General features: G+C 45.2%; 3 protein-coding genes, 1 long non-coding RNA gene and 2 pseudogenes across 23 annotated transcripts; 3 read left to right on the top strand and 3 right to left on the bottom strand.

Annotated features, from left to right (window-relative positions):
* Positions 1-1,811: 1,811 nt before the first annotated feature.
* LOC125520456 lies at positions 1,812-3,029 on the bottom strand (annotated as a pseudogene).
* Positions 3,030-3,032: 3 nt separating this feature from the next.
* LOC125519411 lies at positions 3,033-3,788 on the top strand (annotated as a pseudogene).
* A 26,410-nt stretch (positions 3,789-30,198) lies between these two features.
* On the top strand, positions 30,199-40,896 carry LOC125520702 (ribonuclease 3-like protein 2). 20 transcript variants are annotated; one of them, XM_048685670.1, is made up of 10 exons: positions 30,199-30,896; positions 31,286-31,453; positions 31,877-32,250; positions 34,908-35,069; positions 37,239-37,285; positions 37,465-37,575; positions 38,173-38,283; positions 38,710-38,811; positions 40,088-40,186; positions 40,474-40,896. In XM_048685670.1, the coding sequence occupies exons 1-7, from the start codon at positions 30,489-30,491 to the stop codon at positions 38,199-38,201; spliced, it is 1,299 nt and encodes a 432-aa protein (XP_048541627.1). In that variant the 5' UTR covers positions 30,199-30,488; the 3' UTR covers positions 38,202-38,283; positions 38,710-38,811; positions 40,088-40,186; positions 40,474-40,896. The 20 variants fall into 20 exon arrangements, with proteins under 20 accessions (XP_048541627.1, XP_048541626.1, XP_048541630.1 ...); XM_048685669.1 differs by lacking the exon at positions 40,088-40,186; XM_048685673.1 differs by lacking the exon at positions 40,088-40,186 and having other exon boundaries at positions 38,197-38,283.
* Positions 40,897-51,028: 10,132 nt separating this feature from the next.
* On the top strand, positions 51,029-54,048 carry LOC125523389 (uncharacterized methyltransferase At2g41040, chloroplastic-like). Its single transcript, XM_048688428.1, has 7 exons — positions 51,029-51,350; positions 51,911-52,017; positions 52,104-52,326; positions 52,527-52,720; positions 53,026-53,137; positions 53,496-53,612; positions 53,706-54,048. Exons 1-7 carry the CDS (start codon positions 51,198-51,200, stop codon positions 53,841-53,843), a joined length of 1,044 nt encoding a protein of 347 aa, XP_048544385.1. The 5' UTR covers positions 51,029-51,197; the 3' UTR covers positions 53,844-54,048.
* A 1,238-nt stretch (positions 54,049-55,286) lies between these two features.
* On the bottom strand, positions 55,287-57,826 carry LOC125525568. The gene is made up of 5 exons (XR_007291360.1): positions 57,484-57,826; positions 56,767-56,869; positions 56,111-56,207; positions 55,643-56,007; positions 55,287-55,557 (listed from the first exon to the last, which is right to left on the bottom strand). It is a non-coding gene; the product is annotated as an uncharacterized LOC125525568 (long non-coding RNA).
* A 10,314-nt stretch (positions 57,827-68,140) lies between these two features.
* LOC125524004 (hydroquinone glucosyltransferase-like) lies at positions 68,141-69,835 on the bottom strand. The gene has a single exon (XM_048689083.1). The coding sequence runs from the start codon at positions 69,773-69,775 to the stop codon at positions 68,333-68,335; it is 1,443 nt and encodes a 480-aa protein (XP_048545040.1). The 5' UTR covers positions 69,776-69,835; the 3' UTR covers positions 68,141-68,332.
* Between the last annotated feature and the right edge of the window lie 1,713 nt (positions 69,836-71,548).

The raw sequence follows: 71,548 nt of genomic DNA on the forward strand, positions 1-71,548 counted from the left end.
GTAAAACACGACTTAAATCGAAAGGTTTTTGCGCGTTTTGCACTGAATAGATTACAATGAGTGTTGGTAGCACATCATGATCTGAGTTACATCAGATGAAAGTAAAGAACACAGGGGATACTACCTGAAGAAGTCTTTTATGGACTAAAGCAATCAAATGTTGGTTTGGGTTAACGAAAATGAGAGGACCATTGTATTCGTGCAAAGTTATAGAATGGGAAATTCATTTCTAATCCTGTGCATGTGGATGACATCCTACTTGCTAGTGGTGATGTGAACCTACTGCAGAAGGAGAAAAGAAGTTCTTGTCCTCAAAGTTTAAAAGAATGTTCTCGGTAGAGTGTCTCTCGTTATAAGTATTGAGATTCACAAAGAAAAGAATAAAAGGGGGTATTAGGGATGTCGAATGGACATGCTAAGAAAGGCCTCTAAAGTATGCATGCGAGAAAACCTACGCATGTTCTTATAGTCAAGGGTAATGGAACTGGAAACTATGGTGTTCCAAGAGTTGATGAGAAAAGATTGAAAATGGATATGGTACCATGTGCTTCAGCTGTTGGAAGCTCAATATATTACCCTGACACAATTCACGTATCCGGGTTGTTTTGGCAATGTCCAGTCCATATATAGATCAATGGAATGGAGTCAAAGATATCGGCCTCATGCTGAAAGAAATAAGTGCTCTAAAAAGATTGTGAGTACAAAGACAAGACTTGTGAAATGTATAGCAAAATCCATAATTGTCGCTAACTTTCACACTTGGAGGTTTTTGTGTGGAAAAGCTCCAAAGAATGAAACAATTATCATCAATGTGATGCAAAGATATTTTATAGCTTGATATGAGGCTGAGGGACAGGCAAAATGGTTAAGGAGACCTGTACCCGGAGTAGATAATGGTTGACAACAGCGATAACCATTTTAAGTTTTTCGGTCCTATGACAACGAGTCAAGTGTTGATGCCGAACACATTGACACAGAGTTATGCGTTGTAAAGGAGAAAGTCCGGAATTATGTAGAAATGCTTGAAGCATAAAAGCAACAGACAAGTGTTTGCAGATCTGCTTATTAAAGGCTTACCGCCCAGTGTGTTCGGAGAATACACAGTCGACATGGGTTTTATGGTATAGTCTAAAATTTCCGGACAATAAAAGGACCCAAGGTTAAAGAATTTATTTCAAAACAGAGAGGTACGTTGTGGTTGTCTGATTCTATCGGCAATTGAGCTGTGACGATGAAACATGTTCTATGTATTGATCTGTTATGAAACGAGTAAAGTAAAAGTATACGGTCAAAAGTAAAAGTTGAGATCAAGGAGGAGAATGTTAGGATGATTTCCACCGTGTGGGCCCAACGGCCCACCGGGCCCTTAGATCCGCGCCCTGATCGGGGGCGCTCAACCCACTATGGGTGACGGGCCCCTGTCACCTGCACTATATAAAGAGGTGGGGGCCGGCGGCTCGCTTGACGAGGTTTGTCGCAGCGCCGTACACCCCACCTAATCCCCTACCGATCTAGGGTTAGTGCAGTGCTGATGGGAAGCACCGTCACCACTTCGCCCACTAATCTCTGCCATCACCGGCCACCGTCGCCATGCCCGGCACCGGTGGCTCCTCGAGCCACAAGGAAAGGTAATACCTATCGCCACTACCGGAATCCCCATGCCCACTGGATCAATAGACACTATCACTCTCTCCTCCACCTCATCATTTATCCTACATGGCACTCCTAAGATAGCATCATTTTACATGCTCTAAGGGAGCACCAGTGAACAAGCTCACTCTTTTTCCTTGGCTTCTTGGCGTGATGTCACTTCACTTGTCACCTTGCTTAATATCCCCATTGGCTGCCTCTCGTGCTTTATGCTTCTCTTTGTCTTCCTCCTTGGCTTTCTTCACCTCTGTCTCCTCTTTCTCCTTGGCTTTCTTCGCTTGAGCCTCCTCTGCCTCCTTCACCTTGGTCGCCGCCGCTTCCCCCTTGGCCTGCTTGACCACCTTGATGAGGCCTATCAAGCACACGTTGGGGTCCCTCCTTTTCTTCTTTGACATGGGCATCAGGTTCTCTGCAACGTCAGCGAGCGACATATCGGTCTCCTCGAGCAGGCGCTGAATTTCCCCCAAACAGCTCGTGCTCAATGACATCTAGGTAGTTCTTGGCGAGTACCTTGAAGCCCTCAAAGCGGCAGTAGGACATCTCGATGTGCTTGTCCATCCTACCCCACCGGATCAGTGCCGGGTCCAGCTTCTCCTTGTGGTTGGTGGTGAAGATGATGATCCGGTCACCTCCGCAAGCAGACCACAACCCATCGATGAAGTTAAGTAGGCCTGAGAGCGTCACCTTGGTGGCATCGTCCTTCTCCTGCTCTATCGGTAGCTTGGGCTTGTCATCGTTGTCGGAGTCCTTGTCGCTTGAGGCCTTCTTGTCCTTGTGGCGTTTTCCTGTGAAGTCGACGGAGCAGTCAATGTCGTAGTCGAGGAAGTTGGCCATGGCGGCGATCATGGTGAACTTACCGGTGCCGGGAGGTCCGTAAAGGAGGTACCCGCGCTTCCATGCCTTGCCGACCTTGGCATAGTATTCCTTGCTCTCCTGGAATGCCACGAGGTCGTCGATGATGGCTTCCTTCTCATCAGGGTGCATGGCGAGCGTGTCAAAGGTGGCGGGGTGCTCGAAGGGGACGTGGCTCCAGACACTTTTGCCCTGGTAGGGGTTAACTGCCACTAGCATTGTTGGTGAAGAGGCGGCGTTGGCGGTTCTTGACAGTGACAACGCGGCCCTCGTCGAGGATGAAAGGAAGGTAGGAGTCAATGACAAGGTCACGATGCCGCCGATGGAAGACGACCCGGTAGAAGCGCCTCTCGTCCCCGCCGGGGTATAAGCTGATGACGTTGGCCTTGGACTGCCTCTTGGAGGTGTACCACCAGATGGTGATCCCAGAGAAGTCGTCAGTGACCTTGCTCCTTGTGGTCGTCGACAAAGACCCGGAGGTTCTTGCTGTCCTTGCCGAGCTCGGCCTTGAGCTTGCGCGCGCGGCCATTGCATTGCTGCTCATGTACTTTGTTGACGTCCACAGCGCTCATCGGCGGTACAACAAGAAGTTCCTTGATGCCTTCTCGCTCATGGCCGTTACTGTTGCTGTTACCTGAAGGTTGTCATAATCTGCGACCAAGTATTAATGATAAGTTCAGCTGGACAGAGTGTTTGCTTCGTGATACTCCTGCTGTTGATCATGTTTCCAGTAGTTTCTTCTGTAAGAGCTCAGAAGACGGAATCGAAACAACGTGAAGAGCCGGCACATATCGTCGCACAAAGAAAATCTGAATGTGGTGCAGGCCCTGTGTAAACTCGACTTTTGGCTGCTCTTCCTTGCGATGGCCTGCGCGATGGGATCGGGGCTAGCCACGGTGAACAACGTCAACCAGATCAGGGGCTCCCATTGACCAGCACCCTGGTGCCGCTCTGGAGCATCTGGAACTTCTCGGGGAGGTTCGGCGCAGGCTACGTCTCCAATCACTTCCTCCAGTCGCGAGGAGTAGGCAGGTCTTTTTCATACCAGCGACGCTTCTGGTCATGGGTGTAGGCCACGCCATCATCTCCTCCGGTTTCCACGCGTAGCTCTACGTCGGCTCTGGTTTCCAAAGGCGCTTCTATGACAAGGAGTCGCCACAAGGTGAGTTTGCCTGCGCCGGTAAGCACTGCTTCGCACTCCCCTTCCTGATTATGGCATGTGTTTGTGTTTCGGATCTGCCGTAGCATTTGTATAGTTCATCAGAACAAAGAAGTTTTATAGGTGATTTTTATACGCCAGACTGCTGTCTTTTGTAGAGAGTAAACGTATATATATGCAAACGACACTCAGTATTATGTTAGCATTTGGTATTATAGCATAATGTACTACTAGTATATAGCAACATTATAATGGCTATTTCTTGTCTGAATTAATAGTCGAGAAGATGAGTGATACATATATTACTAGTAAGCGTGTACGTGCGTTCCACATCAAATTTATGTGGGTATAAGTTTTTTAATTCATTCTTTAGGAAGACCCCTTATTTATGAACAAAAGGAGAAGTACAACCCCATCAATTATCTTTTGAGGATGCCATGTATAGTTCAAGAAGACCATGATGAAATCATAACTATATAGAAAATGTCCCAAATCAATGGCAATCGACTGGATGAACACCTCCACTGCTCATATAAAGGCGTAGCCTATTTAGTCTATTGTATAGTAAAAATGGAATCAAATATCCGATGAACATTCCAGAATGCTTATTTTCCTGGGTGAACTTCAAAGAACATAGAAACATTGTCCACGTGAACGTGGTGTCTATGAAAAGTTGTTACAAAGATATCAAAAAAAAAATAGCAGCCTTTGAAGAACTGAATTAGTTTCCCTCTTGGATTTGGGCTGCTTGTTATCTTCATAATTTGAAGGCTCGACGGCAGCGGTAAAACCACCCATGGGAGTAATAATGACGTGAGCCGGAAGAGTCGGACAGTTTTCAGTCTCTCCTGGAGTGGAACTACAGTTTAGACATACATTATCTATTGTGTATATAGTTGCAGAACATCTAGAAGCTAAAAAAATCAATAAAGCGTTAGATTCACTGTAAGGAATGGAGAGAGGGAATTTAACATTTTCTCTATGACATGGATGTCATGCAAGCAACCCTTTCTCTACCCTAAGCCTAGTTATGACATGAGTTAAACATGTCACCATGCTTCAACATCTTAGCAGTGCAAAAAGGCTACTATTCTAGAATGGTTAGAATATAAGGAAATTGGGCATGAGCACATAAAGGGCTATAAAAATTATTGTTTCGCAAAGCTAACCAGGACTGAAAAAGAACAAACACAAAATTTAGGATGACCAAAGCCATACAAAGACCTTCCTAACTTTGATGAATATACCCTCACGAGAAGAAATCACACTAAAATTAACAACGGATATATAAATAAGTTTAAAAGGCTAAAATGAAGGAAATGCCTAATGTCATGGCGCCTTTAGTTATTCATGTGCATATCCAATAGTAAGCATGATCTAATGAGAGAAGAAAAGTTTCAAAGTTATCAGTTGATACAAAATGTGCAGCAAGAATATATATTTGATAAACTATTCAACAGTAAGTATGATGCATCTTATTAGAGGAAAAGCAACTAAAAATCCTGGTAAATTTAAGAAGAGAGATGTAGCTAAGCTGTGTAGAAAGATCTTACCAGTGCTTGCAAAGGAGTCAATTGCAGTAGCAGTTGTGTAAGAGATGATGCACTGATGATCTCCATCTGCTCATGACTTGAAACCAGCGGCAGAGTATACGGATGAAGTTATCATCAAAGCATGGTTTCAAAACTTGACTACAAGAAAAATGAAGTGATAAGAAATTAATACTAACTGAGCAACGAACTGGAATACATATATATGTATATAATCATCACAACAGTATTCTTCCTGTAGTCACTGCTATCTGACGATGCGGCGCTTCTTCCCGCCGCCGTCGCCTCCCCGGCCGAACCCACAACCATTCATATCCCCTTTTCACATTAATTATCGCTGATGTTGTTCTACAAAGATGACCACAAATTCTGAATATCCCTTCCCCCACTACAGTAATTAAGCGCAAATCAATTATTTCTTCTCATATCTTTTCAGAAATACAACAAAATCCGAGAACGGTTAATATTGAATACATAGAAATCACCAAAGAACGCAAGAGTGGCAGAAGGGGGGTGATGTAACCTCAATCCGACGGAGAAGCCGAGGCACGTGGCAAGGGTGGCGCTGCCGCCCCAGCAGAGGGTGCAGGGCGTTACCACTTGTCCTCACACGCTCATAGCGACCTATCCCATTGGCGCTTCTCCTCTTCGCCTCCATCATTGCCAGAGCAGGCAAGGGAGAAGGGGCTGGGTTCCTACCGCCGCCACCATTAGGACTTAAAAGAGGCTCAAGCATTAAAATGAAAGAGGCTCACCTGGCATAAAATTCACAAACATCTGCTTTGAAGGCTGCATATTCTACCAACTTTCTGTTAGAAGAAAAACAATAGTTTGATATGAGGGAAACTTTGTATGAAATATTTCCAGTATATGTTTACGGTAATCACGTGCCCAAAATAAATCTTACTTTCTTACATGACTGAAAAATAACATATCCAGAAACAACATGAGGGAGAGGAGTTTATCCTTCACTATGTCATATGCAGCCTTCCTAGATTTCCCATCAAACACCCTTGTCGACATGACACATAAACTATCTTCAGAAACAACATGAGAGAGAGAGAGAGAGAGAGAGAGAGAGGTGGTTAAGTTAGCAAATGGTAATAAGAAGGGTAAATCAAGAATCAATGTAGATGAACTGCAGCAGCATCAATCGTTCTGCTTTAACATTACAGTCAACAAAAACAAAAGACGAACTCAAGAATCCTATTTACCTTCCTATGAGCATGCTTCTACACAGGAAGTCAGTAGAATATGCAGCCTTCAAAGCAGATGGAAATAAACATGCAGATTTTGAACAAATCATACAAAGTACACTCTGGAACTATGTCACACTGAAATCTGCAACTGCATATGGAAATAAGGTCACTCTAATCAGGGTACTGAATTTTGACATCGACACGCCATAAATGGACAAAGTATCTTCACAGGAGTACTTTCAGTGAACATGCATCTGTCGTATAATAATGTGAACAAAAGCAATTTTAGTGATCAAATGATGAAAGACCCATAACAGGGTCCGGTGCAACATTACCTCTGAACCGTAGGCGCTGTGAGTAGATCATAGTGGAGAAGGTGTCTTCGTGCTCGGGCAATACATCGCTTCTGGTTGTATTCCGCTCTCTTCTCATCAGACATTCGTGCAAACCAATTTTGACCACTTTTTGGTGTTTGTTCTTGCAGTTTTTCACCTGCTTGATTTGCATTCACATGAGTAGGCGTATTTGTCAGATCTTTAAACGGGGAACGTTCCCCTGATCCTAATGGGGATGCAGGCGGATGATGATCCTTCATCCGTGGCATGTCAAAAAAATAGGGAACATTTTAAATCAGTACAAGCACATAATGATGCTACACCTCTGGATAAATTTAATACAAAGGGATGTGACTGAATTCTTAAATGTTGGTGAAAGTACACATGGATCTTAACTGAAGGTATGCTAAGTTCTCATCTAATATTGAGAAGCTGAATTTTTAAATGTTGCAAACAAGTAACCCTAAAATCTCAAGTCTTGCTTGGATTCAGTGCAAAAAGTAAACTCTCAAGTCTTGCCTGGATAGAGATAAACAAGAAAGGTTTTTGTGTATAAAAAGGTACACGTAAAAAGGTGACAAAAAGGACCTTAGCTGCAGCAAATGTTGATGACTGCCAATGGTCTAAACCAGTAGAAATAAACTATCTGTTGTTAGGGAGAAGGCAAATAAAGAACATATGAATAATCTTAGTGAGATTGCCTGAATTTCAGATATTAGTAGATCATTGAAAACATCCTTGAAAAGTTCACAAGGTATTTTTCTTGCCACTTGAGCAGTCCGTCGTGGTATTGCGGGAAAGTGCAGATTCCAGACAACATTTAAAAGGCAATTTCAGCAACACAATGAATTTTGTCAACTATATTAAGAGCTTATTAAAAATAACTCAAAAATCAGTCTGTAACCCTTTTAATGCTGCGTTTGGCATTGTCGTGGATCATGATAATTCACCTTTTACCGCTAGTTCCATGGCTATTATCCCACAACAATGCTACTTTGGCATTGCGGTGTATGCAGAACGTCGTGCACTAAAACGACCACTCTCGGCCATGAACTATATGGTTATACAGAAAGAGAAGAATCACACGCATCAATTTGTCTTGCGTGGAAGGATCATATACTGGGCCTCATATACCAGGTACTAAATTGACTTTCCTAATGTTACGGACACGTTGACGTTATGATTGTTTTTGTACACACGCTATCTTCTATATCATTGTGTAGTCATTTCATGAAACAAAAATGTAGACGTAGATTGTATTAGCTTTGTCTCATTGCACTAATGACATGTATCTGTATGTGCGTAGGTATCAAAAATCAACCGATCTCTGATTGCATAAGTAACAAACTTGTGGAATGCACGTGTAGCCTAATATAAGCTAGTTCGGCTAGCTCTCTATTGACCCGAATTTAGCAGAAGTTATGATCACACAAAAAACATTTTAGAGTCCGAACAAAAACAATAAGCGACCCAATGCTAATCTGATGGCTAAGGCAAGCGTATGTAGAGTCTGAATCTGAAAATCTAATCCAACTTACCATTACCAATTAAATCAAAAGAACCAAGAATGAGACATTGCACATGCAAGAATGGTTGGTTCCAGAATCTACAAATGTAGACATATATGGAAAGGAAAGCTGCTAGCACAACATGAAGCAACGCTGGTGAAAATTTCATACCCATATTCAAAGAGTGGAAATTTCTATTAAAATTCAGACCTATATTCAAAGAGTGGAAATTTCTTATAATCAAGTCAGCAATGAAATTTCTCTTGTGTGGAAGGAACATATACTGGACCTCATGAGATACCGAGAGAACAGAATCACAAGCATCAATTTGGAGGATCAGAGAGATACAGAGAGATAGAGGGTGAAAGTTGCCTGGCTTGATGGCGAGGGCCTCACCGTATAGATGGCCAACGTCGAAGTGGGGGATAAGAGAGTCGGCGGCGACGGAAGCCGAGTTGAGCGGCGCCGGCGGAGGAGCGGAGGGTCGGCGGCAGATGCCGACTCGACGGGCAGCGACGGGCGATTGGAGCGGCGGCAGAGTGGAGGATCGGTGGGTGGCAACGGCAGCCCATGCTGGCACGTCCGTTGGGCAGCACAGAAGGAGTGGGCGGCAGAGGCTTACTGGAGCGGCGGCGACGGGCGACTGGAGTGGCGGCAGAGTGGAGTATCAACAGGCGGTGGCGGCAGCCCGTGTTGCAGTCGTTCGGCAGCACAGAAGGAGCGGGCGACTCACAAGAGGAGAGGACGGCGGAGTGGCGGCGGCCAAGCTGCGGCTCCGGAGGCGGCGAAGGGCGCGGCGGGGCGGCTCCCGCGGCTGGGGAGGCGGCGACCCGCGGCGGGGACGGGCTCCCGGCGACCTGCGGCGGCTTCCCGTAGCTCCGGCGGCGCGAGGTGGCGGTGAAGGGCGCGGCTTCCCGTTGCTCGGCGCCAGGCTGCGGGAGGCGAACGGCGCGGGAGGAGGAGGAGGTCGTGCGGGAGGAGAAGGTGGAGGTCGTGCGGGCGATCAGTTTTCTTCGTGCGGGGCAGATTAGCGATCGATTGATTGTGGTGGCTTAATGCGTGGTTGGTAGTGTTAAACACAGAAGGATTAAGGGTCATTAGATTTTGATGATGGATGGATACGATTGTTTGGATCTGCCTCTCTCTTTCTTTTATAGTGGTAGTAGATTTAGACAAACACTGCATATGTTTGTGTTTGTAAGAGAGAGCTAACAAGCTCACTATACTCCTGTCACTTCACTCGTCACCTTGTTTGATGTCTCCTTTAGCTTCCTGTGGTGTTGCGCCCTTCCGATCGTTTTTCTCCTTTTCTTTCTTCTCCTTTGCTCCTCTTTCTCCTCGGCTTTCTCCGCGTCTGCCTCCTCTTCCTGATTCGCCTTCGCCTTTGCCGCTGCCGCATCTTCCTTGGCCTACTTGAGCGCCTCAACGAGGCCTGATAAACACTAATCAGGGTCCCTCTTCTTCTTCATCGACAATGGCATCAGGTTCTCTGCCACATCGATGGGCGACATGTTGGTCTCCTCGAGTAGCCATTGAATCTCCCCAACGTCCAGGTAATTCTTGGCGAGCACCTTGAAGCCCTCGAAAAGGCAATAGGACATCTCGATTTTCTTGTCCATCCTGCCCTGTCGGATCATTGCCATGTGTCTGTGTCTAAATAGCCTTGAAGACCACACCGCTCGCTACGAATCCTATGTCGCGGTCTAAATAGCCTGGTAGTGACCCACGTATTGCCGACGACGCAAGCATATACACCAGCTTGCTGGTCCAGGGTCTGCTGAGGCAAAAAGCAGTCATCACATACACTTCTGGCCGGGCCAAGCCACGGGCCTGTCACCTGAAGTTGCTGTTAACTCTAGCATGAGGGGGGCTAGAAGTGTACGGATTGGCGTCAGTCTTTTTTTTCTTTTCGTCCGAGCCTTCACATTTTTATACCAACATCTATTACAATAGTTTGAAGTATAAGCTATTTCAAACATAATAAAAATTACATCAAGGTCATTGGGCCATCGAACGATCACTATACCATCGTCAGTACGACTCGCTGAGAGCATTCCTTTTTCAGCCTCTGCTATTCCTATGTTACTTCATTTGCTGTGATTTCAATATAACTAGCACAAATGCCCGTGTGTTGCAACGGGAGAAAACTTTGACGTGGAATCAAATTTAATGAGAGTTGTAAAATATGGCTCATTTTACAAATCTGCTCGGTGCGCCACTTCTGACAAATCCGAATTTTGTATAATCATCAAACTAATCCTCTTTTTTGATTTCAACTTCTTGGTTTTATTTCTTTTTGTAATGGAAAAATCATAGTTTTTTTAATAAACATTGTGCATTTTTAAAATTTGAACTTCAAGGATTTTTTACAAAATCATGAAAATCCCTTTTTTTATTCTAGCAACCTAAAACAAAAGTTCTAGCAAACTAAAAATGGACACATAACAATTAAAACACCACTGACAGCAACTTGCAATTTTTTTCATGAATCCCTCGGTGTCTCTTTTTGCACAACCATTTTTATTGACCTTCTCTAGGATGCGATCCTGAACTTTTCAAAAAGAAAAATGTAAGTGAATTCCCTCTAGTTACTTCGTCAAAAGAACAATTTTTAATGATGCTTTTGTGTTCTTGTTTTTCCTGAGCTTTGACTTTGCATTCTATATGTCAGAACAATTGGCATAACTATAGTCTGCTGATCTATTTTCCACCAAGTATATTTTCTAAATCTAAAATCATATTGGTCAACGTGGCCGTAAATCAACTTCTTTTGGACCCAACTTATCTCTTCTCACCCATGGCCCAGCTTAAATCAATATGTTTTGAAGCTAGCGGCTGCTACACACATAGGGTGATTAAGGCCACTAATTGTCTCCATATAAACTTGAGATTTTTTGCCTAAACAAAAGATGATCTCTTAGCACAATATATCTCACCATGTTTTTAGGAATAGCTAGCTATTGAAAATAAGGCTAAGAGATGACCCATTGTAGACATATTTTTTTTTATATCTCTAAATCGCATGCAGGACTTAAGATAAGACTATCTTATCAACCATTGTACATGCCATTATATACACGCGAGAATCAGACTAACATTCTTAAGTTTTGCGTCATAACTATGAAACAGTATCCTAATACCCCACAAATATATATGTGAAATCACTAAGTAATCGGATTTCTTTTTCATGGTTTGTATGGATCTAGGAGGTGAAATACGAGGTACTCAGATGCATAGCATCAAGTATGAGGTCTAACCGGTCGGGCACGTCCGGAGGCGTTTGAGGGATCAGATTTGGTGTCGGCTGCCGTAGACGCTCTAAACCTCATGGCTGGCCAATCGGTCATGTACCTTGTTCTCTGCCTGCCATTGTGATGCACGTGAGATGGCCGTGCTAGTCCAACTAAAAAAAAGGGGAAGATGTCTACTTGCTAGGGTACTGAGTGAGCGAAGATTAGCTATATTATCTTCTTCCCATCCCACGCACGCGCCGTGGTTCTCGACGTCGGCGGCGAGCTAGCTACTCGATGGCGAGCACGTACGCATATAAGATTACTCGGATCGGGTGATGCATGCTAGCTAGTGTAGGTAGCAGCTAGCGTTTAATTTGATGCTCCATAGTATAGAAACAAAACGGCGATCGAACACATGGTGATGAGCGGTGTTTGCTCGTTGCGCTGCTCGATCGTCATGTACGGTACAATACGTGCTGGTGGAAGCCGTACGTTGGACGGGCCGGGCCGGGGACGATGTGCCGGACGGCAGAGGCTTACACGTGGACGTGGCAGGCGGCGGCCGTGAGAGCGCTGACGCCAGTAAGCTCCAGCTTGAAGCTCGGTCCGTCCGAGGAGAGCAGCCGGGATGGGTATCGCCGTTGGTGGTGAGGACCTTGAAGATGCTGCCATCGAGGGCGAGGACGTCGACGGTGACGCGGCCGATCGAGGTCCAACACCAGCATGTTCCTTTCCTTCCTGCCGGCCACCTTGTGAAGGCCATAGGCGATGATGGGCTGGCGCCGGCGGGCTCGTTGATGAGGCGGCTGGCCGGCGTCCTTGGTGGCCTGTCGCTGCGCCGGGTCGTTGAAGAAGGCCGGCATGCATGCATGGTGATCTATCACAGCGTCCCGGAGCTTGAGCGCCTTCGAGGTAAGCCTTGGCCGTCTCTCCTTAATCCTGGTGAGGACGGACGATCGCGCTCACCTCCTTCCTCCGCCTCCGGGTTGAGGTTAAGAGGCCAGAAGGACGTAGCCGGCCTTGGCCTCCACCTGGACGACAACGACGATGACGACCTTGAACGGCAGCTAGCTAGCAGCTTCATGCATGTCCCGCTAGCTGCACCTCGGCGTTGTAGACATTGCCGCAGGGGGCGGGTTGGTGGCCCTCGCCGGAGTCAGTGAAGGCGCCCCGGGCACGAGGGGGTGATGAGCTAGGTTTGCCATCGTCATTGGTGACGATGTCAACATGCGTGGCCGTTCCGGTACACGGCTACGTACACGCAGACGCAGGAGTAGGTGGTGCCCAGGGCCCCAGGCCAGGTCGATGCCGATCACCGGCCGGAGTCCTTCTCCTTGGCAGCCGCCGATCGAGGGAGCTGGCGATGGCAGCGGCCGCTTGTGTTGTGTTGGTAGATGATGCGATGGACGCAGCAAGAGTTGGCCTGGTCCGTCCAACAACTATCTTCCTTGGGTTGGCGATGTAACGACAGAATGACCGCGGAGCAATAGTACCACCTCGGATGTAGAAAATAATATATAGATGAAAAAAACTGAAAACGTAAATTTACGGGAAGAAGTGTATTGTGACGGTGAACCCGACAAAGTCAATCCGTGCTTTATATATACTAGTAAATATGCCCGTGCGTTGCAACGGGAGAAAAAAATCATACAACCTAAAAAACATCATATCAAATGGGCTGCATTGCAACATATAGGGAATAATTAAATATGTACTTAACACCTATAAAAAAATCTATATATACCTCTCAAATAGCACGATTCTACATTTCTATATTAGATATGAACAAAACATTACCCCACCTGTTGTGACTAAACATTACATAGCATGCAAGGACATATGCTATGTGATGCCATTTGATTGAAACAAAATGAGAAGTACATATACGTGTCTAGCTCATGGCACCTACAACACTCTGATAGAAGGATTTATATGATACTGTATGTTCAGCAAAAGTTTATTAAATTTGGGCATAACTATTCTCCTAAATAAACTTGTCACGAATCCAGCTTTTTTGCAAACATAGAGATAATAATTGAAAATAAGAATTAAAATTATCAAAAAGAAATCAATAACAATGGAAGATAAGAAAAGATATGGCCGTTACAATATTTCTTAAGGAAAAAATAGCATATCAGTATAAGAAGTTTATCTTTTGCTAAATGCAACAATGACTAAGAAGTGAAATCAGGCAGTATAAAGAGGGTGAGGCAATTCAGACGGTATTACCATTGCACTCAGTTAACTAATGTAGTGGGATCATCAATTCACACTCCCGCACTGGGGTTGTGCATAAAAGAAGTTTTGCGTTAGGCATGCAGTAGTTCTGGACCCAGCTTTTGCTTACTCCACTGGGAAAATTAAGCGAGTGCAGGAGATCTTTAAGAAATTCAAGGCATGTGGACCTTGCTCCATCCAGTTCCTTCACAATAGAGGATATAAATAGTGCACAAACAGAGTTTTGAAACCAAGGCCCCCTTTTTAAGCCCTCACCAGTCAAGTATACGTCACACAGTAGGCCACCAAAATCATCTAGCATGTGAAGCAATATAGATATATTTATTTATCAGTTATGACACTATCACAAGAAAAGCACCATCCAGGAAGGTGAACCCACAAATCCGTTATGCATTTTTTCAGAGCTACTGTGGTCGGATGAAATTGCTTCTTTATGAAGTCTAACTTTCAAAGAAGCAACATACATTATAATGGTCTGGACTTCAGTCTATGATATAATCCAACTGATAAATGTGCAATCTACATTGATGTTAGCCTGTGAGATCAACTCAGCCAATGAAATGACATTGAGACAGCCCACATACAGTGGTGCTTTGAAGGCTGCTACGGTAGGTAAAGTGTGGTGGCTAAATTGGTACTAATGCTGGATTCATGTAGAAGCACCTAAAAACAATATTGCAAATTCGTACCTCTACTGGAGCATGGGCGCACGACACTCCAGTGAAGTCGGCGAGATTGAAAACTTCAGATGCATCAACTTTCCAGCAGGGAGACTTGCGATTTAGTCAGGATTTTTGTCGAGGGAATCGGGTACCTTTTATGTCAAAGGAGGGCAGTTCGGGTGTAATCCACGTCAGGCACGCCATGCCTATGTGCTTGAGCAGTTCTCCTGCACTGACAAAGCAAGGGTCTGATCCGAATCTTGCTAATCTCAATCCCTTCAGGAAAAAGCCGACCACTGCATCAAAACAACCATGTAAAGATTTAGATTTTTCAACAACATTAGGTGAAAATCCACCACGAATTCTACAGGTAAAAATCTGTTAATATGCAGATCAAACACAAAGGCCTTTATATTGTTCTCCCTTAATTTCTTAATGGCTTCCTCAACGGATCCTGGAATCGGATAATCAAGTAGTGTGATCATCAAAGCTTAACATCTAAAAAATGATAAATGCATAATTAAGAAAGTTTAAGCGAGAGGCAATTCAAACTTGCATCATTTTGGTTAAACCTTCTTAGTTTGATGTAATTGATCTTTGAGCCATCCTCCGAACACAGAATCTCGCACATCATTGACCTCATTGGGTTTCAAGTATATATTTCTGTCCTGGCATCTACTTTGTATTAAACTAAGATGGATGGGCAAAAACAACTCTTCAGTCTCAAGTAAAAGAATGGAATCATTTCTTCTGAAGGAACTACAAAAGAATGGTGAGCAGGAGTTTACTTCAAAACAACATCTATGGTGTCGTCTCCACTGAGAATAGTCATTTACTTTGCTTCCTCGAGGACCCCTTGCAAGAATCAGTGCAAAGATTGTTGGGCACTAAAAAATTAAGTACGCGACATTCAAGTAGAGACCGAAAAGATATCTAGGCACTTATCAGAAGGCATGCAACCTTTAACCGTGATAAAGGAACACCCTTTCACTAACACTGCATTTGATAATGAAAATTATTGGTAATAGCCCGTGCATTGCAACTGGAGAAAATAAATAAATCATAGTCCGTTCCAGAATATAAGGTGTATTGATTTCCGTGGAAGTCAACCATTTAAATGTTTGACCAAGATTATAGAATAAAATAATAACATATGCTATACCTAATAGATAAAACATGAAACTACTTTTCATGATGGGTCAAATGATATAAATTTCATATTGTGAATAAGTATATGTTTTTCTAAAAGCTTGGTCAAACATGCACTCGTTTGACTTTTGAAAAAACAAATACACCTTATATAAAGGAATGGAGGGAGTATAACATAATGGGTAGTCAGTTAGGTATAAAAGATTTTCATTAACATAACAAATCATATAACATCTAGCATCATCATCATGAAGATAGTTCATCAAAAGTTCACACTGAAAAACTTCCATCTAAGCGAAGAATTCATCATCATAATCAGCGACAGAAGTGTTGCAGGCACACAACATCAGGCTTGTCAATATTTACATGTCGTTTTTGTTGTAATTTTTGTATTGAAGATTTGATATAATAAAACTTGATGGAAGAACTCAAGTTAGTTCATCCAAATTTATTTCAATATGCTATGCACTCACAACAAATCTAGCTTTATAAATTTTATATGTACCATCAATGTTTGGGCCAGGGTATTAGAGATAATATATTAATGCAAATCATCTGAGGCTTGGAATTGAAGGATATGGAGTTACTTGCCTGCTGAGTGGGCCTATGGGTGACTCATCACGAATGTCAATGATGTGAGTAGATGTGCTAACAGTCTGCCATGTCGCTCTGGAGTCTCATGGACGCCGGTGGCCACCCAATCTAATTGAAACTCCATACACCTTCCACTCCTCTGCATACACCATCATGTGATAATTTCATCTACTGGAAAGAGAATAAAAGCATGAGCCTGGGTATTTTCATTGTCAGTCTGCTCCACACCACAACATTGGTCAGCTCTTGTACTCTATATGGACTACTACCATATTTCTGAAACTTAAGATTGTACAGATTAGGCCCTTCACGGCTCTCACTTAAACAGAACATCTTTACATCACGAAGCATCATTCTTGAACAGTAAGAAGTTCCAGTTGGATCAAACTAACAACACATAAATACAAATCACATAGTTACTACCTATTATAAATCCAGACCAGATTGTCAAGCAATAGTACAGTAGCAAAAGTACACGCTGAGAATTACAACAACAAGGGAGCGTGCTACTTCCAGGTTATTTATTATTTGTTCATACAAAATCTAGTACTCATGTTGTAGGACACTGGTAGAAAAAGGGCCTATAGTCCCGGTTCGTAAGGGCCTTTAGTCCCGGTTCAGGAACCGGGACTAAAGTGTCGGTACTAATACCTCCACCCTTTAGTCCCGGTTCAATCCAGAACCGGGACTAAAGGCCCTCCACGTGGGCAGTGCGCAGAGCCCAGTCAGGAGACCCTTTGGTCCCAGTTGGTGGCGCAGAGCCCAGTCAGGAGACCCTTTGGTCCCGGTTGGTGCCACCAACCGGGACCAAAGGGTCTCCTGACTGGGCTCTGCGCACTGCCCACGTGGAGACCCTTTGGTCCCGGTTGGTGGCACCAACCGGGACCAATAGGCATCCACGCGTCAGCACTTCTGTGGCTGGGGTTTTTGTTTTTTTTTGAAAGGGGGGGTTGGGGGTTTTAGGGGGTTAATTTAGGTGTTTCATATATTGTGTTAGCTAGTTATAATTAATAGAGAGAAGTGTCCTCTGTTATGTCTGTGCTTGGTCGACGCTACGTACTATACATACGTATATAGAGAGGACTAGACACGCTAGCTAGCTAGTAAGCAAATGAAGGAAACAGAAGATCGTCATGAACATATATGCATCTATACAGAGAGAAGTGATATCGACCACCTCTCCTTCTCCGAGAGATTGGTCGAACAACAAGTTCTCGTATATCTATCTGACACTACCGGCTACATATATACAGTAATTATCTCTTACAAATATAATCATACGGACTCAGGGTTAACATAGAATTCTCCGTCTTCAGGGATCACGTGGTCAAGAAAGAATGCCGCCAATTCCTCGCATGCGAGCTGGTGCTAGGAGTTCATCCCGCTTCCGAAACATCTAATTTAAAGAAGGGGGTCAATACATATATATATATATGAATGAATGAAACTCAACACAAATGATGGTAATAAAATAAAATTGTGAATGTTGTTATTTACGTACTTCATATTGTTCGTCAGCGTAGCCCCGCTCACAGGTCGTGTGGCGGATGGACTCGCAAACATAGTAACCACAGAAATCATTCCCTTGTTGCTGCCACAACCACTTTACAAGAAATAGAGGTTAATCAAACTGATAAGCAAGAATGCCAAATGGTATTGATGAAACTAGCGCTTGAATGACTAGTAGATGCGCTTAAAATGCTACTATAGCTAGTACTTACTTTCGGGTGTCTAAATTGCAGCTCCTTCGGCAGTCCCGGAGCTTTTCTGGTGAATTTTCTCCAAACCCTGCCGGACAAAGAAAACAATTACTTGATATATCAGGAAATGAATAAAGTTGCTGATATGGTGGATAATGATCGATTTAACTTACTTCTCGAGTATTTGAGTCATGTCTGCATAGTCCTTGGGATCTTTTCGTCTTGAGTCTAAGACGGTTACTAGTCCCTGCTCAAGCTTAATATGTGGGAGAATATAGTGGAAACTGCACACGCATGCATAACTCATCAATTACATTACTATAACCTTGACAAATATATAAGGGAAACCGAATACGCACAAGACAGTAACACTCACTTGAAGTTGTAAGGAAAGAGTATTATATCTTTGTTTTGATTTATTATCAACGATTCTAGCATGCTGGCCTCGGTTTCTGCGGCATGAAATTTAACCTGAGTTGCATCTATGAGATTTGTGTTAATGAACCCAATATCACCGACTTGTCTTTTCTTCAATTCGATGATCTTCAATCTGCATAATATAGTGAGGATGATTATAAATACATGCAATGAAAGAGCTAAGCTATATAGAGAAACTTAATGACAGAAGTAGTACTACTTACAGACAGTAGCAGGTGACGGTTGCTTTATCGAGGGCCAATTGATTGAAGAACTGATAGAACTCCTCAAATGGAACAGGCAGCAGATCAATTCCAACGAGGTCATGCTCCGGTTTAACTCTCGCATACAAAGTACTCCTCCCCCCAGAGTCTCTGTAGATTCTCAAGTACCAATCATGCAATCTTCGCATCATCGTTGATAGAGATCTTTCATCTTTGACGAGAGGCTTCCCGTACTCGTATCTTTGTATCTGCACGTCCATGGGGTCATAATGTACTTCGTCGGGCAGGTAATCTGCAGGATTGCTATAACCGGGCACCATCCTCGGATCATTATCGACGTTGTGGCTAGGCACCTTGAGCGGGGGGCACGATTGCTTCGCTTGTTCGCCGAGCTGGGCAATTTGTTTCCCAGCTCGTCGTTGTTTCAGCCTTTGATCACTGACAGTACTTCCCGACCGCTCCGCTTCGGCAAATTCCTTTCCAATAATGCGGTCATAGTTTCCTTTCGGCGAATCAGACTTCGGTGTTTTTGTCAGGGCAGCCAGAGTGCGCTTCACTTTCACCCGATCTACCTTCTCCTCCGGAGGTGGATGTTTCTTTGCTTTCACCCCTTCAAAAAATTTCTTCACTTCTTCTCGCGCGATCTCGGCGTTCTCCTCCTGGGTCCTCTCATATGGTAACTTCTCTGGAGTCTTCAGAGAAGGACCGAATCTGTATGTCCTCCCGCCTCTGGTTGTACTGCTAGACGCCGACCGAGCAGACGTAGCTGTTGTCTTCTTTACTTGCTTAAGCGGCGGAGGAGAAAGACTACGACGCGTCGGAGCAGCTGGAGCGGCGGCAGGTCTCTTCCGCCCTTGCTGACGAGGCGGAGAAGGAGGAGGCGGGCTGCTCGGGCGCGTCGGCGCAGGCGGAGAAGGAGGCGGAGTGCCGCCACGCGCCGAAGAAGGAGCCGGCCGAGGGCCCTGATCGTCACTCGCCGGAGGAGGAGGAGGCGGTGGAGGCGGAGTGCCCTGACTCGCCGAAGGAGGAGGAGGAAGCGGTGGCGTCCAGTTCAGAAGGTTGATGAGGTCCTTCCGCCATAGGCATGGAGTCTTCAGAGCAGACCCCAGCCGAGTCTCCCCTTCACCGGTAGGGTGGTCAAGCTGGAGGTCCTCAAATCCCTCCGTTATCTCATCCACCATCACCCTAGCATATCCTTCTGGAATCGGCCGGCAGTGAAAAGTTGCGCCGGGTTCAGTAGGATAAACAGAGCCAACAGCCGCCTTGACCTTCAAATTCATCCATTGCGTCATAAGGTGGCAATTTTGAGACTCCGTGATAGCATCCACGGGATAGCTGGCAGGAGCCGTCAAGGCATGCTCTAGCTGAAGCAGCTCGGTGGAAGCCACGCTGCTTCTGCGCTGAGATGGCGGGGTAGCTTCGGGGGAGGCTTCGGCAGTACGTTTGCTGCGATTTGCTTCTCGTTCCTCTATCGCGTCCACCCTTGCTTGCAGCGCCTGCATTTGGGTCTGCTGCACTTTTTTCCTCCTCTCATGGGATTTGTAACCGCCTGCGTCTGGAAACCCAACCTTCCACGGAATGGAGTCTGGCGTGCCTCGTGTCCGTCCAGGGTGCTCAGGATTCCCGAGGGCCATTGTGAGCTCGTCGTTCTCTCTGTCTGGAAAGAACGTCCCTTCCTGCGCTGCTTCGATATACTGCTTAAGCTTACTGACTGGTATGTCCATTTGATCGTTCGTCCAAATGCACTTCCCTGTTTTAGGGTCCAGGGTTCCGCCAGCCCCGAAGAACCAAGTCCGGCAACGGTCTGGCCAGTTATTTGTCTCTGGTTCGATCCCTTTATGAACCAGATCATTCTCACTCTTGGACCACTTAGGCCGGGCTACGAGGTAGCCACCTGACCCCGTGCGATGGTGAAGTTTCTTCTTCGCAGCATTTTGCTTGTTTGTCGCCGACATCTTCTTACTCTTTTCTGATGTCTTGTGGGCCACAAATGCGGGCCAGTGATCTCTGATCTTCTCATATCTGCCCTTGAATTCTGGTGTCTCATTTTTTTCGACAAACTTATTCAGCTCTTTCTTCCACCTCCTGAATAGTTCTGCCATCCTCCTGAATGCGGGCCAGTGATCTCGTTTGGAAGCTTCTTCTTCAATATTTTCAGTAGCTTCTCAAATCCTTTGTCAGCCACAGCATTCTCTGCCTTCCACTGCAGCAATTCCAGTACGGTACCGAGCTTTGTGTTGCCATCTTCGCAATTGGGGTATAACCCTTTTTTGTGATCCTCTAACATGCGATCGAACTTCAGCTTCTCCTTTTGACTAATGCATTGCGTCCTTGCATCGACAATGACCCGGCGGAGATCATCATCATCGGGCACATCGTCTGGTTCCTCTTTATCTTCAGCAGCTTCACCCGTGGCAGCATCATTGGGCACATCGTCTGGTTCCTCTTGATCTTCACCAGCTCCCCCCGTTGCAGCATCACCGTATTCAGGGGGCACATAGTTGTCATCGTACTCTTCTTCTTCGCCGTCTTCCATCATAACCCCTATTTCTCCGTGCCTCGTCCAAACATTATAGTGTGGCATGAAACCCTTGTAAAGCAGGTGGGAGTGAAGGATTTTCTGGTTAGAGTAAGACCTCATATTCCCACATTCAGTGCATGGACAACACATAAAACCATTCTGCTTGTTTGCCTCAGCCGCATCGAGAAACTCATGCACGCCCTTAATGTACTCGCGGGTGTGTCTGTCACCGTACATCCATTGCCGGTTCATCTGCGTGCATTATATATAATTAAGTGTCCAAATTAATAGAAGTTCATCATCACATTAAAACCAAAGTGCATACATAGTTCTCATCTAACAACATATAGCTCTCCAGAGCATCTAATTAATTAAACCATACATTGAAACTATGTAAAACATTTCAATGCGAAAACAAATGCGATCATAATCGCAACCAATGTAACAATTGATCCAACGGCATAATGATACCAAGCCTCGGTATGAATGGCATATTTTCTAATCTTTCTAATCTTCAAGCGCATTGCATCCATCTTGATCTTGTGATCATCGACGACATCCGCAACATGCAACTCCAATATCATCTTCTCCTCCTTAATTTTTTTTATTTTTTCCTTCAACAAATTGTTTTCTTCTTCAACTAAATTTAACCTCTCGACAATAGGGTCGGTTGGCATTTCCGATTCACATACATCCTAGATAAATAAAATCTATGTCACGTTGGTCGGCATAATTTTCATAAACAATAAATGAACCAATAGTTATGAAGATAATATACATACCAAATCCGAATCATAGACAGGACGAGGGCCGACGGGGGCGGATACCAAAACCATCGCACTATATAAGATGCAATAATAAATGTAAGAAAATGATACAAGTATCTATCTAAACAGACAAGTAAGAATATTTTTCCTTTCAGAAAGAAGATAAGAACAAGAGGCTCACCACGGTGGTGTCGGTGATGAGATCAGCGCGGGTGATCGACGGCGATGAAGACGGGGACGGGGCGTGACGGACCGCTAAATCTAGACAAATCTCGAGGAAAATGGAGCTTGGAGGTCGAGCTTCGAGAGGAGAAAGTTTAAGTAGTGTGGCTCGGGCATTCCATCGAACACCTCATGTGCATAGGAGGTGAGCTAGAGCACCACAAACCCCTCCCCTCGCCGGCCAGAGAAAAACAGAGCACTGGAGTGCTCTGCTCGCGGGCGAGGGTATATATAGGCACCTCATTGGTCCCGGTTTGTGGCAAGAACCGGGACTAAAGGGGATCCTTTGGTCCCGGTTTAAGCCACCAACCGGAACCAATGGTGGTGGGCCAGGAGCGAGGCCCATTGGTCCCGGTTCGTCCCACCAACCGGGACCAAAAGGTCCAGACGAACCGGGACCAATGGCCCACGTGGTACGGCCGGCCCCCTGGGCTCACGAACCGGGACCAATGTCCACATTAGTCCCGGTTCTACACTGAACCGGGACTAATGGGCTGAGCCGGCCTGGACCATAGCCCTGTTTTCTACTAGTGGGATGGCGTTCAAATACTAATTTCCTTTTTCTGAAAAAATAATAACATCTTCTCTGATCTAGAGAGGAGAGATAACAAATAGTCAGTTCAATTTGCAAGAATTTAGAACACACAAATCATCTTATATCTACTGTATAGGGAAGTCCTAAGCAGCGGCAAAACAATCAGTGTCACGAAGATGTTCTGGCTAGCAAGCCATACTTTCCATCAGCACACAGGCACATGCACACGAGCCGGTACGTACGCAGCGGCAGGCTAAGCACACACCAACACGCACTCGTAGCATGCGATCACCTCGGGCGTCCGGCTGCGTAGGTCATGGAGGAGGAGGTGACGGTGGAGGTGGCCGGCGCTGATCCGCCGGCCCGCAGGCTGCCGGTATGCACTCCGTTCGTCGGAGTTTCCATGGGTCGCGGCAGCGACTTACAGAGAGAGAAACCTCGCCCGATAGTGGATCCTACCGATCTCGTCCGGATTTGGCGACTGCGGAGCGAGGACGGGCGCCGTGGAGTGGAGGGATATGGGGTCGCGGCAGCGGCAGCGGCGGAGGAAACCCTCGCGTTCTCGTGCGGGGCAAAAATTCCAACGACGGATGAGTCTGGGCTGCTTATGAAAACGTCAAGTCCAGCCCAAGAACAAAACGTTTTTCACAGACGGGCGAATATGCTATTAGTACCACCTCATTTATATTATAATTTTGTCTATACAAATCATAAAAGCGTATTATGGCATGAGAAGAAAGCGTATTGTGACGGTGAACCCACGGAGTCAATCCGTGCTTTATTATTAGGGATAGATAATTTTGTCTATACAAATCATAAAAGCGTATTATGGCATGAGAAGAAAGCGTATTGTGATGTTGAACCCACGGAATCAATCCGTGTTTTATTATTAGGGGTAGATGCTTTATTATTAGGGATAGATAATTTTGTCTATACAAATCATAAAAGCGTATTATGGCATGAGAAGAAAGCGTATTGTGACGGTAAATCCACGGAATCAATCCGTGATTTATTATTAGGGATATATATATATATATATATATAATACTAGTAAAAGGGCCCGTGCGTTGCAACGGGGTTCAAATCAAGCTACTGAGATCATATAATGTATAGCTCACCTTGTTTATTCAAAATCAAATAAAACTGACCACTGGTTGCACTTAACAATTATTCATGCTAATATAATACATTTAGTTGATGGCTTACATGAGACAAGCTTTAGAGACATAATAGTTTATTCCAAAAATCTTAGTTTAAATGTAGCATTTGAAACTTTCATTATTCGTCGCATAAATACAAATTATGACTCTATTTTTGTTTGGGATTTTCATTTTAGACCAACAATACACTAACTATTAAATTAGAAATTGTTCTTCTGAAATTAGTATGACATGTGACTACTCCAGCAGAATACATAAACCAATTTAATTTAAATAACACAACAAACAATTACAAAACACAGGTGGGCTGCTTAGCCATGTAATCTACGATCTGCCTTGAGCTGTACTGCAACATGCTCGTGCGTTGCAACGGGAGAAATAAAATCCTTGGCGTAATAATAATTGTTTAAGACACTCCACGGGTACATGCCCATCATTTCAATAATAGCATAAGCAGTGAAAGCTTAATTTACAATTCAACTTTAATAGTGCCAAAAATAGTTACTAAGACACGCATTATTTCATACATAGATTTATAGCTATAGAGTATCTACTGCTAGTGTCGATTTTTTAGCATGTTGGTTGTAGTCTTTGTGCAGAAAATAAGAGAGTTTTTTACTATACAAAATCTCATTGATGACATTTCCAACAAAATATCTGCATTTTCAAACCTTATTATGCTGGTACAATTTTAAACTGAGGAAATCTAAGGAGGCTAATAATTATTTTAGGGTACCTCAAATTCATTTTTTTTCTTAGAGATATTGAAAATTTATTTTGTCATTGTGAGTTTATTTAATTTTCCGACACAAAGTCTATTTTTTACATGATCTTGGTTGGTCATTGTACCCGAAATAGGATTATCTTTGTGGCAAAACAAAGAGTGTGTAGTTAGTTTTTTCATTAAGAGCAAGAGCATCCTGTGCGTACATGTACATCTACATTTTTTGTTCCTGCAAAAAAAAATGTACATCTACTTTTTTTTGTGGGTCGCGCTCATGCAGCTATAGCTGCCGTCTTCATCATGTACCATGAAGATTGTCTTTGTCAGGGAAGACCCAATCCAATTCACCTCCATGTCTCCGCAGCGCAGCGACCGCATGCCATAGCTCCTCCCGCATCCCGCACCGCCGACCAGCAGCGCCTGCCGCGCCCTTGCGTCAGGTTACAAGATGGACGGGTCATCCCGCCGCTCCGCCGTCAAACAAAAACCCGCAAAGTTGCCTCTGGGCTGACTGCACCATCACAAACGGGTTCAAGCGAACACCCCGCATTGTCCGCTGGGCGTCGCAACATCCCGCGTATGCTGCATCCAATGAAAATACAGAGTAACTCGTACTACCAGCCTACTCTCTCTGATCGGGAGAATCCACAAGCAGCTACCAAGCAAACTCTTCGTCACCGATTCAATGATTCAACTTGATTGCATGGAGTTAGACCCGTATACAACACTGATCATCGATGTCTTGTCAGGCGTCAGTACATCCTCTGTCCATCCTTAACAGGATCACATACCACTACCAGATTCAGATGGCCACCATGTACGCCTTCGCCAACGCCGGCTCCACCGCCATCGAGAAGGGCCGCACGGCTATGCTCGCATAGTACTGCGCCTTTGCCGGCCAACTCCGCAAGTGTCCCAGCAACGTGTCGGTGTGGGGTCCTAAATGACCGCAGCGTGCGTGCGCTCCTCCAGTCCTCAGTACGTGCCCAACTGCAAAGTCTGCGGCTGTCCGCGACATGGAAAGAGAGAAGCTGGTGGCGGACTGTGCTCCTGGTACCTGAGTTCCTCTGCTCTGTGTTGTGTTCGCCGCTAGCAGCACCAGCGTCCAGCACCCCGCCGACCGACGAACCCCGCCATCCGCCGCGTCCGGAGCTGGCCTCCACTCTGGATCTGTCGTCCCCATCAACACAAGCCACCGCACCCTCCCGATCTCCAGTCCCGATGTGCAGCCGCCACCGACATAGTCTACCTCGATCACCGCCCCGGCCCCTTCCTGCCTGCCTCTATGTGGTGTGTTCGTGGCCGGCAGCACGAGCACCCCGCCGACCGTTGAATCCCGCCACCCGCCATCTGGATTGTCCCCTCCTTTCCTCTATGTTATCTTTTCTTTCTTTTTGAGTGGGATTTATCGGGTCTTTCTTGGCTGACTTTATTTAAAGAAGCGATATATGGGACTAATAAAAATCGAATCTCATGCTATCATAGTACCGTGCGGCTGGCTACTTCCCCATAGATGGAAGCCGAGGTTGGGAGTTTGATTCACAATTGGATTGGATTAGTTTTCATTCTTTTTCCACCCTGACAGTGGCAGGAGCCGGCCATTAGGAATCGTTTTTCCATCTTGACGATGTGGCCCAGGTAGCATGCGGAACTTCAGGTCGAGGCCCAGCCTGTTGTGCGCGTAGCGGCCTTCGGACTAAATTTTCTTAGACGATTGATGAAAATTCCATAAAATTAGTACCACCTTGTTTATATTACGATTTTGTCTATACAAATCGTAAAAGCGTATTATGACATGAGAAGAAAGCTTATTGTGACGGTGAACCCACGGAGTCAATCTGTGCTTTATTATTAGGGAAAGATTATTATTATTATTATTATTATTACATTTTTTAATATACAATGTACTTTTTAAAATACATAATTACTTTATGAACCCAATAGCTAAGACCTTTCCCCCTCCTCCCACGACCGACTGCCAGACATGGTGACATCAGTAAACTCTTTGAAATCTTCCACACTGCCGCATGAGAAACAACATGAAAAGATGTGTTGTGCAAAAACATAATCGTGAAAGGAATTTGTAAGTGTACTGTAGGTGTGTGCAATTTAAATCATAGAAATATCCACCTGGTCGCGAGTATCTCTTCACATATTTGTTGACGTTGCTTAGTGATGCCCCAAAAATATCGCACTATAATGAAAATGGTGAAGTCGTAGTACAACATTCTTGCTTCACTACAGAGGCAACAAAGATTTCCATGAACCAGTGTTGGGTAGGTTTAGGGGTAGCATAGCACTATTTGTGTCCAACGATATTAGAAGCATTTTTTGTGGGGTAATGGTATCATAAGCATTCTTTGCGGGGCATTGATATTAGGAGTGTTGTACAAAAATCCTCCATCAGTGGCTAATATAACAAAGTAAAGTGTGGAGTTTGTGTCGCACACAGCAGAGTCCAACTGCTTGTGCTTTGGTGACCAATATTTTTTTATTAGGAGCATTGTAAGAGTTTGTGACGGGCGCTAGTGGGTTTAGCAGAAAAATAATAGCAAAGATTTATTTTGTTTTTAGTGGTTGCTACTATTGACATTCCATGCACGGAGACGTTTATTAGTGACATTATATCCCATTTGGAGACGCTCTCTTTCCTTTTTTCAGTTTTTTGTATTTTCCTTCCTTAGGACAGCTTCCACTTTTCATTTTTTTTCTCCGTCTAGACATGAAATCCCAGCCCTCTTTCCCTCCTTATTCTGCCATATAAGCCATGAAATCGCCCTCCTCTTTCCTTCTTTATTTTTCTTTCTTTTCTTCATTATTCTGTCAAGAGATATATGAAATCCCTCCTCTTTTCTTCTTTTCTCTCTCTTTCCTTCTTTATTATGGAAGGACTTATTTCCTTCTTTATTGGTTCCCGAGATGGCTCCTTAATACAGAGTAAACTCGAAGATGTATATAAATTGCAAAGATTGGGTTTAAGGTAGCAGTATGGGACTATTTAAAAGGGTTTAGAGTTTGATTCCGCCCACCATCGAGTACTTTTCTGCACCAGGCTTTGGGCCAGCTTTGCCCGTTCGGTTGTGTGGCTTCCCTTGGCAGGGTGGGCTGGAATAATGAGGCGGCCGAAAATCCTCCTGGCGTGATAGACTAAGTGGGTAATCCTTGTTTTTCTGAACATACAATGGGCTAGCTGAGTTGGTCGCTCGCTCTATGCACTTTTTTGGTGACCCGCATTCGAATCCTCAAAATACCAACTTTTTATGTGTGGCCATTTTTTAAAGAAGCGACCGTAAAAAAAAGGAGGACGCGATGCACCTTGGATTTTGGAAAAAATATGAACATGTTGAAAAAAAAACTGAAAGCGTAAATTCATGGGAAGAAGCGTATTGTGACGGTGAACCCATGGAGTCAATCCGTGGTATTAGGGAAAGATTATATATATATATATATATATAGAAAATGGTTGTGTACTCCTGCTTCTCATATACCACATAGATGAATCTTTTATACCACTTTATTATTTTTAATATACTTCATTACTAATTATTAGATACCCCAAAATGAGTTTCATGAAAAAATTCATGTGAGTCTACATATTTTTAAATGTTTACGTATATACTGATGTGTTTGTATGTGAAAAAGGTATATTACAAAAAGTACATCGCAGATGATATTTTTTCAACAAAACTCGTATTGGGGTATCTTAGAATATTTAATGAAGTATATTAAGAATAATAAAGAGGTATAATTAATGCGTATATGAGGTATATTAAGAATGAGAGTACATACTCCCAGGAGTACAGAAGAAGAGGGTCCTCAAGGTAACGGCTGGTGACAGAAATGCACAAAAAAACTAAAATCATTATTTCAAAAAATGTTCGCGAATATGGAAAAAAATGTTCATTAGATAATAAATATGTTGGCAAGTATTGAAAAAAGTCCGCGACTTTATAAAAATGTTCGCAAACCATGAATTTGAATAGAAGTTCACGACGTTAAAAAAATGATGGCGAACCATAAATTTTAAAAGAAAAGAAGATATCTTCACGAGCGATAAATTTGGAAATATGTTCGCGAATATGGAATAAATGTTCGCAACTTTAAAAGAGTATTCACGAAAGATAAATTTTAAAATATGTTCACGGACCATTAATATTGTTAGCGAATATGGAAAAAATGTTCACGAGCATGAATTTGAGAATAAGTTCGTGTCCGATGAATATAGAAAAAGATATTCATGACTTCAGAAAAATATCTGTGAGTGATAAATTTTGAAAGAAAAGAAAATATGTTCACAAACCACCAATACTGTTTGTGAGCGATAAAAATAATAGCTTATAATATGTATCTAATTTTAAAAGAAAATACTTTAAAAAAATATGTTCACAAAGCACCCGTGGATATATCTAGAATTAAAATATGTCTAGATACATCAATCTCTCCGGCAAGTATTTCTGGATGAAGGGAGTAGCCTATAATAGCTTATTGTCAAAATAAGCTAAAAGCACAAAAAAAACTTGTTTTGTAAAAGTCAGCTCAACTTATTTTCACACTCCCTCACTTCATCACAATGAAAAAGGTAAGTGCTACAAATCAACCGGCTGATGCCAGAAAGATTTAAGCCGCCTTGCTGGCCATTTGATCAGTCCCACCACACTGTCGGATCTCTCCTCTCAGCTAGTTTGAATGGTCTTCTCACATCGCACAACAGCAGCAGTGCATCGGAGCCCAGGTAGCCGCCGGCGACGCTTCACTACGGTGGTAACATCGGTGCGGCGGTGCTCCATCGCAGCACCGGACGCCGCCGGCGATGCTCCATTGAAACACAGGGCGCTCCGGTGATGCTTGAGTGCAACTCCGGCGGCCACTGGCTAAGCTCCATTGCAGCAGTGGTGGCCCTCGGGGAAGCTCATTGTAGCACTGGAAGGCTCTCGACGGAGCTTCATAGCAACACCGGCGGCTCCCCCACCGAAGCTCCATCAGCGACGACGTTTCATTGCAACCCCAGCGGAGCTTCAATGATCCGGCGGTGCTTCATTGCATCTCCAGCGGTCCCGACGATGTCCCACTGCAGCGACGTGGCCTGGTGGAGCTCCATGGCAGCACCGGCGACTCGCGGAGGTGTTGCCTTTGCAGCACCCTGGCAGTGGCACCCCTCTCCCTCTTTTCAGCACCGGCCAGCGACACTCAGCAACACGGACCACATCAATGGCCACGGTATTGAGCATGCCGACGCCGCGCAAGTCGCAACATCAATCCACACCGGTGATGGCAGCTGTATGCTTCACTGTAGCGCCACCGCCGGCACAGCAGTGCTCCACCGCATCACCCCGACGGCCACTGCATGCTTCATTGTAGCGCCATCGCAGCACAACGACGACCGCCGCAGGCTTCACGGCAGTGCCACCGCAGCACCCCGACGACCGCCGCTAGCTTCACTGCAGCGCCACCGCTGGCGTGGTGGTGCTCCATCACGGCACCGACTGCCCGTCGTAGCTCCATGTCAACACCTGACGCCGCGTCGGCGGCTTCACTGTTGTAGATGTTTTAAGAAAAAGTGTAGAGCGGTGCGTGGGGCCGTGCGTGCGCGTGTCGAGCGGAGGGAGCGGTTTACGCCAGGAAGAAATCATCCGGCTGGAAACAAACGTTTCCCATGAAAAAAGCCTGAAAAGAGGGGTGCTTCCGCCTTCCGGCAGATTCTCACTCAAACCCGAAAGGGTATGTGGAAATGCAACTATTGTTTGGGCATATTACAACAAAAATGCCACTGGCAGGCCCGCAACCCCCACGCGCAAAAAAAATTCAGGCGAAGAGCCCAGTCCCGCTCGCAGCCCTGGATCCCCTTTCCTCCCATCGCTAGGTTTCCTCCAGGCCGCCGCCGGTCCCTTGTGCGCGGCTCCCTCCGGCGTCATGGCGGCCGGGTAGGGTCCCTCCTCCTCCGCTGCTCCTCCCGTCGGCGTCACCCGCCCCTGCCCCGCTCTCCAGCAGCAGCACTCTACTCCGGCGGACGCCGCCAAACTCTCTTCTCCAAAATTTCATCTCCCCCCTCCCGATCTAGCCAGACGGTCACGCGCACCGGCACGCCAGGGATGATGGAGCCCGCCTCCCGCAAGCGCCGCGCCTCGTCGCCTCCGCCGTCGGGCCCCGTCACGCTGCCGCCGCCCGGCTTCGTGGCGGACAGGGAGGAGGCGGCGGCCCGCGTGGAGCGGCTTCTCCAGTACCAGTTCAACAACCGCTCCCTGCTCGAGGAGGCGCTCACCCACCAGTCCTTCGCCGGCGGCGCAGCAGGCTCGTACCAGAGGCTCGAGTTCGTCGGGGACGCGGCGCTCGGCCTTGCCTTCTCCAACTTCCTCTACCTCACCAACCCCACCGTCGGCCCCGGGGCGCTCTCCACGCTCCGGGCCGCCAACATCTCCACCGAGAAGCTGGCCCGCGCCGCCGTGCGCCACGACCTCTACCCGCTGCTCCGACGCAACTGCCCTCGCCTCGATCTCTTGGTATGTGCCGCGTAAGCGTCCTGAGTTAGAAGCCATAGATCTGCGGGCTCTGTTTTTATATATAGATGTTGTATTAAATCATCCACTTTTTACTGTCCGCTCGAGCGGTTCGATGGGCTTAATTTGAGTGTAAAACATAGAGCTAAACATCTACCTATAGCAGCTCACGCCACATCTTAGCTTTGATTTAGTGATGCAAGAATAAGTTTAGTACTGTATTTATCAATGCTGAAACTGGAATTGGTAAGTACTCCCGCCGCTCCATTCGGGTTCATAAGGCATAATGCATTTCAATTGTTAAGTGATTGATGTTATCTCTTGGAGATGTGGATATTAGATGAACTGTTTTTGGCTACCATTGTGATGTTACTGGGTACACCTTTCTGCAGGTAGGACAGTTTATCCAGTCAGTGAAACAAGAGTTAGAGGATGACCTTGGCACTACGCCCTATGGTGGCACTGTATTTAAGGCTCCCAAGGTGCTTGCTGATATAGTTGAGGCCATTGCCGCTGCTGTCTATGTGGATTGCAACTTTGATCTTGAGAAGCTCTGGAAGGTGTGTAATCCATCTTTCATGTTATTTCCCATTCATTAATATGTTGATCTGAGGTTTCCAGAAAATAACTTAACTACTAATTCTAGTCATAATACGCTGATAAAAATCTATGTAGTTTTCTATGAGTAATCGTATGATTTCATTTTGGTATGACCAATCCAAGATAGCTTTACCAATAATATTTGTGAAAGTTGAAAAAAATGGATGTCTGCTCTCTAAAACGACATATTCCCTCCGTCCCAAAATTCTTGTCTTAGATTAGTCTAGATACGGATGTATCTAATACTAAAATGTGACTTGATACATCTGTATTTAGACAAATCTAAGACAATAATTTTGGGACGGAGGGAGTATTTATTTACGGAGAGAGTAGTTCACTAGAATAATGGGTGGTGAATAATGATATCACTGTTTATTATGTAGGTAACAAGGTTCCTCTTTGAGCCCATTGTCACAGCAGAAACAATAGATGAGCAACCTGTGTCTACGTTGCATGAACTGTGCCAGAAACATGGGAAAGATATAAAATTCAAGACTTGGCAGAAGGGTGGAACAGCGGTTGTAAATGTATTTGTTGGTGGGGCACTTGTTGGGATGGGCTCCTCAGAGCAGATGGTAATCGCTAAGCTCAATGCCACCCGGGATGCATTAAGCAAGCTTCTTGGTGGAGGCAATCAGCAAGTGTTGACAACCGGAGTTGGCCATGGATTGGGGGTTGAGGTTGGAGATCTTAGGGAATGCAAGCAGAAGCTTATTGAGCAGTGCAGCAGGAAGCATTGGCCAAAACCTATCTTTAAGTAAGATTCTTGACTACTCTGTCAGTTTTTAGTTTTATATATCCTGTTCATTAGTTGAACTTTTCCTGCAATGCTCCTCAGATGAGGCATCTCTTTCCCACACCTACACTACAATTGTTTGTTGATCATATATTTTGTTCTGGGCATCTTTAGAACTGTTTCACTGATGCACATATTTTTTGTTTCTATATTGTAATTTTACCCTTGTTCCCATTTATCTTAGGGTAGTATCTTTTGGTCATTTTTGTTAAACAACCTTACTAGGTAAATAGTACTTTGACCTCGGTAGGTCTGGAACAGACTTGTCCAGACCATCACTCAGATGTAGTATGGAAACCACTAGTTTGGTTTGATTGCCAAACACTACAGCATGAACACGTGGGAAAGAGATACCTGATCTGAGTGATTGTCTGGACAAGTCTGGTCCAGAACTACTATTTCTGGTACACAACCTTACTAGGTAAATAGTACTTTGACATCGGTAGGTCACTAGATCTGGAACATACTTGTCCAGACCATCTCAGATGTAGTATATGGAAACCACTAGTTTGGTTGGATTGCCAAACACTATAGCATGAACACCCCCCTCCCCTCCCACCAAAAAAAACTCGATTACATGGTTCTTAATTCAAAATTTGTTTACTTATATCTTCTCTGTTACCAGAAAAAGGGAATTTATGTTAAAAAAAAGTATAAAAGTGGAAAACAAAAGAGTAATGCCATACTTCATAAACTAAAAAACTATCTGCTAATACCGTTGGGGAAGCTTTCATGCTGATTTAATGTCAAACCAAAGTGATTTCTGTATTTTGTTTGAATCATGGTTGTACTATATACCCCCCCACCCCTCTCTTAGAAACCCATAAAATCAATTGATCATTCTTTGTACATTTTAGCATCTTAGTTAGTGCTAAGTCATTTCTAAAATGAAAAAGTGTACACTTTTCAACCTTAAACTATGGCTTGAGTATGTCTTTTCAACCTAGAACTCCAAAACTGTCTAAAACACTACCTTGAAGTATAAAAACTGTGCACTTTTTTAGTTCCCCCAACATTGTGTTTCACAAAGTTATTTTGACTAAAGCGGCAGCTACTTGACATGATTATTGTATGTATGCATTGAGCCACCTTGCAGTGATCTACTATCTTAACCAATCAGAAAATTAGAAAATTTGATGGGCATATATCTTTCCTTTATCCCATTCTCTCCCATGCCCGCTGATGTTCCTTCGGGCATCGACCCACAACCTCCAGTGCTTTCGTGTTCCTTCCTAGAAGCCCATGCCCGCATTTCCCCTTCCTCACTTCCTGTAACATTCATCTCCTATCTCGCTTGCGCGCCTAGCCTGCTTCATGCTACCTCCCTGCCCACACATAGAAACCACCCACTCACACATCTTCCTTTCCATGCACCCATCACCATCCTTCCTCACCTTCAGTCTTGACCTTCCCGTATTCGTGTAGAGATCAATATATGTAACAAATCAAGGAAATCCTAACTTCCATATTTGCTGGCAGCCTGATCCTTCATGGTTCTTGCTCAATAGTAGTATTATTGCCCCCCCCCCCTTTTTAAGAAAATGGGCAGTAAACGATGACGCGAACCCCCCCCTCCCCCCCCCCCCCCCCCCTGTGAGGACCTCGCATCGCCCTCCTCGGTGGGTTGCGGGTTAGGTTTTCCCATCTCCACCACCACTCTCTTCGTGTCCTCCTGCACCGCCATCACCGGCAATCGGCCGGCCCATGATGGCGGCGGGGCGCTCCTCCCTCCCTCTACCCTTGCTCCTCTTCGTACCTCCGCGCATGGCGTTGTCAACAACGTGGTTCCGAGAGCCATTGGGTTCCACTCGGGCATGGTGGCGTGCAACTCCCCTGGTGTTGCGCGCACGGGCTACACGTTCTTGGCCGCCGCCTCGGCCCGTCATTGCCTTGGGATGGGAGATGCCCGCCGAGGCATGGAGGTGATGTGCATCGCTAGATCTGTCCAAGAAGGCCAGTCCATGGCGTCGTTTGTTGGCCTCTGCAGTGGAGCTGTTCGCCCCCATCGTCGGCGCGTGGGGGCGATGCAGTCATGACCTCTGACCTTGGTCCGTTGGTGCTTTGGCTGGAAGGTGCTTGCCCACGCATAGAGTTGCCGCCCTTCGCTAAATTTGACCGAGAGAGTCGGTCTGCGGCCTCGTCTTGTGGCCCATATGGTGCATCTGGCGTGGCGGTTTCTTGCATGTTCACGAAGATCTGGGCTCAGTTGCAGCTGCTGTCACACCAGTGGTTCTGTACGGTGGAGTTTGGATGCCCGGGCGGTGGCCTTGGATGGTGGGTTATGCGGTGGCCTTGGATGGTGGGCTATGCGGTCGACTCTTCAACGGTGGTGTTGGGTGCTATCTTTGTCGGCGTGGCTGTGAGGGGAGTAGAAGCGGGTGGTCCTATGTAGCTGTTGCCGTGGGTGGCAAGCCCTGATCTTTAGCTGGAGCAAGTCCTTGGTTTGTTGTGGTGGGTCCTTTGTCATGATGGGTCTAGTGGCTCGAATACCCTTGACAAGGTGTGTGGGAGGGGCCGAGTGAAAGCTTAGCGCCTTTGAATGCTTACCACTTGTTGCATTATCTAACTTGACATTTTGCCTAGATCAACCCTACACATTTGCTTCGGTTTTTTTTCAGGTTAGAGAAGGAAGATGGCCCGGCACATGATAGGACATTTGTTTACTCTGTTCAGGTAGAAAGCCATGGTGGTATTTGGGTAACTTTAAGTGATAAGATGTCAAGGGTAAAGGATGCGGAGAATTCTTGCGCGCAGAAGATGTTGGAACATATATTGAAATTGTGAGATCCATATATTGTCCTTTGGAGAGAACATATTTCTATTTCTATCCCTTTGTGAACCTTAGGCTGAGGTTGTGTCTAGCAAAAATAATAGCAATACAAAACTATATTACATCCCTTGACAAAAATGATGATTCAAACTTTTATACAAATGTTCCTTTGCCGGAGTTAGGGATCCATGCACTTGAATCCTGACGCTACATCCTGGTGGCGACTACTAGGAAGGAGATCCTAGAAGCCCACATCGTGGTGGTGACTCTTAGCATGTAGGTGGGAGATGAGCTCAAGAGAATTGAAGGAAACCGTGGTGAAGCGAGAGCCAAAGAGGTGAACGAGGATGAAGGAGATGCACCAGGATTTTCTGATGCGGGTTCATCCTGTCCATGTCGATGAAACCATATAGTTTGAAAAAGCGCTACTATGAGATTTTCGTCGCAAAAAAAGCAGTGGGACAGAAGTTAGCCTTCCTATTTATCTATGCACTCCGATGGTCGAGATGCAGTTCTATACTTGCCAGTTTGTTTTTTAGCCAAACAGATGCTTCTCTAAAGCCATGCATATCGGTGTAGAATCCAGTGTTAAGACTGAAAATTTGTTTATAAGCTTGAAATAGCATGTCCATCTTGATAGTAATGACACTGGCTTCTTTTACATAAATATCACATAGAAAATTGAAGGATGAGAAATAAATTTCCACGTACATACATAAAATAAATTCAGAAAGTAACTATGAATAAATAAGTTGAAATAACAAACTATACATATACTATGATTAGGAGATGGTATAATACTTGCCCACAACCATGGGATTGATGGTTACAAAATTTAAATATATAGTTTTTGGAGAGCTTAGATCAAAAGAACCTCATCCTAACTCATGTTTTCTTATATTGGTATAGATTTGCTTATCTCGTCTGTTCAAGAAATCCTTGGGTTTGTGGTTGTTGAACTGTCCTTTTTCAACAGTTGCTTTATAAACACTCTAGGAAAATGTTAGAAGATGGGATTTTCTTCTGTTAACAAACAGCGAAATTGGCAACCCGAGTTATCACAGCCCACTCAGGTCATTTTTGATTCAGTGATTCACACAATGACAAACAAAATCTAGGCCTTGGTTCGCGGTCAATGAACACAAGCTATGTTTCTGATATACGGAAATTTAGCCACATTGTAGGACAGTAAAACTGAGCAGCTTTCCAACCATCTAATGCCCTGCGCGTTTCTGGCCATCCATTTTCTTGACTTGGGCAACCTTGAATGTTAGTCTGTTGTCTACTCCGGCTTTCACCATAGATTCTGATTCCTGGGCCAAAAAGTCCTAGAGGGCTGCTTTTCTAGAGGAAAATTTGGGGTGTGTTTGGTTTGTGCCTCAACTTGCCCAACCAAAAATTTGGCATGACCAAAGTGAGGGCATAACCAAAAAATTGGCAAGTTGCTATTGTTTGGATTTTAGCCATTGTTGCTTTCCAATTTTTTGGCAAGTTATTCATTTGGTTTCCAGATTGAATTGATTTGTGCTCTTATTTGATTCTAATTTATTATAATGTTGAGCCAATAAAAAATACATACAAAACTTCTTTTGTAAAGTATGAACACTTAATTAACTATAACATGCAAAATTATTACACGTACAACTTTTTGTAGAAAGAACAGCTTTTGAACTCGACCAAAGTCATCAAATGCACGGCTGCCCTTTTACGGAAACTGGGACAATTAGTTGCGTGATCCAGGGGATTAACCGATCCAAACAACCAACTTTGTAATTTACCCGTTGGCAACGCTTGTTTCCTCGGATGATTAATCCGCTGTACGAGATCCACATAACACGCAAGAGAATACGTGTGTGGACTATTGATTTGTCGTTCCCATTAACACGCACGAGATCCACATATCAGCGGGCGAGAGACGTGCTTGCCAAAAATTTGGCGACCGATTTCAGCGCCCTCGATGCGCCGATGTGTTGGCAAAAATTACACGGAGCTGGCCGGGGCGGGCTGGGCGAGCCAATATTTTGGCTGCGATCCAAACAGCGACCAAATCGCACGGGTCCCACAGGTTAGGGCAAGGAGAGCCTGCGCGGGAGATGTAGGCCGACACCATGGCCGTTCGGCTGAGCACAACTTGTCCGCCGGGATTTGTAGAAGCAATCATTCTTTAGTTTCTTTGCAGGCATTCATGGCAGGTGATGTGCCCATCCTTCTGCTGCCTCGGTACATGTACGTGTATTTATGCCCCTACCACTCTTCACTAATTCTTTCCACTCCGGAAACACAACATCTATCAGCATGGTGCTCGGCTAGGTTCGCCTGTATTTCTTTCCCGTTCATGTACAATTCCTTCTTACACCAAACAATTACATTATCCTGATATCCTCTCAATCCCAAATTTTGTGCAGGTGATGTTCATACTGGTTGTGGTCAATTTATTTGGGCAGATCTTGGAGGCTGGTACTATTTTCTTACTTCGGAAATTCTTCAACTGATAATTTCGGATGGCCTCTGGACAGGTAATTACTTCAAGTGTACTGCCAGACCTTATCCTTCCTTGTTTTACCATCCATGTTTTTACGGCATACGATTGCTTAGATTATATATTCTGTTGACCCCTGGATGTGAGATGAGTCTTTGTACTTGTCATTATTTAGTATAATTTCCTATTATAATATTATTTTCTGTGCCTGGTATTGTCGAAGCAGATTTTCTGGACTTCTCATTAGAAGTACATAATTAGAATTTAAAGTCTTGGATTCAGTCATAGTCAACTGTGTTTGGTCAACTTGAATGATTCTTGGCATAAGCTATGCTTCGTACAAGCTAGAGGGGGTGTTTACTGTTTACTGTATGTATTTAGTTTTATTTTATGGAATGGCCACATGAGATTGTCCCAGAAATTTATATTGGTGTGAATTGGTTATGTGGTACTATATACACAAGTTGTGCATACAAGGTGTTGTTTTTGTACTACAAAGGAGAAAGTTGATCACCTATTTTTTATGGCGGCAACCTAATATGGTGGTCAATTTTGGAAATAAGAAACACTGGTTGTTTTGAAAAGGAATCTTTTAACTTCCTAATCAGTTTTTGTGTTCTCTACTTTGCTACAGATTTGTTTTTGGTCCCTATTGCAGAATAGTGGAGGGGGAGCAGGCTTTGGAAGCTCGTGTATTTGGTTGGGGTTAAAGTTTTGAGCATCCGAGAGGTTGAGAAGCTGCTAAGTACGTGCTAATTAGCTCGTGCTGTGTGCTGATTAACCTGATGCCTTTTAGATGTTAAGCTTTTGCTGTGACCCAAGCTTATCTTTGAGCCTTCTCCTTTTGCATGACTTCAAAATCTTGCTGGAGGCCACTCCTATTAATAAATTATATTAGTGGGAATACAGGTTTATCTGGCATTCCAAAAATATGTCCTCAATACGTAAATTTAATTTTTGAGTGAATGATTGCTATATCGACACACATACGTAATTTTTACTTATGATGACTTCCCTTCTGTCCATGCTTACCCTGTATACAACCTTCTGTCCATGCTTACTCTGTATACAAATACAATTATGTTAATGGCTTAGGTATCCCCATAAATATTGTTGTCTTCTGTCCATAATATTATTTTCTCACGATTTTATTTCATTGTTGGTATGATAGAGCATAAGTGAGCTTGGGGTAAACCTGTCTGGTTTCGCACGTCAAGGACATGCTTGTATACCAGCTTCCCACCATCGTTGTTAGCGCCAACAATATGAAGTGGTAAACTTTCTATCTCATTTATCTGCTTTCCCTCATAGTTTTCGCACAATTTTTTTAATTGTGATAACTCATTATCACAATTCATCATTCTTGTTTACGTGATTGGGTAGTGGCTATTTTCTTCCTTGTGAAAGAGCTAATCAAGCTCAGGGATATAATTGCGATTCATTGTCTTTTTTGTTCCAACGACCGTTACGATAATCTGACATGACAAAATAACTGTGACATTATGCATCACTTGTAATTTTAGTCCTCATAGATTCACAGAAATCGTAAATTGCAGCAATTATTTTCGAGGACTAGTTTTTATGGTCTCTAGGCAATTGAAAAGGAATATAAGTCTACATCCATTTTACTTTTGGAAGAGGCAATTGAAAAGGCATAGTTATGCTGTTGTACATCCCAGCCTTTCCTTCCATTTGGATGGTTTTGATCTCAAACAGCTACCGTGTACTTCCAGGCTTAGCAGGCCCGGTCCAATACACGGATATTTCGTTGCTAACAAAAGAAACATTGGTTCACAAATTAGGATTACCCGGGAGCTTGCTGCTTGTCTTTAATTCCATGAAGTCCAAAATTATTTCCATGCTCGCCACCACGCTCGCCCCTGGTGTTTGCTCCTGATCATCCTCTACCGCTGCTTCCCATGCTAACTCTGGGCCGCCAAAGCTTCTTGCTGCCCGTGCTCACCGAAACTATTTCATGCTCGCCACCAAACTCGCACTGGCGTTTGCTCCTGACCATCTTCTGTTGCTTGCTTCCTGGGCTTGCTATATGGGCCGCCAAAGCTTCTCGCTGCCTGTGCTCGCTGACTGATGCTGAAGATTCTCGCTGCCCATGCTCTCCCTGTTGGAGCCGATACTACTTCATCTGGCTGCACTGGGAACCGGACACTATATGAAGCAAATTCTCCAAGCTTTGGGGAGCAAATTTTGGCTAGCAATGTCGAAACGAATGCTGATGGCAGAAACAAGGAGTTGGGAAAATTATATGTTTTTGTTTGCAGGTTTGCTATTTTAAGTCGAGTGGCAAATTATTTCAGTTCATTTGATTCACACTATCAAGTTCATCAATTGATGTACTTACATCTCCACAGATCTGCAACAACAATAATTGAAGTATGATAAAACTGTCTTGATGACTCATTTATAAAGATATCATTATTCCTCACATCTTTCCACACAAACGTCAGAGCTTGGAAAGTAATTACCAATCTTCGTATTGGAAGTAGTCTTTGCTTATTAAGCACTAACTATTTTTGACACATTTACCACAGTTTAAGTTGCTGCACATGGCGCTTATTGCAGACCCAGTTTTTAATGTGGGTATCACCAATATACACCATTCACACCCCGTTATGAAATGCAACGTCCAGGTAATTAGTGTTGTAAGGCTACCTTTAGGAGAGATATTTTTGGTTGTACTGCTAAAACTAAGGGGCGTGCCATCCAGGTAGAAAAAATATACCTGCTGCACACTTGTGGGAACTAATTCATAAAACCTTCAATCAAGATGAGTATCTAGTGAATCCCACAGCGAAGCAAAGCGTGGGCATGTGACTAGTTTGTTCCATTTTGCTCGTGAAGTAGTATTGAATTGTACAACAACCTGAGCTGAAAGTTCTTCTGTATCATCTGATTATTACCTGTCTTGCTTGCGCAGAGTCGGTTGATGGATTAAGAAGCCTCTCATCCTTGGAACTCCAAACTGAAGAAGGTGGCGCTGGAATGTAACAGTTGTGATGAGCATTTGCAAGATTAGGGTGGCCCATGCCTGAGATTAAGAAGGCATTTCGCTGAGACAGTGTGATGACCCCTAATTATTTTCTTCTTCTTCTTGGGATGATGGCTCCTAATTAGCAGCTAGCTACAGATTATGCGCAAAGGAGATAGGGAGAGAAAGGTACATGTTGATGAAGATGCCGCTGAAATTTGACAGTTGTGATGAGCATTTGCTACATATTAAGAATCTTTGTCGCTGTGACGGCATGTTTGTTGATGGACGGATGGATACCATTTCTATATATCGTGTGTGACTTTCCCATGTCATTATGAATCCATTATGGTACTTTTTATTGTACTGTTATTATAGTCTCTTGAGGTGTGGTTGATCCAAATGCATGAGTGAAAAATCTTAGCACATAATTATATATCCGTGTCTACAAGTTTCCTTATATCGGATATAGTTGGCGTGCAAGACAAGTGCACAATAATTGTAGCAGTATGTTCTACATCAAATCAAATACTCCCTTTGCAAACATTTGTAAGATGTTTTAGATCACTAAAGTACTACTGTCTTGTAAAGTTTACAGAGGTAGTATATGTTACAAGCGTATACTTTTCTGAACTAATACGTGTCGATCTTCATAGAATTCCAGGTTAAATTGGAAAACCATTTCCTCGCAAAAATAATAATTTGAAAACCATTGTTTGGGAACTTGAGATAGCGTGCCCATTCTGAGTATAAGTGTATAACACTGAACTTCATTGCATAAATATGACATAAAAAAGAAACTTGGTTAGCAAGGAAAATACAGTTTTCACCTATGACCCTATGAAATTAATTTCGTAAATATATCACGTAAAAAGTATTTTTGTACGCACGGAAAATACAGTTTTCAAACTGGCGCTGTAGTAGTTTTTTCTTTAGAAAAAATAGCACAACGGACAGCCCGTATGGGCCGAAAGATGGCCCGTTACATATTCTTACCTTTCAAGGCCCGTTGTGGCAGCACAAAAGATCTCTCACCTCCACATAACAACATTCCCATCCATCCATCACATCAGATTAAGGGTTTCCGCCGCCGGCCTCCTCTTTTCTTTTTCCAATGGAGAGCAGCAAGAAAATCGAATCGACTTTGCCGGAGTTCCCCGCCCACCTCTTGGAGCGGATATTCCATTTGGTGGGCGGCTGCGTCTACTGGGTCTTGCCGATGAATAAGACTCCATTGCTGACCTCCCACCTGGAGAATGGAGCCAACAAGATATAGCTATTGTGGATGCAGGGGAAGGCAGGCTTGGGACGTTCCGTACAGGTTATGAAAATGCAAGTGGTGAATCTTATCTCTGTTATTCCATTTGGCAAAACAAAGGCGAGAGTTCCGGCGACTGGCAGATGGAGAAAATGTCACTAGGTTCTGGGTATCGGTATAATATCGAAGGTGGAACAGAAAACTACTTGATCCTACTAAGGATAGAAGCTCAGAACATCTCCAGCCGTTGGCCCCCCACGCCTAAAAATCGCCTCCTGAGGGTGAGCCGGCGCAAAAATTGAGTCTGGGAGCGAGTTGGTCCCTAGCCGCCGGTCCCAGGGCTGCCCCCAGGCGCGTTTGAAAATAAAATTTGTATAGCAAAATACGATAAATTTTGGCGAAGTTCGGCGAAACACAATAAACTTCGGCAAATTTGGGCATATATTAGACATGTTCGCCGGTTTTCGTTACATAGCAAAATAGATAATAACTAAACTAAAAGAGAAACTGGCTGAACGTCGAGTAGTCGCCGTCGTTGCCGCCATCGTCGCCGCTGTCGTCGGACTTCTCCTCCTTGACGTAGCCGTCTCTGGTGGACCCCTGACCGGCGTCGCCAACGTGGGCTGGTGGCGGTGGCGCGTCGTCGTCGTCGCTGTCGCAGATGACGACGACCCCGCCTTTGTCGCGGCCGCGTCGGCGCTCCGCGAAGCGGCACAGGGCGGCGCACTGGCGCTCCTTCGCCTTCTCCAGGCGCTCCTTCTCCATCGCTATGGAGTCCCTGCGCGCCCATTCCAGGGCCGCGTCGTCGTCGTCGAGTTCCGTCTTCACCGGCGCGAGCCCCGGCTCCGTCTTTGGCTTGACGAAGCACGGAGGAGGAGCCGATGAGGAGGCGCGCCGGCCGCCCTCGTTGATGACGATACCGGCGCTGCGAGTGCGCCGGCCGAGCGGCGTCTCCGCCGCGGGCTCGGCCTTGACGCCGAGCAGGGCCGGAGCACCGGAGGAGTGAGAGGAAGAGCGCGAGGAGGAAGAAGAGGAGGAGGACCCAAACCTCCTTGGCGCCCATGGCCCGACGCGTCGGTGGTGCAGCGGGGCGGCCGCCCTCGCCGGGTACGCCAACAGCGGGTTGTTGCCGCCCTCGAGGTGCGTCAGCACGCCCTCGAGTGTGCGGCCGGGGACGCCCCACCACAGGTGGCACCCCTCGCTGTTCTTCTGGCCGCCGACCACCGGCGCGTCGTTGGTGGACGCCAACCGCTGCCGCTGGCGGCGCTCGAAGTACGCCGCCCAAGCCGCGTGGTTGTCAGCGGCGTACTGCGGGAGGGAGAGCTGGGCGTCAGTGAGGGAGGCGCGGACGACCTCGACCTCCTCGGCGAAGTAATTTGGCTTGGCAACGGCGTCGGGCAACGGGGGAACGGGCACTCCCCCGTTGCTGAGCCTCCACCCCGTCGGCTCGGCGCGCATGTCCGGCGGCGCCGGGATGTTCGCCTGGAACAGGAGCCAGGACTCCTATTCGCGCAGCGAACGACGGCCGAAGCCGTTGGCCGCCGCCTCGTCTCCGGGGAAACGTTCTGCCATGGCGACGGGCTCGGGAGAGGTAGAGAGGGAGAGGGAGGGGCTGGGCGGCGGCGCTTGGGAGAGGTAGAGGGAGGGGCTGGGCGGCGGCGAGGGGCGGGGCTGGTGTGGGCACAGACGAGTAAGGCCACCGGCTATATAGCCGCGCCGCGCCCGTGTGAACGCGTGCGAGGGAGGGGAGGCGTCGGCTCGCCGTCCCGTGACGCGCCGCCCGTGAGGAATCAATGGCAAGGCTGACCGGCGGCAGCCTTGCCATTGATTCCCCGCGGGAACCGAGGCCGTTGGGGGAAGACGAGGCGCCGTGTCGCTGACGCGGCTGGTCCGCGGCTTTTTCGCGCCAAAACAGCTCGCCCCGGCGCTCCCGGACGCCCCCAGCGCGTTGGGTTCGGCCTGGATCCGCCGGCGCTGTTTTCGGCTTAGGCCGGCGAAAATCGGGCTCATGGGACGCGACTGGGCCGTTTTTTTGGCGCCGGCGCGAGAAAATCGCCTGAGGAGGCCTTCCTGGGGCGCGGCTGGAGATGCTCTCAGAAGTACTTTTCGTTAATAACCCCACCAATCGTGGAATTTTTCAAACTGGATGTCAAGACAATGCAGGTTGAGAGGATTTGTGCTGAATCTCACGGGTTCTCTGGTTCTAAAGCGTTCATATATACCAACTTTCCACCGTCATTGTTGTCTTTACCGACAGTATGAAGCGGTAAACTATCTATTGCATCCATGTTAGGTCCATCCGTTCATGGTTATCTCCCAGCTTGTCTAATGCCTAATAGTTCAATACTGCACTTGGTTGTTCTTGTTTGCATCATTTAGTAGGGGTTATTTATCTTGTGCTAGGAACATAATTGTGATGCGCTGTCTTGTTTGTTTGTTTGTTTGTTCAAATTGTTGTTTTTAGAGAATCAGATAGGAGAAAAGATCTTTCACATAGCTTATGTTCAACTATTATTTTCAAGCAATATTTCATGGTCAAGGTATAGAAAGATTGATAGATACAGTTTCACCTTTTGAGTATTTCACTCACCTCAGGAAAATTCATTCCATTCAAGCATGGCTACTCTTGTCTCTGTTTCTTGAGAAATAAATAAGCAATGAGGCAGGAAAAGTGTTCTTTTGGTCATGTTCACATATATGATTTTATCTTCATTGTTGTTTCAAAATAAATATGATTAACTTATACAGTCACAAATAAGAGCCCAACTCACTGCTCATGTATCTTGTTCCCAAAAGCTGTTTTATTTGAATCAGCCTCATAAGATCTGTTATAGGCGGGGTGCTGTTTTTCCTTTCCTTTTAAAGATAGTTGGAACATTTCACCCGCCTCTTCATGAGTCTCTCATGCCAATGCATGCCAAATATAAGCATTAATCTCTGTGTTGTGCGGTCAGTTAACATGCCAAAAAATCCCTGCAGCCGACAGTTGGGGGCCCTGCCACGAACTTACCAGTAAAACGATGATGTCTCATTATCTTCTCCCATCTCCACAACAATTGCAGCCTCCGTTTTATCTCTCCCATATCCACCCCAATAATCAGAGCCAGCGCTAAATCGGGCAACGAGGCCTGCGACGCAGGAGGCCGGCAACGCCACAGCCTGCTGTGGCCGAGACTGGGCCATGTCGGAGATGACACGGGTGGCGGTGAGGCGCGGGCAAAAAGAGACGTAAGGGTGGGTTAGGAGGCGATGCTGCCACATGTGATTGCGTGAAGCCCCTCCCCCTAGATACAAACCCGGGAGGTCTTAGAGGGACGGCCGGGGCAGCGGTAGTTGAGGCAGCGTGAGGCGGCGTGCCAGCGACGCTGCCCGCAGGGTGAGAAATGACAAAATGAATCCCCTTTTGCAAAGTTTAGCCAAAAATGACACACCTCCCAAACTTATACCTAATCTAACCCTTTTAGTTAATGCCAAGCTCAAATGCATTGAACTTGCCTATGTGGCTATATGTCAGTGCCATGTATCTCAGCATTGAAGAAAAATTAGTGTTTTCCGATCGAAATGGGTGTCACGAGAATAACGCCATGGTCTGTGGCATGGAGCTTTTAGAGCTCAACGGCATAGTCCATGGAGTTGACCCTCTCTCAAAATTGCACCATCATTTTTGCCACTCTCATGGGGTCAACGCCATGGACTGTGCCATTGACGTCTAATAGCTCAACGCCATGGTTTGTGGCGTTGACATTGGAATCTTAAAGCTAAGTATTTTCCAACACTGAGGTATGTGGTGCTCACATAGCCAAGGTCAACACGAGGAAAAGGGTTAGGTTTGGTTAAAGTTTTGGAGGTGGTTCGTGTTTTGCTGGACTTCAAGAAAAGGGACAATTTTGTTAATTCTCATGGCCGTGGGCAGCTGAAGACTGTGGTTGTTCCGAGGCTGGCCGGCTTGTCATCGACGGTGGGCACGGCGGCAGTCTTGGTGAGTGGAGTCGAGTGGTGGCGGTGGCCCCCCTTTCTTCCTCATGCATGTTCAGGCCGCAAGTTGACTGATGAACATGACTGGTGCAAATCAACCATTGGGGAGCTCTGCTGCGGCCGACCGTGAACTAGCTGTTCTCTAATCTCTCTAGGACAGTAGAAGGCACACAGTTTGTTGATTGTGGCTGCCAAGACCCCCTTAATTATTTTTCCTTGTGTGGCGTAAGTTTGAAGTTTTCTCTTTGGAGACTGAAAACTACGATTGAAGTTCGTTCAGCTCATTTGTTTATGTTTAGTTGCATCTGCCTGACTGTTATTACAGCTTGTGTTTCAAGTTACGGCGCTAAACAGATAAAAGTGAGTGTTTGTAGTTCGTTACATGTGTCAGATTCAGCTAGGAACAATATTGCCAGTGGGACACAAATGCTATTCTGCTTCTGCCTGTAATACTATATGCTGTAGCTCCCTGTAAAAAGAATGTTTGCAGTTAGTTACACATATCAAATTCAGTTCAGAGCAACATTGCTAGTGGGACAAATGAGCATTTACAGATAGTAGTTGCATACTTCAAATTCAGTTGAGAAACAATATTACCGGTGGTACACCAATGCTGTTCTGCTTCTGCCTGTTCAATACTATAAACCCCTATAATCTGTTCCAAATTCAGTTGAGAAACAATATTGTCGGTGGTACACCAATTCTGTTCTACTTCTGCATGTGTTTTTTTTTCTGTGTGTATACTATGCCCCCTATGATTTTGTCCATTTTGCTCATACGTAAACTATTGAATCTGCAAAATCTGAGCTGAAAGTCCTTCTGTATCGGCTGATTAATTCTTGTCTTGCTTGCACAGAGTCAATTGATGGAGCCATAGCCAGTCATATGAACATCATTGTCCTCACAACTCCGGGCGGTTGCTATTTCGGTTGCTCATACTTCTATTTCGGCAGCATCGTCTTGCCTGCAAGAGGACACGTTTTAATCTACAGTGCACTCACAGCCCAGTGCGTGTGGCTCATTACTAGGTTGTTCTTCCTGTGTGTATGTAACATCGATCGTGTGGCTACTGGAATTCAATCAACAGCTTTGGTCAGCGTTTGCGAGATCAGGGTGCCAGCATGGCTACTTACAGTTTAAGAAGCTTTGTTTGCAATGACAGTGAGAGGTTTCTATTTTTTTTCTTTTCTTTCCCTGGCTGTTTCTACTTTTTTGTTCTCCCCTCATGCCAGCGTGACTCACAAAAATGAGACGAGGCTTGGTGTTCGCCGGTTTACTGTCTGTTTGTAGTTTGGTTGTTGTTGTTCAGTTCAGTTTATGAAGCTTTGCTCGCAACCACAGTGAGAGGGGTTTCCGTTTTTCTTTTCTGTGGCTGTTTCTGTTTTTCTTTTGGTAGTTTGGTTGTTGTAGTTCAGTTCTGTGGTAGCCAACAGGTTGTGTTGCAGCCAAACCCAAACCCTGGCCTGGATGTTGCCCAGGATCATACATTCGTCTTGTTTGTTTCAGCAACTTCAGAAATGGATTTGAAAGCGATGCTCCTTTTATCAAAAAAGAAAGAAATGAAATGACAGTTGGTGGGTTGTGAGTTGTTACAGGGGTCGCTGGTGCCTAGTTAACCGGCCTTATCTCTGTTCTGTATTTCCTGTAGCATTGTTGTACACATGGACATGGTGCTGACGACTTGAGGTGGGGCACCAAGAAAGTGCAGGTTAACCAATGTGATCACTCCCAAGGTGCCGGAATTAAAGCAAGATTTTTCTTTAACCTCAAAATGACCTCTTTATTCATTAGATAATAATGTTACATCGTTCACCATGATAGGTACCGGAACTTCAACTCGCGCCTGACGCCCCCGCCGGTGGTCGCCATCGCCTGAACTGAATCGTAGTAGCAACTAGCAACCGCTTTTTTCTTACTTCTGTAGGTTCTGTCTCTCTGGTTTTGTAAGCAAGGTACCATACTAGTAGTAAGTAGTAGCATAGGTAGTTTGTGAGTATTTGACAAAAAACCTACCATATTAGGGGTTGCCGTCTCACAAAACTACCATATTCAAAAAAATGACTGATAACTACCCAAATTTTATAATTAAAAACTACCATTTTTGAAAAATGGTCAGTTTTAACGATTTAAACGCGTTTATGACAGATGGGGCCCACCCGTCAGGGCTGATGTGGCGACAAAGTCAACTCCGTTTGTTTTGACCGTCAAGTTGGCCGTTATGACAAGTGGGGCCCACACATCATCGTCAACCTTCCTCCTCCTCCTCCCGTCTCTCTCAGGCATTTCAACAAGCACCTTCTGTGCATCTAAGGGAAGGAGGCGACGGAGGCGAGGTCACGTTGGAGGTGGCGAGCGTGCTCACCTTCCTGCTGTTGGACGTGAGGAGCTGCAGCGAGTAGTAGTCCGACACGGCGTGGTACAGCAGGATGGCCGTTCGCCCGACCGCCCCTTGGCCGTCAGGTTCTTGACGTGCTCAACGCCATCGTGCGCGAGCTGTAGGCGTGCGACGGCGGCGTGCTGCCGCTGGACGAGGACCTCCTCCTCGCGCCCCGGTGACGAAAGCAGCATGCAGCGGCGGCGGCCAGATGTTGCGGACGGTAGCTGGCAAGCTTGCACCTGCTCCGAGCGCGCGCGGTCATGAATGTCCGCGCCGCTGGCCAGCGGCGAGGCGCTCGGCCATGAGGACGGAGGGGTTCGTGGAGGCGGAGGCGCTAGACGGAGGAAAGAACGTGTGCGCCGGTGCGCTGCAGCAGGAGGACCAAAGCAGGGGCAGCCGCGAAGAAGCCGGCATGCGGCGGGAAGCAACTTGAGGGCTCGCCGGAGTTTTTGTCGAGGCAGGGGCGCCATGGCTGCACAAGCTCGTCTCGCGTGCGAGCAAGGGAGAGGACGGGCGACTCGGGCCCTCCGGCGGTGCATGGTTTTGGCGCGCGCCTGCGCTGTAGAGGGGGCGGTGTGGCTTGGTCCTGGGGTTAGGGACGGCAGCTGGATGAGCATGCTCGCGTCCGTCGTTGGCCGGAGTTCACATGCTTTCCTCCATGCACGTAAGATGTTTGTTGAAATACCAAAGAGAGAGAGAGAGAGGAGGAGGAGGAGGAAGAAGGTTGATGTGGGCCCCACTTGTCATAACGGTCAACACTAATGGTCAAAACAAACTTAGTTGACTTTGCCGCCACATCAGCCCTGACGAGTGGGTCCTGCATGTCATAAATGTATTTAAATCGTCTAAACTTGTCATTTTTTAAAAGTGGTAGTTTTTAGTCACAAAATTAGAAACTTTTGATAATTATCAGTCACTTTTTTGAAAATGGTAGTTCTGTGGGACGGCAACCCTTAATGTGATAGTTTTTTGTCAAATACTCGGTAGTTCGTATATGATTCTTTTTTCAGTTTACCAGTCAATGTCCTGGTTGTTCCCCATGTAGCCCAAGTGCATATACAAGAAGAAGAAGCAATTGAACAAACGGTTGTCTTGTAGGAGTACTGGAGTAGTAGATGAACTGTGAACGAAATTTTTCTCCCTAGTCCCCTCCTTTTTTTCTCTCTGAGAGTTTGTTTGGTAGCGTGGTTGCCGGTTGAAAGGATGGGTGGGATGGATGAGTAGAGGGGGCAGCGCAAACTGAAAATGAACTCCGGCTTTTGCAATTTTTTTTGGCTGCTAGGGAACTTTTGTACTACTCCCATAAACTCTGAAAGTCTGAGGTAAAACGCTGCCCTTACAAAGTAGAAAAAGAAAAAAAACTCTGAAGCAAGCCACTTTTGACGACAACGACGAGTGCCGTCAGAATTAGTTGACAAAGAAGGATGATATTTTCTTTAAACAGAGGCCAAAGACTTGCGTCATTCAAAGGTGTTTAGAGTACATAAGAGCGGCTCAATATCTAGCTCATCAACAACAACAAAAATCAACCGATTACTCTTGAGGCATGATAGCCCTCAAGTGCCTAGCTCTTGCGATGACCCGAAGCTTGACCTCATCCTTTATGAGCTTTAGAATGTAGAATGATAGCTTCTTTATTTTGGAAGACTCTAGCGTTTCTCCATTCCAGATGACCCAGGAGTCAAGCATGGCGAGGAGGGTGGTCATGGCCTCACGGTGAGCTGTGTTGGGCCTCAACATGTTAGTCCTTCAATTCTTGACAGAATGCTCATTTGCACGTTGATCCATCGGCAAGGTCGCTAAACTGGCCCGTTGCTCCACCATCCTCAACCTCAACACACGTAACTGAAGTGAAATTTGTAGAAAATATATGTTCACACAATTAGGCCATCCCTGCATTTGCAACTGGGGCGCCGTCCAATGCCTTTTTGCAGTGCTAGCCAGATGAGTCCAAGATGTTGTACCGACTATAACAGATGCTACTAGTGGCGACGCCGTGAGTTACAACACCACACTGAGGATGCTGAAATCAGCGACCGCGTGTGCTACAATCGGTTGCTGCTGGGCAGAGATATTGGTACCGCCGAGCAGAGGTCATCGGCCAAGACGTCGGAACAGGCAACTCATGGTGCTGGGACCAACGGCGTCGGATGTTCTGACCATGGCATTTGGGCACCACCAAATTTCCTGGAGCCGAGATCGACAGGTGCTACAACCGTGGTCAACGGTAGCTGTGATCGGCTACGATGCCGGATGTTGCGACCATGGCATTCGGGCACGGCCAAATTTCCTGGAGCCGAGATCGACATGTGCTACAACCGTGGTCTGCGGTTGTTGTGACCAGCTACGACACCGTCCTGATGGCAACAGACAACACCCTCATCGTCCCGGCAACCACTCGTGGGTACCAAGGATGCTGGGATCGGCCACATCAGATGCTACGATCGCTAGAGAGGGGATGTTGCGGTGGGCCGCACTATGATGGCGATGAAGTTGTTCTTGATTGCTGGAAGCAGCGACAACGGGCGCTGCAAGCGGTAACGAGCCAACGACGAGCATCTAGTAGTGATGCGAGCGGCGGGTGGGTACCGCGTCTCGTTGTCTCGGGGCAGCCGGCGTTCCGATGTCGAAGACCAACGCTCACTTGTGATGCGGGCCGATGATCCCCCTTTTCTTTTCTCAACATGGAGCGCACATGCAACAGAGAGGCCCAGTCATGCGTGTGAAGGGGTTGACTTGATCCAACGACTATAATTGCCCGAATCCAAGGGCTCCGGAGGTGACCGATCCAGAATCTAGACGGTCGACCGACGCCGAGTGCCGCTTATCTGAAAAAGAAAATCCGGACCCAACGGGCAAGGCGCGAACGGACGGGGCTGGCGCCACGCCTGAGCCCACCACCACCACACCCCTCTTCCGGTCTCCCCTCCCCTGTTTCTCCTCTGCCCGAGCTTGCCAAAGATCATTTCTTTCCTTCCCTTCGCCGGCCGGCGCGTCTCCAGGCTCCAGGCTGCAGTCAGCGTACCACTGCAGTTGCTCTGCAGCTCCGCGTCGGCGTCGCCCATGGAGCTCGCGGTCAGAGCCGCAGCGCCTTCGTGCTCCTCCTCCCCGTCGCTCCATCCCCCGCGCGTTCCCTGCCGCCTTGGCCGCAGCCCAGGCCTGCCGCTGCCGGCTCGCCGGGTGGCCCTCGCAGCGGCGGCCTTCGCCCTCGACCCGGTACGTACCGAGGCCACAAGCTGATTCTCATCTCAGGAGAAGCAAGATAACGCGCTGTGTGTGCTAGAAAAAGGGTGAACGATTGTCGCACACCAAGTGTCCGGTGTTATGCCCAGGCGGGGCTTTGGCAGGAACCAAGCTTTGTATTTGCTTGAAGAGTAATCACCTGAATCGAGATAGGCGTAGGTTTAGCAGATCTTTTCAGTTTGGGGAGGTGATGTGTTTCATGGCGTGCACTGCTGGTATTTGGCAACGAGAGGGAAAGACTGAACCTCCCATGGATTTCTGTTGATATACCTGCTGATATCTGGATTTCTGTTGCCTTACATGTATAGGATGCCTGGCCTCTGCAATCTAGCTTGTACTTTTTAATACTAGAGAGCTAATCTTGTTAACAGCAGTCGTGTATGGTTCAGAAATAAGCAGCCTGTTTAATAGCATAGTTTACAGTCTCGTTAAGGGCAAGCCAAGGTGAATGTTTTGCATACAAGGTGTTTGATGTTATGCCGAGGTAGGACTTTAATCATACCGTGTGAAACTGACGCTTACTATGCGAAAAGTTTCAGGAGATCAAAACTGAGCTGAATGACGCTTCAAAAACAGAGGTGTTCGCATGCCCTGTTTGCTATGAACCGCTGATAAGGACAGGGCCGCCAGGCATGAACCTGTACGTCTAAAGTCCATGAATTATCTTCATCTCTCATGGTTGCCGGATTAGGATTTATGTTGTTTCTGCTTCTACGCGTGTCCCAGGCCAGCGATTTATAGGTCTGGATTCAAGTGTTCAAAATGCAACAAGTCATTCACCAGCAAAGATGTCTTCTTGGATCTCACTGTCACCTCAGGAATGAAAGAATACAGTGAACTCAAGCCTGCTAGAACTGAGCTGTTCAGGAGCCCGCTCGTCTCCTTTCTTTACGAGAGGGGGTGGCGTCAGAACTTCAATCGGAGTGGCTTCCCTGGCCGCGATGAAGAGGTACATTTCTTGTCCGTCTCATTCTTTCAATTCCATAGCCTTAAGCTGTTACTGCTCAGTGAGAAACTATTTATAGTAAGACGTATATCTGTCAGAGCCATGTATTTGGTGCTGCAACAAAACGCTGTCTCCAGTTTTCATGACAAGAAAATATTCATATTAATATGCATATAATTCTAGTCTTCTGTTGACTTTATCAGTTCCAAATGGCTCAAGATTATTTCCAATCAGTCGCTGGTGGTATACTCGTTGATGTCAGCTGTGGCAGTGGCTTGTTTTCAAGGAAGTTTGCAAGCTCTGGGGCATATTCAGCTGTGATTGCTTTGGACTTTTCTGAGAATATGCTCCGCCAATGCTATGACTACATCAAACAAGAAGAAACCCCTATGAACACGTGAGCCTTCCTTCGTGTTTATTTCGAGCTTTTCCTGTAAGACTTGAATAGTTGTCATGCAAGATGCAACATCCAACTGTAACAAACCGTCAAGTAAAAAACTAGGCCATCACTATTTTTTGTGGGAACTAGTGCTTTATTTTAGTTTAATAGCAAAAAAGACTACACTATGTGTTCAGCATCTAATTGAACAAAATGTGATAATCTACTCTCTTGTTTCAATCTATTACTACTTCCGAACGTTCTTTTTGTTCTAAAGTACAGTACAGTAATTATGAACATTCATCAGCAGTATTCATCTGCAGAAACCTCGCACTTGTAAGGGCTGATATTTCAAGGCTCCCCTTTGCTTCATGTTCAATTGATGCCATTCATGCTGGAGCCGCTATCCACTGTTGGCCATCCCCTTCAAATGCGGTATAGTACCTGTCTCATTTGCACTTCTGATTAATATTGTACATAGTTGATAACCTAATAATTGATATAGTAAAACTGGTGTCTTCGGAATTGCGATTTTATTCATCAGAGTCCACTGAACAATTAGTTAATCCAGAAAGTTTAAACCCGGCATTACATGGGAAATAATGCTCTGTATTTCTGTTAATTATTGACTGCTGAACGTGTCTGTAAGTCAACCACGATAGTTTAGTGCTTAGTTAGTATGCTTTGGACAGCTTTGTGTAGGAACAGGGCGTCATGCGATGACCTGTGTACCTTTCTTTTCATATGAACTTATTCATCACCATGACATCCCCTTCTGCTGTTTGAAAACCAGATAGCTGAAATCAGCCGTGTGCTGAAGCCCGGCGGTGTCTTTGTGGCGACAACCTTCTTATCCACCCCCACGAACAGTGGCCCGCTCTCTATTGATGCACTAAGGCCACTGAGACAGGTAAAAGAAGTCATCGATCGTCTAGCTCTACTACTTATTTTCTGCATGGGACAGGTTAATAGCCTGTTGCACCTTGTCTGCTATGTGCTGCAGATTGTTGGGCCAGTGAACAGCAGCTACAACTTCTTCACGGAAGGAGAGCTGGAAGACCTGTGCAGATCCTGTGGCCTGATCAACTACAGCAGCAAGGTGCAGAGGTCATTCATCATGTTCTCCGGGCAAAAGCCGTAGCTGGGTATCACATCCAGACTTTCTTTGTATAGCCAGCCACAGTGTATATATAGTATAGCTGTGCTTTTTTTTTAACGCATGTATATATATAGCTGTTACGGTTAAATCAGGTGGTGGAAATGTAACTCAAACACACGTTAGGCAATTGAACCAAAATGCATGGTCTCCGACTCTGATGAACAATAGTAGCATTTGTTCAAGTTCAGGCATTGAGCAAAAGTGTTACACCTGAACAATTGTGTTGTTTATGCAAAATAAATAAAATTTAAAGTAACTGCTGAACTATAAGCCTTTTATCGATAACGACCTGAACGTCTATTAAAATCTTCAAGGGTACAGATTCAATTCCTTTCTAGAGAAGATCAAGAGGGCCGTATCCTGGCTCCAATTTTTTAGTTTTTTTACAGAATGAATGAAATCGAAGAATATCAGTGCAAGCAATCAGACCGGCTGAGTGAGTGACAGGATATTGTCATCAACCAAAATTATTCCCAGGATCAACAACAAACCGCACCATACAGCAGCAAGAAAGAAACTACCCTAGCTACTACTCAGCCTGCTGGCTGGCCTTAAGGTACAAGCAGCCATTCCGGCACCTCACGATCGCTCAAGGCACTAGCAGAGTGGTGAAGAAACCTGTTGCTTGGTGGCAGCGGCACCAAGCTTCTTCAGGTCGAGGCGTGTCACAGGTGCTCGATTCGAGCTATCAACTGCATTATTCCTCGAGCGGAGTGAGTGAGACTGCTTGAAGCAGTGTGTGTAAAATTACAGCACACTGTGCCATGGTGTTAAATGAAAGGTCAAGCTAATTACATCAATGTAGCAGAACTGGCAAGCCAACAGGTCGGAGGAGTGAGTGTTATTCCCATTCACAGGGCGGTTAGGCAGGAGACAGAAGCTGTTCCATCCAGATGGTTCAATCTAGTCTCTACTCTCGACACACTTAATATGACAGCCTATGCTTCGCAGTTCTTGAAAAATAACAGAACTCTTGTTGCTGGGTCACTGCTACACCGAAAGTACTGTACGATGTTCCGTGTAGCATTCACGAGTGCAACTTCATTTTTGAGGGCAATCAGCTGCTAGCCTCTTGATCTTTTCGACGCAATCCTTATCTAGACGAGGCGAGATCCTTCTTTTCACATTTCCCTGGAATTCAAGAAATGTAAGAGATGAAAAATCGGTGGTGCTCCATGATGAGTTTGATAAAGTTATGATATAAAATCTCATTTTTAGATGTGGGCCTGACCGTGAAGGCTTTCACTAGGTTTCTCCACTTATCCTGAAAGATTAAACACATAAAAATTAACATCTTTTACAATAAAATATATGTAGATAAATAAAAGATGAATAGAGAAAAAGTGTGAAATACAACAAAACAATGAGCAGAAAGAGCATGCAATGCTTGTTCTTTAGTGCAATTAATCACCAATTGACTATACCTTAAGGTGGATCGCTGTTCGAACTGATATTGGAAACCTTTCATTCTTCAACTTAGTCCATGGTCCAACCCCATGTACAGATACACCATCCACTAGCTCTTTCACCTCTTCAGATGTCCAATGGTCATTGTTTCTTTTGCACCCATGTTTTTGGCCTTCACTTGCAGAGCGCAAGTCCCGGGAGCATGGTTCTATGTTTATCGACCATGTTCCTCTCTCACGTGCACTTCTCACACGACTTCCATGCCTCCAACCACTTTTTGGTATGTAATCTGAATCACATAGCATATGTGTTTAACTACTTGAGACAATGACAAAATGGTACATTGCAACAAATGGAGCCTTCATAATTCATACCTAGTAGATCGCCGGTCCCCTCCTCCGGCGGTGTCACGGTGGCCGCAAGCCTCCTGCTTCTCCGGTGACAAGGCGGCGGGTACATGCCCCCTCCCTCTCTCATCTCCGCCTCTTTTCCTCCTCCGCCGTTGAGAGTCGTGGTGGCAGGGGCCTCCTCTTTCTCAAGCAACGCCTCCGGTGGAGCGGGCATAGGTGTTTGTATTTTCATGCCATGACCACTAGTTGGTTCAATCTGCAATGATGAAACAAATTTTCAATGCCATTTGCCACGTTCAATTGTTTTGCAAGTTTGTACTTTTGGATGTGCGGAAATCTTGCCTCGTGAGTTAAATTTGCCTCCTTTATATAAGTAGGAATGAATGCACCTGCAAGGAATCATACATTATTTGATTTCAAGATCGAACCATGGATAAATTGCTTGTTTGTCTAACGAAGTTTGGAATAGACCGCAAAAATTAAGCATCGTACCTTTCAGCCATCTATCCAAATCATGGGGTCCTTCTAAGAGTGCTTGAAAGTCAATGGTGCCATAATCCACATATGTTGAGTGAACTTTAATCTCCGGCTGTCATCAAGAACAATGAAATATATGTTGTTATTGTGTCGGGATTTCGACGAGCCTGTTGCGAACTCTATATCCAAGTCAGATTTGATAAGATCTAAAGAGTGGGGATCATATATGAACTATGATTGTCGACATACATTACATCCAGTTAAAATGAATCTTGAATAAACCATGGAGGGCCAGTTCTTTTCGGCGATTCTCCCAGAATCGCCCCCCTCCCCAGCTTTTCTCAGAATTGCCACTCCATATTTTTTTTTACAATCCTATCTAGTTAAGGTCTAGTTAGTTAGGATTGTAAAAAATATATGAAGTGGTGATTCTGGGAGAAGCTGGGGAGGGGAGCGATTCTGGTAGAATCGCCCAAAAGAACTGGCCCGGAGTATGCTTCAATATTTTTTATTGACCATTTTGGTTGTGCTTATACTTTTCTTTCAGATAACTTACGATTTTTTAGTTTAGACATATAGGCTGGCTCCACTTTTATATTGAAATAAAACCAAGCATCCAACTAGTCATCGTCTCTAAAATAGATATGTGATCTGATCAACAAAGTGAATACCTGTTGACTTGGAAGAGGATCGGCCAAGATGGGCGCCCAAATGTCAACTTGTTCCATTGTGTCAGTGAGCAGCTACCACACTTCACTTGTCCAATATAGGAAACTGAAATGATGGCTGGAGTTAATGTGTTTATTTAATAGTACTACATACCGTAAATGGATTGATTAAAAAAAACTTGTTCCATCAAATAATATATATTGTACATGCATGCATGATAAATCCAGATATATATACTTCATGTGTGTATTTAAATTTTTTATACTTATTTTTTTTGGTATCGCTGACCAAAAGTAATAATAGATGCATGTGCATGCACTGCTCAGTCAATCATCTCACCTAGCAGGATGGTACACTGCAATGCAAACTATTCTCTTTTTTTTTGACAGCATGCAAACTATTCTACTGTTCTCATTCGGGTGTATTCTATTGCCATGGAGCATTAGATATTAGTCGCAGATACTTTCATGTATATTTTGATTTTGGATTGAAAAAAGATTGACCCCCTCTTAGTTGCTCATCACGCTCCGCCACTGCATGCATGTATGCGTGCAACAAATTAACTGCCAAGCTAATTAAGCTTACATAAAATCCTATCCAGTTAGCTAGCAATCAGATCAACCAGTACAAAATGTAAATGAAGAAGTTCCTGTCTGATCTGCAGCTAGTACGTATACAGTACTAATTAACTCTGGACAGAGGCCGGATGAATAACGTACCTGTGTGCAACCGCGCGCGCAGGGCCTCCGGTGCGCCGTGCCGGCGGCTGACAGATGTCGGACTAGTATGCCGCCGTCCGTCCAAGATCGTAGTTGCAGACGACTGGAGCAGAGCCGGCCGGCGGCCTCTGCTTGGAGACACGCGCGCGGCGACGGACCTCGTTCCTCGACTCTGCTCTCCTGGAGCTAGCTACGGTTACGGTGTGAGAGAGTGGCCGGCCGGGCGGTGGCGGCGTTTATAAGCATTGCCAAGCTAGCAACTTCCGGGAAGCTGCCCGGCCCCCGATTAAGCTCACACTAAGCTCGATCGAGCTATAGATGACATGATGCGATGTGAGTTTGGACTCGCAACTTCCACGAAGCTTCCTCCTCCCCGAATATGAACCGGCATGGCACAATCCCCTGTTCAATTCTAGCACTACTCTAGCTAGCTACGCGCCATTGATGCGGGTACAGGTCACGGGCCGTCCTTTTTCACTAGTTTGTGGAAACGAGTAGTGCAGGCTCATGGCTGTGCCTTTGGCTTAAAATGGTTACTGGAAGCTTAACCGATGGACCGCTTTCGCCCGAACAAGGGCACATACTCGTAGCTAGCTGGACCTTTTAGCTTAAATGTATGTCCATCGTCTATTTATGCTTCGATTTGCTATCCCAAGGAACCTAACCCATGTGATGTGAAGCAGCGCAAGACTAGCTTAGTCATGCCCACTGATTTGCAGCCAAAAATGGGCGGCAGTCTTCCAGAATACGTTTCAACTTTCGGCCGGGGCAGCTAAAGGATTTACTGCAAGAGTGCAGAAATGTTGTTACAAAACATAACATTTTTCAGGCTTCGGCACGAAGTAGAAAGAGGGGTGCAGATATGGGTCACAGGGCATGATCACAAAGAATTTCTTAGTAGTCAGGCATGCTATGTTCCCAACGGCGAATATATATATATATATATATATATATATATATATATATATATATATATATATATTCCATTTTCCAAATTTGAAGGAATATGTACATTGGAGATGACGAGTACTATGGGACTATAAGTTGAAAGTCTTTTTGTAGATTGCACTTGTCGGCTATTATCTGTCTTTTTCCTTTCTAAGAAACGTTTTGAACTGCAACCTCAAACTAGAGCCATTAACCATATTATTTGCATCGATGAGCCGATTCGCGAGAGCCTACCTTTTAATTGGGAAACTTTTACCAAACAACCAGATATACTGGATAATGTTGTTCTTAGTTATATCCAGCCAAAGGACAGTCATATTAAAACATGCAAAGTGCAAAATAACCATGAGAATGAACACAAATGACCAGAGCTTTGGGTGATGTGGGTATATATTATCAGGAAGGAACACGCGTGTGTAGTTCAGGCGTGATGATGGACCAGTCGAACATGTCCATTTCACTATGCCTCTTCAATTCACGAGATTGCAAAAGCACAAGAATAAGAAAACATAAGAATGAGATAGGATTGCATGTGCAAAACAGAGGATGGTGAAAACACATGAATTTGCCGAATTCTGTGTTTGATTTGCAAGAATAGGAAAACACGGGAATCCTAAAAGGCATAGTCAAATTAAGGTTAAAACATATGAAATTTTCAGATTAAGTTAATACACTATGTCAGTTATGGCATTTTCCTTGGTCTTTGTGCATATTACGCTTGCAAAAGAGAGGTTAGGGTGGAACGCAAAATTTCTTTGTTTTTCTTAAAACCAAAGAAAAATCTCTGCATTTCCCCTATGGTACATTCTTCTGAATTATGAGCAATGTAACCATTGAAAAAATTTCTATTCATGCATTCTTCCTCCAGTTATCCTAAGTATTAAAGAGGCCCCTAATTTGTGCAAATGGATGCGAACTCATTCATTGTACCCTTCGCTTAAAATGGTTACTAGGAAACTTCAACGTAACGCATTAGACCCATCACTTTCACCCTTTTTGCAAACAAGGGCAAATACTCATGGCTAGGCCTTTAGCTTAAAATGTCCATCAAATTATCATGGTTGTATTTTTTATCCCAAGGACTCTTGCTAGCGCAACCCATGTGACGTGAATCATCGCAAGACAAGCTAGTCCACTTTTTTTGCAGACAAAGATGGACGGCTATGTTCTAGAATTGGTTGTGATTTTTGGGGAATTTTTACTGCAAGTGTGGCATGATCGCAGAATATTTTTTAGGGGAACATAGTAATGGTAAGACACAATCCCACGTATCTTCACACGGTGAAATACCTCCCCCAACTTTCTCAAGCCACACTTCATCCGTGCACAATCAAGTTTCAAAAGACAAAAAGAAAACACAGCTCAATTAACACAAATTACAACAAAAAATTGGCATGGCAAAATAATATGTACGGTAAGCTTGTTAAAGTAGTGTTACAAAGCAATGGATACATTTGATGCATTAGAACTCGGCTCAATTTCGTAAAGGTTACCAGGTATTCAATTAATCAGGAAATCCAAGCCAATTACTACCCCTGTTCAAGAATTCATCCGATTAACCAGTTAACTTGCCGATTAATCCCTACTCATAGGGTCACCGAGTAGCCGATAAACCGATAAATCATCCGATTAATTGATTAAATGGCCGATTAACTTGCCGATTAGCCTATTAATCCCCTACTCGCCAACCAACCGAGCAGCTACCGGTTAACGATTTCCTCAAGAATGATTACTACTAGTACCTCTTTTTGGGTGTTCCTAGCTAGAGAACAAGCGAAGCAGGCCATGTAAAATAGTCACCGCATCTCGTCTCCCTTGGCGGCTCGAGGAGCAACCCTAAGCCGCTGCCACCACCTCCCGTCAGCCCTTCCTTTTCTCGCCGCCACCGGTCCTCCGGTCCTCTACCGCTCCCTCTAGACCACCGTGTTGGGCACATGCAGCTCTCTCAGTGGCAACTACTTGTTAGGATTGGGGTTGGTCGCTTCCTTTATGGCTTGTGGTCACGTCCGATCAAATTAGCGAACGGTTTTGTCGGTGTTGGATTTGGAAGGATTTCTCCTTCAGATCTGGCCTTGGCGACACGGTAGGCTGCTCGATCTGCGGATTGCGGTGGACATCGAAGTCTTTGTTGGGGTCATCTCTTCACATCCAGTGGCTACTACCGGCGACACGTATGTGGGAGGGAGCCAAAGGCTCCACTGTTGGTTTTGACGGCTCTCGCTCTAGCTAGTTTTCCTTTGATTGTGAGATGCAATTTATGGGCGGCGGCTTGATGTAGAGGGTATGGTTCTGTTGCAGGGGCGGTGGGAGTTCTAGCCTAGCGCATGTAGTTGTTGGGATCACGAAAAAGTGGTAGTGACAACACATGATTGAATTTGATTTGGCGCTTCTCGAGTGCCTGGTCTCGAGCTCCGGGGTGAAAACCCTAGGTATGACCTGAGTTTGTTAGACCTAGAAATGGCGATGTTTTTGTGTCATTACCTTGTTGAAGGCATTAATTGCTTGGATATGCTCAGACTTGTTCTTCAGAGCGAAAACTAGAACCAGGCCTTTAGTTGTTGGATCCGGTGTGGTGATGCTTGAGCATCATTCCATTCATGAAGGGATTGTCATTCAAAAACTTTTCCCGTTGTCTTTGTGGTGTCAACAGATAATTGGTACAAATATGGTTGTTGCTGTAGTTTATTGATCGCTATGGAATTTGTCTTTCCTTTTCTTTGATAAGGCATATAGTTTTTGTCTTATATGACTGTGCTCTTTGCCGGCATGTTTATTTGTGTGTGTGCATTGATTTTGACTGTGTGAATTCTATCTATGCAGAGGACGGGTGTGTGCTCATTGTGTTTGTATCCGCTTGATGCTTCATTTTAAGTCAATAAAATCCAACTTGGTCGAAAAAAAGAAATACAACAGAGTATACAGTGCAATGAAGGAAACACCATTAGAGAAGATGGTAATGACAGAAAGTTGATAAGTTTACTCTGCGGGTATATGCTTTCTCAGCTCATTGGTCAATTTTTCATATTCATCGAGATTCGAAATAACCAACAGTGTGGTTTTCACTTCTGATGGATGAGCATGAGAGCGAGCCCGGGAGTGAGCCGTGGAAACTGATAATTCTACTAGTGCAGTATGTGACAATGCATCGACCGCCAGCCTCGACATCAAGATTGGTGTGGTGAGTCCGGGTACTGAAATGTTTTGCTGAAGGTATGCATACAAACAAAAGGCATGCAGTTTAGTTTGGTGGTGAAACTTTGAATTGCTGATAACTTCTGAACCAAATTTTGATTTTAAAACTTTTATAGATTTGAATTCACGTCAATATGACCTTTAAAACAAGAATAATCTTGGATGCATTTTGAATAGTTTGAATTTATTATTTAATTCATATTTCAATTCCACTTATGTGACAAACTAGTTTCACTTGTTAAAAAAAACTAATTTCACTCATTTTAAATAACTGATTTCACTAAATTCAAAAAATATATTCATTTCATCCGATTTCACTTATTTCATACTCATTATATTCCAGCATATAAAAAATATTTACGATGTTCACTACTTCAGAAAAGTGATTTTGATTGTTTCAAAAGACTCAACTTAATTATTTCACTCATATAGTTTTTTTCACTCGATTCAAAAAATGATTTCTCTCATTTCAAAAAACTAATTTCACTCATTAAGAAAACAAATTTCACTATTTAAAAGAAACTAATTGCATTCATTTCCAAAACTGATTTCACTCATTTAAAAGAAGTGGATTTCACCCATTTCGAAAAAGCATATTTGCATTTTTTATGTAACTCCTTTGATTTTCACTCCTTCATTCTTTTATGAAATATGAAAAATTAAAATAAATGACATAAGCCTAGTATCAAAATGTGAAAATGTTATTCACTCACTTGAAAAAGTGATTTTGCTCATTTCAAAAAGTGATTTCACGCATTTCAGAAAACCTTAGTTCACTCAATTCTGGAACACCATTTTCAGTTAGTTCGGAAAATTAGTTTTCTCTGATTTTGAAGCAACTTCACATATTTTGATTGATTTACAAAATATTTTTCAGTTATATTTCACAAATATCGGATTCACACACTTAAGTAACCTGCTTCGCAAATAAACATTTTTACAAAAAAAGGTGAGTGAAATAAGTGGATCGAAATTTAAATGTGTTTGAAATGTAGCATCAAAGGTTTCAAATATATAAAAAATCAAAAATGAAATTACATTTTAAAATATATGAACGGTTGAAACTTTTTTTTTATGGGAAATGAATGATTACTGATAAACAGAAAATAAAAAAATGGGTTCGTAGGGAGGGCAAGCAGAGAGAGTGAATGTGCCATATCTGTACTTGAGTTCGAAAAAAAAGAGAGAAATGGAGACCATGCATATGCATCGTTTCATAAGAAAAATACCAACGTGCAAAATTAGGAAAGGAATCAAATACAACAGAGGGATACTTAACGAGGTGTCGTCCACTCATTGGCTTGTGGGTGCCGCTAGAAATGTTTTTTTTTGAGCATCAGTACAGACACAAGCGCTTATATACATGCGCATACATTCACCCTTATGAACGTACACACGCACACCCTACCCCTATGAGCACCTCCGAGAGACTGAGCTGGCATATCATCTTGAGATTTACGAAGTCACCGTAGGCGCCTCGTCGTCGACGGGAACGTCTCCTCCCACTGAAAGCGTATCGCCGGAAATCCTGAAATAAATCCGGGAATAATGCGAGCACTATGATTTGAACCCTGATGGATTGAGGATACCATTGTCTACATAACCAACTCAACCACAGGTTGATTCGCGCCGCTAGAAATGTTTGACTGAATGATGTGCCGAAATGGGGGAGTGAGACGGACACGGGCGCACGAATCAGGCCCAGTTCCTCTCGGAGAAGAAAAATGATGATGCGCCACGTTGGTTCGCTACGTCGGTAAGTCCAAAACAAATCCGATGGGTGCACCAACACGACTACGTCGGCATATCTTCCAACCTCTCGTCGTCTCTTCTCTCCGACCAAACCCTATGGAGCCGCCGCGCCGCACCAAGCGCCCCGCCGGAGACGGCGAGGACGACGACGCCAAGGCCGCCTCCAAAGCACCACGCTACGACGGCGCCGCGGCCTACGACTTCCTCGACGATGACGATCTTGATGGCGTGTCCTCGCACGGCACCCGCGGCGACACCGGGTTCCTGGACGAGAGCGACAGCTTCGTGGAGCGCGCGGCGCGGGGCGGCACCAAGAACAAAGAGGAGCCCTGGCTGGGCGCCACCGACGTCGACGGCGAGTCCCCCGGCCCCGCCGCCACGAAGCGCGCCAGGAAGGCCATGCAGAGGCAGGAGGAGGACGAGAGGATCCTGGAGGGCGTCGTCGGCTCCCGCGCCGTCTTCGACATCAAGAAGCGGATCGCCGGCCTCCTCCAGCCCGGCGAGACGGTCCCGCGTGCGCTGCGGAGGCTCAAGGGAGACAAACGTGGCAGAGGGAAGGGGATGGACGAGCCGGCGCGGCGCGCGTTCGACGAGCTGATGGAGGCATCCGCGGAGCTCGTGCGGCGCGGCGACCTCGACGCGTACACGGACGACCGCGAGGCCTTCGAGCGCGGCGCCTGGGACTACGAGCACGCGCGTCGCCGTCGCCGCCTGGCGCGTGAGGCTCCAGAAGACGACGAAGCTGACCAACAGACCGCCGCCGCGACCCGTGACTACTACGTGGACATGTTCGGAGACGACGCAGTCGGCGCCGGCTCGAAGACCGCAGCGGAATCGTCCAGTGGACACGCAGCTAATCCTGAACCGCCTGCAGCGCAGCCTGATGCTTCGGGTGCGACGACGGAGGAGGAAGCCGGCGGCGTCGTCGCGGGCTGTGATTACGTGTACGATCCGTCGTCGGGCTACTACTACAGCGGCAGCACGGGGCACTACTACGACGCCGCGTCCGGGTGCTACTGCTCCGCGTCCACGGGCACATGGTTCTCCTACCATGTCGACGGCGAGGCGAGCAGTACTCCGGCCGGCACGCACGTCGGAATGTAGGGGCGCACTGCTGCAAATGTTTGGCTGATCGTGTAGTCATTTTGACGTCTACTGAGTTGATGTGATTGTGTATCAAGAGGACTTTAGCTGCCGATTAAATCGTCGCTTATTTTGTTTCTCAAAGGAAACATAATTTTGCATGTTATTGCTAAGCATGTTTCATTTTATTCCAATCTTGTTCAAGAAACGTTTCACAATTCATAAAGTTCAAGTGCATTTATCTTTACATACGTTTCATTTTATTTGGTCTTGTTTCAGTAACGTCTCAATTGCATTTGAACAAACTTTTCATAAAAAAATAAATACGTTCATTTTCAGGCCTTTTCATTTTTTAGTCTTGTTTCAATGAATTTCAGAGACAATCAAGAGATTTTAACATAATTTTCATGATATAAATATCAGTCATGATTTAATGTATTTTAGAAACATTTGAAATGCCCAGTTGACAAAGTTTCAAATGCATTTATTTCCGGCAATCTTTTGTTTTATTTCAGTCTTGATTCAACAAAGGGAGTGTCTAATTTTCAGTCATCCGCTTTTCAATTTGGTTTACGTCGTTTTTCTTGTCCACATAGTTCTTGACACGTGTCTAGTAATTTCAGTCAGCACCAAAAAAGATTGTGTTCTTTTCGGTTTCAGGTCGTTTTCTCCCTCCCGCTCTTAATCCTTCAAACACATTTTTTTCTTTTCTTTTCTTGCGGATGTACCTTCAAACACATGTTGGCCCTAGCTTGTCCCTAATGGCTCACTTGCAAACCCGTTATCGATTTCATAACTTGACATTTTGTGTTTGGACATGGACTAAATGAGAGTGACACACTAGTAGAAAACAGGGGTTTGGTCACAGCTCAATATACACATTAGTCCCGGTTGCATTACGAACCAGGAATAATGTGAGCATTAGTCCCGGTTTAAGCGGCTAAAGGCATTAGTCCCGGTTCAAATGGGACCTTTAGTCCCGGTTTGAGACATGAACCGGGACTAAAGGGTACCCGGTTTGAGACATGAACCGGGACTAAAGGGTGAGATGCCTTCAGTCCCGGTTCATGTCTCAAACCGGGACTAAAGGGGGTTCGTGTCTCAAACTCTACCCCCCCGCGGTGTATCGCCATTTCAGTTTTGAAAAAAAAAGAAAATGATAAAAACTTCAAAAAATAAAATCCTGAGAGATGTAGTTATATTACTACATCTACTAGTTAGGAAAATTAATAAACTTAAATTTGGGCATGTTTTGCAAAAAAGTGTTATGAAAAAGTAAAACGGCTATAACTTTTACATATGATGTCGGAAAAAACATATAATATATCAAAATGTTTTTGCACAGTCCAAAATATTTAACCTTTTTGCCTAAAAATTTACTGGTAGCATTTGGATGTGACTATGAATACATAATTTTTTTGGATTTTTTTGTTATTTTGAATTATTTCAGTGCGCAGGAGCATGTGCTCCCGAGATCCAAATTCGATTTCCGGATACATAGACCGCAACTTTTATTTAAAGATGTATTTCCTATATACATATATGCACACACGCGCGCGAACACACACATAGATATATGGGGCCTAGTATGTTTTTTGGTAGCCTTTAACCATTGATAAAATTATTAGTATATGAGATGTATGATATAAAAATTATACCATTAGAAACTCCCTTTCATATACAAATTTCATGGTATGCATTGTGTAACATGCACATAATATATTATTGGTCTAACACATGGTTAAAGGTAATCTCAAAAACGTATTAGACCCTATATATTTGAACAGAGGAAGTACATCAAATGCTAATTGCTAGTGGACATGTGACTTGGCAATTGACAAGGGCTCCACCAACATGCATGTCAATAACTTCATGCATGTGAGCATTAACATTTTCTAAAATACGTCAAACTTGTGTACATGCATATCAACAGACAAGGATCTCATCATGCATATCAATAATAGCCATTTTGCCGATGAGATCACGAGATATATGGTACATTTTGTTAGTACAATGAAAAATCCAGGAATTTGAGTGTGAATTCTTTGATTTTTAACAAGAGTACCACTTTCCTCGGAATTGGTACAATGAATTTTCTTGGAATTGCTACTTATCCAATAAATTATTGAATTTCAGAATACGTAATTGTTGTTGAAATATTCTTTGGAATTGAGGCCACGAAAACCTGAGTTTTCTTAAGATAAATGATACCAGTGACTTGCACAATTAAAATTACATGAATTTTTATATGGAATTCTCAAATATCCATGCCAAGTGTTAAGTTTAAAACTTTATGAATTTTCATGGAAATCAATTATCTCAAAAGGTAGCACTCTAACAATTGCACTAAGAGTTTCTCTCATACAAAATTACACTAAGAGAGAACATTATCATTATTATAGTGAAACCATTGTATTTGCATTGTAGTTCAGCCAACAAATGTCACTCCAATAACCCAAAAACAAGGTTCACAAATTCAAAATGACCGTAGAAAAATCACATTGTGTAATGTAACTAGAGCGTGTAAAAGGGCATTAAGAAGCTGCATGTATCAATCATTCCAGGCGCATTAACTAGCTGCATGTGCATGTATTATGCAATAATTTAGTGTATTATCGCAGGAGTAGTTACATGTGTCTGCACTATAAAAGTGCACTTGATTATTGCCATCTCATACTAGTAATCAATAGCGGTATGCACCCTGGAGCCAAACGCCCTCATCGGTTTATGGGGCTATTAAATTGATGTTGGTGATTGCCACGTGCCTTCAATGCATTATATTTTGATGACGATATTCATTGGGCTATTCTAGGTTGAAATTTTGGCATAATATCTTCATTTCTATCAAGGTAAGGATAAAATTCTAAATTCGGATGACGTGGTTTTATTCACATTTTCATGGTAAAAAAATTAGCAATAAGCAAATAGATAATTAAAAGGAGAGCATGTTGTGTGTCCCGTATGATAATTAGAAAAGTTGGTGATATTACCATGAAAACTTATATGGTTTCTTTTCCTATATTCAATAAAGTGATAGTAGATTTTGACCGTACATGGATAGTTGGAGTCCTCTTTATACGTTGACTACATTGTTGATCTATGCAGATGTCGTTGGAAAGGATTGCACTCAATCACCCTTGGTTCCTCTACTTTTGTGCCGCACCATTTGGAGGCGTGTTTCTACTTTCTTCTTTTCCAGTAAATATGAAGAATCCAAATCCACTATTTATACTCCCTCTGTTCATTTTTGTAAGGCCTTTTAGACAGCTGAAATTGAACTGTTTTAGGTGTTATCTTAAATGTCTAAAACGTCTTACAAAAATAAACAGAGGGAGTATTATTTTTCTAGAATAAATGCCTTCTTCAATTCGTCTGCCATTCTGTTAGCCTATTTCACCTATGGTCTCACATGTAATCTGAACATCTAGAGTGTAATCAGATTTGGCATTTCTGCATTTTGTTTTTGCTGATTTATTAAGGGCACATAGAAAATATTGAAATATGTATGTTGATAATATAAAAAGATCTATGTAAAAAAACTGTCATTTCTGATGTCAAAGTCTCTCCCTTCGCTATTGCTGGCTTAGATTTGATTACTCACCTGATCACTGACCTTAATCATTTCAATTATGATTTTATGACACAAGTAATTTTAGATCCTCCCACTTCTTTTCCCTTAGGATAATTTGAAAATTGCTTCCATCTTTACAATATGTGATAATAATATCTTCAAAGAACAAAGTATTATTCTATATTTAAATGTAAAATACACATATAGCAATCGATACAACATAAATCAAGAAACAACTTCAGCCACCATGCTTCTTATTCAGTTACCTTAGGGAGCAACTAGGGAGACTAGGGAGCATCCTCTTTAGTCACCGTGGCTCTTCCGATGCAAGGAAACCATGCCAGCCACTACCGCGAGAGCTCGATCCTGCGACCCACCTGCCGCCGAAGCAATCTCGGCCTCATCCCGGAGGTGATCGGCCTTTTTCCGCGCCATGCCGCCCTTCTCCCCTTCCATAAGCTCTCTCACCAGCGCCGCCACCTCCTCTCGCGGGACAATTGCTCCGTCTTTACCCAGGGGAGGCCTCTCCCACAAAGCCAGGCCCACCCGATCCGACGACAGCATCACCGCGTTCATCCTCTGCTCGGCGTACAGCGGCCACGCCACCATCGGCACGCCCGCCGCCACGCTCTCCAGCGTGGAGTTCCATCCGCCATGAGACATGAACCCTCCCACGGCGACATGGTTAAGGATCTCCACCTGCGGCGCCCACAGTGGCACAAGGAGCCCTGTACCGTTCATCCTCTCGACGAACCCGTCGGGCAGATATCTCAGCGGGTCGGCATCGGTAGCGGCAGTGCCGAGGTAGGCCGCGCTGCTGTCCTTGTCGTTGGGGTGGTGCACCACCCAGAGGAACCTCTGCCCGCTCGCCTCCAGCCCAGCCGCCAGCTCGGCCGTCTGCGCCGTGGACAGCGTGCCGCCGCTGCCGAAGGACACGTACAAGACAGAGCCGTCCGGCTGGTTGTCCAGCCACCGTAAGCAGCTGTGCTTGACCTCGTCGGAGTCGGGGCACCGCCGCCGGGTGAATGGACCCACAGCGTACGCCGGCGGGTACACGCCCTTGTCAGAAAGCTCTTTGAACGCCACCAGCGTCTCGTGCTCCAACGCATCCATGGTGTTGACGATGAAGCCTTCCGCGAGGAGGTAGTTGAGACCGAGGTCGACCATGAGCTCGTACACGGGGTCGGAGCGGTTCTGGACGGGTTCGACGAGATCGGCGCCGTGCAGCGGCACGCACCCCGGGAGCATCACGGGCTCCGGGAGGTCGCGGCACTCGCAGGTGGTGGTCCTGGAGAGCTCCGGCGTGTAGAGCAACGATAACAGCGACATGAGGCTGGAGGTGTAGAAGACGTACCCAGGCAGACCCATCTCCTTGCTGACGGCGAGCGCCGCGGGGCAGAGCATGTCGGTCATGAAGGCAGTGATCCCCGCCGGGAGGCCGAGGAGGGAGCGTAGTAAGTCGCGTAGCTGTGGCAGGGCGCGGTTGATGACGGTGAGGATGCGGGTCACCAAGTGCGCGTCGGCTGCGAGGTCGCTGATGGACACCTCCGGGAGCGCGGCGACGGAGACGCCCGGCGGGAGGGAGGCGAGCGGCGAGGAGTGGCCGGGTGTGGACAGGCTGGCGTAAGTGACGATAGTGACGGTGAAGCCGTGGCGCACGGCGAGGCGCTTCGCCAGCTCGGACACCGGGAGGACGTGGCCGGCACCGGAGCTCGTGAGCATGACGACGTGCGGCGCTTGTGCCATGAGACCGTGTTAGCTAGTGTGTCCCCTTGCGTTTATTCGATCGGCAGCTAAACACGCATGCATACTGCTTATAAACAGACGGATAGTAGGAGCAACAGGAAAGAAAAGCGTGAGGTAAACGATTCCAGTCACACTCGTGTCGGCCACCACACTCGGTCTGACACGTACTACACACGCTTTTCAAGACTTAATGGAGATAACAACGATGATTACCGTTCTACACACGCTTCCTCACACATTTTCGACACATATCGTAAATTGACAAGTGATATAGGAGTGAGTATTTCCGGTAGTACTATGGATTTCTTCACCCTGTTTGTATGGGTGTGAAGGCTTGCAAGTAATTAAACCCCAACCTTAATTAATTCAGTTGTCACGAGAGATGGAAAATTTATAGTTTAGCTATACTAGCAAAAGTGCCTGTGCGTTGCAACAGAAAAAAAAAATCACATGATCCTTCAAGATTTCATAGGTCCAAGTTTTCTATTTCATACATTAGGTAAACTATGGTTTCTAGTTCAAGCATCACTGACTTATGGCATGTTCAACAGCATTCCAGCACTGGCTCCGCTCTCATGACCTCTAGCACATCCTCACGTTGCCGTCCCGAGGTCATCCGCGCTTCAATTTGAAGTCGAAAGCATGTCCAGTTGTACACGGCAAAGGAAATATCCTTATTAGGGACCCCCTATCCGAGATCTGTCGAATTAAATCCCGGCAGTTGTCGTCATGTCTATGGTGTTCTTGTTTTCATGCTATGTCTACCTTGGGTTGCTGTAACATGGATGTGGCTGCTCCCTGCCTATGAATGTGACGGTGAAAGTAACTGTTTCACTCAATTGACAACTGTGGGTAAAGCTGGCTTCTCTATATTTACAAGCCACATGTTTTTCTTAACTATTATAGTTTGTTATAATAACAAGTGAAATATGAGAAATGGCAAGACTACTGTAATAGCATATAGTACAGGTCTCAAGCAAGGTAAGAGTACACAATGATTTGGGATGGCCTGTGCATGGCTGATAGTGATTTGTTTATGCGGAGATGCAGAAACAAATGGCATTAAGCCATCGCCAGTTCCAGGGCAACGGTCTATATTAGTCGTGTTATTGGTTTTTCCTTTCCTCTTTTCATTCATTTGTTCATCATGCAATGCTCAAGTAATTATATGAATGCAAGTTTACTCGCTGTTTTTGGCGAACAATGCATATTTTCTTTTCGTCTGAGCAGAAAGCAAATATATAGGCAGAGAAAACAAGTCCTAAAATCTACATGGCCTAGAGCTTTACTAGCAACCACTGAATGATTTTGTGTTCTTTTGCTACCATTTCTTCTGTGTCTGCCACCTTGCGCTGGCTCCCATGCGCCCTGGCCTGCTGATCTGACCGTCTTGCTTGCTAGGGAGAAAGAAAATATAGTCTTCGCCTTTGCAACTGTCTTTTGTGCGGTAAATGATTGAACTTTGTGGAACGTAGCGTGCAATTTTAAAAAATTTCTTACGCTCATGCAAGATCTATCTAGGAGATGCATAGGAACGAGAGGGGGAGAGTGTGTCCACGTACCCTCATAGACCGAAAGTGGAAGCGTTTGACAACGCGGTTGATGTAGTCGAACTTCTTCTCATTCCGACCGATCAAGCACCGAACATACGGCACCTCCGAGTTCTGCACACGTTCAGCTCGATGACGTCCCTCGAACTTTTGATCCAGCAAAGTGTCAAGGGAGAGTTTTGTCAGCACGACGGCGTGGTGACAGTGATGATGAAGTGATCCG

This window comes from Triticum urartu, chromosome 7 (genome assembly GCF_003073215.2).
Source record: "Triticum urartu cultivar G1812 chromosome 7, Tu2.1, whole genome shotgun sequence".
NCBI lineage: Eukaryota > Viridiplantae > Streptophyta > Magnoliopsida > Poales > Poaceae > Triticum > Triticum urartu.

Coding starts and splice junctions, on each gene's coding strand:
- LOC125524004 (XM_048689083.1), bottom strand. CDS start 69,775: ATGGCACAAGCGCCGCACGTCGTCATGCTCACGAGCTCCGGTGCCGGC.
- LOC125523389 (XM_048688428.1), top strand. CDS start 51,198: ATGGAGCTCGCGGTCAGAGCCGCAGCGCCTTCGTGCTCCTCCTCCCCG. Junction 52,018..52,103: donor GGGCCGCCAGGCATGAACCT/GTACGTCTAAAG, acceptor CGCGTGTCCCAG/GCCAGCGATTTATAGGTCTG. Junction 53,138..53,495: donor GGCCATCCCCTTCAAATGCG/GTATAGTACCTG, acceptor TTTGAAAACCAG/ATAGCTGAAATCAGCCGTGT.
- LOC125520702 (XM_048685670.1), top strand. CDS start 30,489: ATGATGGAGCCCGCCTCCCGCAAGCGCCGCGCCTCGTCGCCTCCGCCG. Junction 37,286..37,464: donor CTTCTGCTGCCTCGGTACAT/GTACGTGTATTT, acceptor AATTTTGTGCAG/GTGATGTTCATACTGGTTGT. Junction 37,576..38,172: donor TTCGGATGGCCTCTGGACAG/GTAATTACTTCA, acceptor ACTTTGCTACAG/ATTTGTTTTTGGTCCCTATT.